The sequence below is a fragment of the Brachypodium distachyon genome, chromosome 2 (genome assembly GCF_000005505.3).
Source record: "Brachypodium distachyon strain Bd21 chromosome 2, Brachypodium_distachyon_v3.0, whole genome shotgun sequence".
Classification (NCBI taxonomy): domain Eukaryota; kingdom Viridiplantae; phylum Streptophyta; class Magnoliopsida; order Poales; family Poaceae; genus Brachypodium; species Brachypodium distachyon.
In genome coordinates this window covers 11,038,789-11,097,096 of record NC_016132.3, presented here as the reverse complement: position 1 = coordinate 11,097,096, position 58,308 = coordinate 11,038,789, and the positions used below count along the sequence as shown (strand labels likewise).

Sequence of the window (58,308 nt, the reverse complement as noted above, 5' to 3'; positions counted from 1 at the left end):
GATGTCTCATGGGGACATGTGGTTTGCGACTTGTTCATGTGGATGCTGGGACATTTGACCTCTAGCAGTCTCCTGGATTCATTTGTGTGCAACGTTTCTGCCATGTAGGGGCGAAATTAGAGCTATAGTGTTGTGAGGTGAGGTGACGTGGTGGCATTGATGCCTCACGAAATTTAGTTTCATGTTTTGGCAGCCTCCAGGGTAAGATCGGCAACCCTCCAGGGTAAGTCTCCAGGGTAAGATGTCCTCGATGTGTTGGTCCATTGTTTGGCATAGATCACATGGGCATTGTGTAATTGGTGTGGTGAGGGCTTTATCCGTTGTTGTCTTAGTTGCAATCTTACTGTCTTGGGAGGAGTGATGACACCTGGACAATCTCAATGGCGATCTTTTTCATGGCAAGGTGCTGGAGTATGCTTTGGCAGTCAAGCTAGCTGATGGTGTCTTAGGCGCTCATGTTCCATTACCACATTGTGGGCGCTTGTAATGGGTTTCATCTTATTTTCCCTGATAAACTCACTATTATTTGCTTAATTAATTGAGTCATTTGGGCTCTGGTTCAAAATTTGTCTCAGCTGAAAAAAGAGCATGTGCCTTGTATCCGTGGGAGAAACTAGAATGGTTTCATCTTCTTTTTTCTAAAGAAGCAGGTCCACATGCCATTGGCAGATAAATTTGAGCAATTGCCAATTTGCTATCCAATAGCATCAAGGTGGGCTGAAAAGGCACGTGCTTTTTGCATGTCTCCGTGACATGCATTGTGACCTTGATCAATGTGATAACGTGTTCTCCAAAAAAAATACTTGTGCACAACATGGCGTTTTACTCCCTCCGTGACATATTAAGTGACGAAATATTACACATATCTAGAAGATTTTTGGTATAGATAGATACATCTATATTTGGACAGATTTGAGTCACTTAATATGGGACGGAAGAATTACAAAACAAGATGTTAAATCTGTACAATCCTATCCGTTTTTAGATAATCATGCAGTTTTTATCAAATTTACTCAACTGAAAAAATCACAACACATGGCTTCCCACTTTTGATAATAAAGTCCATCGAACAGTCGTCAATCTTTAGACTGTAGATTTTTGTGCACACTTCAGTTGAAAGTCATTGGAACTTCTGAAAATCTTATTGCAATACTGTCCCTTCCTTTCTTGATGCAAATAATACAACAATGCATTCTATGTCGCCATGTCGGCGAGTTACAAGGATAATTTTCTCACCATCACAGTTTGCCACCAATATATTCAAACAACGATAACACTATATTCGTACAACAGTTATAACCCATGCCGCCACCAGGAAAAAATTAACAAAACAACCCTTTAGAAGAAAAGAAAAATGAGTGAACTGATGACAAAACCTCAAAACCAAGCGCCTGCACAAAAACCAGTATCTAACTTTTTAAAACTCACCGAGTTCTAGTTCTTCCAGTTTTTTAGACAAAGTCGTCTTCCAGCTCCCAAGTTGTACAGTGTAATCGTATGAGCGACCAGTGTAAAACATACCTCTCGTTAAGAGCTCCTCATAATTCATGACAGGCCAAAGGGTGTTCATTTTCAGGTTAAACTATCTTGGTGGTTTCTTACGGCTAAGAATCTCCTCTTCTTTGAGGCGCTGCTGAAACCTTGCTAAGCGCGCCTGGAGACTGACCAAGCCTGAAGCCTTCCGTGACAAGAGAAAATTCAGTTGTGCCACATAATTGTCAATAAGGCTACCTGGCTGGTCAACTTCTGCTAAGAGGTTCATCTCCTGCAATACAATCAAAATGGCGTTAAGCAATAACCTGTAGTGTTGATAACTGCAAGATTGTGAATAGTGTTAAGCAGTCAATCATCTGTAATCAGTACAAAATGCCAGAAGTCACATAATTTTAACATCAGTGGTTGTATTACAAGTTGGTGTTTGGCTAAATAATATTTGAAGCATATATAGTGTAATTGGACATAAAAAATTAGCAATGACACGAAGAGTGTGAATTAGCTGAACCAAATGGAATAATTATAGTCAGGCTATTTGCAACTGTTGTATTAACCAACAGATGCGAAGCTACAAAACTTACATTCACACTTTGCGAGAACTAATCACTCAAAATATTTATGTAATTTGCAAGGAAATCAGAAGGTGCAAGCACAATAATGTGACTGATTAATTCCAGCTGAAGATAGAAGTGGTAAAACTTTCCTCATTAAGTGCAAACTTGTGAGGATACTAGATGGTGCCCCACTTGTTAGTCATGTAAGGTTAAAACATTTAGACAGGTACTGGAAAACCGGCCTTGTGAACTAGGAGATACTAGATGGTGCCCCACATGTTGCTCCAGAATACTCCCTCCATTTCACAAAGAATGGCACGCACGTATTTCAAGATTTTGCTTTGACCAACAATTAGACTAATGATTTGAGGCTTATGTGTTACAAAAATTATATCATTGGATTCGTATTTCAAAAACCTTTCCAACGATATAAAATTGTAACATATAATCTACATATAATTGGTCTAATCGTTGGTCAAAGTTCGACCTCGAAAAGCGTGGGCGCCATTCTTTGTGAAATGGAGTGAGTATTAGTTTAGAAGTAGCCATTGAAGATATGTCTAATAGGAAAAAAGAAAATGTAAAAAGATGATGATTAGTGTCTTCCAGAAAACCCTATGCATGCATGCACTCCTATGCCCTCTTATATGCATTAATTAACTAACATGACTTGGACGATGATGTGAATGAAGGAGAAGGCAAGAAAATACTTGATGGGGACCAATTGTACAGGTATATATATAGGATTCAGGCACAGCTAGCGTCAAACAGTCAAACAGTTCAGATCAGTGCTGCCTGACTGGTAACAGGTTGTCAGATTGAGCGCTCTGCAACCAAACACTACCAAGATCAGTCCAGTCGAGAAAGCTGTACACTGCAGCAGCTCAGGCCTTTTATAATGTTGCAGCCATTGCAGCTGCTCAGACTTGTCAAGAATCACTGGCCTACAATGTTTGACAGACTATGCAGGTTGAACCGTTATCTAGTCAAGAGAACTACCAGAGTACCAAGTTCAGTTCACACGGTCACAACCGTACAGCACTACTCATGTCAGTGATCTGTTGACTGGAGTGAAGTTAATTTGAAACCAGAGATAAGAATAACCAGTTCCCTTTTTATTTAGGTTTATTTCCTTATATACGTATATCCTAAACAGATAAGTTCAGTTAGAAGAGAGAGATTATCTCTTAACCATGTATCCATTATCATTACGATATTTACACGACAAGCAACTAAAAGCTCAATCATAGGGCGCAAGGTGCATCATGCATGAGATCATAGAGAGAATATCACCAAACATTTCTATGTAAAAATTTGGAACTTACTTCCCGCACTATCTCCATAGTATTTTCAATTTCCTTTCTGTGAGCTGCTATCAATGCTTCCTCTTCCTAACATACAAGAAAAACTGGCATCACAGGTGCACTTAGGATCAAATTACATATGATTATCATCAAAAATATTTTTTGTACCTCGAGTATTGCATTTATTTCCATATCGTCACAGGAACTTTCCTTTTCAGACTGTTTCGATGAAACCTGTGATGCCGAGGTAGATGATGGCCTTTGTTGCTGCTGTTTTAGTTGCTGTTTATGAATGGTCCGATTTACCTCTGGCCCATTTTCCTTTTTCACATGGTTTCCCTGCCTTTCAGGTTTCTCCTCCCTATTAGCTTTTCTCCGAGGAGGTGAGACTTTTGCAACTTTATTATCCTCTTCTTGTGAATTAACTGAATTTTGAAGTGACTGCGCTTTACTACCATAACCAGTCGGGTTAGATTTCGAATCAACTCTATCATTTAAACCTGATGATGAACTAGTTTCTTCTTTTCCCCTATGTGGATAACTTGGAACCATACCAAATGAGCTCCTATCAGGATCCACTGAAGAACTTATTTCAACACCTTTCTTTGAAGCATCAATATGCCTGTTCTCTTGAATCTGGTCCATACTATCTTCAGTTTCACCCGATAATGGATATGAAGTTTGGGTAGATTCCTTACTAGAGGACACAAACTGCCCAGTGAACTGCTCTTTTTTTGAGTTTCCACCTTTCGAAAGACTCTTAACCCTGTAATTGAACAGCAATATCATTAAGACTTAACAGCTAATGTACTTCCAAATTATCAAACCCCACATGTAAATTTTAAGAGATCTAAAGGATATATCACCTGTCAGCATATCTCAAGGTATTTAGAGTGTGCTCGCATGAACCTGAACCTGGTGAGATGCAAGAAATCATTACTGTTCGAGAGTTGCCAACAAACGAGTCACGAAGCACCTCAGTTAGCTTGCTCCCTCTGAAAGGAATATGTATTTGATCATTATCCAGTGCCCGAATGCATTCCTTAAGAGCCAAAAGGCTCTTGTTTATTTCTGCACCCTCAATTCTGGCATAGGAAGAACAGTTAGATGCTAACAGGATGGTGATATGTCGGTATTTAAAAAGCATAGCAAGTGAATGGAAATGATAAAGCTGGAGCATGACATAAAGACATAAGATTATATATCTATATATACGATGAAAATAAGTACCTTGTTTGTTTGTCATTATCTGTTGTATCAGCACCACGCTCACTTCCAGCAAGGTCGATAAATGACATTTTTCCCACAAGCTTCGTATTCTTAGCTTCATTAGCATCACGATCTCTCTGTCTCCTGGTCTCAGTCACTGGGATATGTCTTTTCACAGCTAATTGCAGAATGGCGTGAGATCGTGACGACTCTTCATTTGCCCCAGTTGACCCTGTGCTTCTCGAGGCATTTCCTTTTTCAATGTATTCTTTGACAATCTGGACATCAGAAACCTCAAATTCCTGTAAACCAACAATGACGACCTGTTTCCTTCCATCTTCTCTAATGCAGAGTGGCCTAGAAAAACACAGAACAAAATGCAGCTTAATTTAAAAGTATGAAAATAAAACCACAGAGTCAAGTCAAAAAGAAGAAATAGAACGAAGTTCTGTGTAAGCATACACACAACTTCACAAAAGCAAGTTACTGAACTATATGTCCAAAGCTACTAAGGTAGCCGAGCAATTCTCATTTACTACAAGTCGCCACTTGCATTAAATTCCCTCAACGATTACTTGCACCCCTGACAAAAGGTGACAGTATTTACTATAATCAGCAAGAACCTGGTTCCACTAACCCCAAACCTACTTGCATGATCATTGTTAACAACAGGAAACACTACTTCATGCATATGTGTGTGTCCCACACTTCTATGCAAGAACAGTAAGCATAAACAATATGAACACAGTTATTGTGAACATCCCACTGATAACATAAAAAGGAAATGATGACCTATATTACTATGCAAAATTATATGATAGTAAGAATGCAATAAAGCAATCGACCTCCTTTCACTGAGAAGATCAAATAGCTTGCCGCCATATATCTCAAAGTAGCTAAGCCACAACTTGAAATGTTGACTCCGGTACACAGGCTGACGCACAAGACGAACCATATCCTGTGCAGCCCTGAGAGGTAGGGGTTGCATTGTATATGTCTTGCCACTACCTGCACATTAAAAAGGATTTAGTGATGCTGCAGAGGGATACTGACTGGCAACCAAACTAGGAACGGGCAGATGTGCAAGAATGATTCCTAATTCTCAATTCATTAGCAAACTTCCATGTAGAACATAATATCCAGATGAAACAGATGAATGAGGGCCCACATCAAACAGATATAGCATCTTCAGAAACCTAGGACAGAAAGTCCAGAAAAGTATTTCATACAGTTCCAGAGCATATCACTGGATTCGTTTTCAAAACTATTTTCCAGTGGTTTGATTTTAATCACATTTCTTTGGTAACGCTTCCAAGAACGGGGATCACACATTAACCTACCAAACTGCCACAATGATTCCATTAAAGTCAAGTACTCTCTGTCGCAAAATGTAAGACGCCCATGCATTCAAGATTTAGGTATGATCAATAATTAGACTAATCATGCCTGGGCTATATGGAACAAAAATCATGTCACTGGATTCGTATTCAAAAGTATTTTCCAGTGTTTGATTTTTGTGTCCCATAACCTGTGTTTTTCTTAGCCTACTTGTTGGTCAAATTCAAATCTTAGAATGTGTGAGCACCTTACGTTTTTGCAATGGAGGGAGTACTCAACTTTCCAGCTTCTCCATTCAGTCTGAAATCATGCTATGTGCGTATATGCCATGTACAAACAAGCAGTCCAGAGAATTTGAAGCACGTTGAACAGAATGGTGGGAAGATTATATAGGACATATCAAAACATGAATAATCATAAGCAGATTGGAAGACAGGATTAACCGTAAAGAAATTGCAACTTAAGTTTATAGCTTGACAACCAGCATTATCTAACCTGTCTGTCCATATGCAAAACATGTTGCTTTCGTCCTTTGGAAAATTATCGGTATAATGGGCTCCACAGTCTCACGGTACACCTGCTCCAACAACCAAATAACTTATATGACAAGAAAAACATGGTGAATAAGAGAAAAGGGCATATTCTACATCATCCATCAGAGTGAAGATAACTGATTATTAATAAAGTATAGGTATGGATGATGGTTAAAAAAATAGCACCTCATCATTAGTGACGACCTCATCCAGGACAGCATCAAAGCAGAATTCATGTTTTTCCACATAAGCTGTCAAATCCACCTTTCAGTGGAGATTACATGTTAGCCCAAATCATACGTACAAGCATAAAGATGTTCGCGAATGCCTGGATGGCAATTCTATTCTTGACAAGTTCATATGACTGTCGAGTGCCACATCTTATAACAAACTTCTTTCAGCAAAATGAGACACACTAGCAAGAAAATAGCAACACGTGGAATGGTTTGTCAACAGCAATCTTGTTCTGTAATATACATTTAACCCCCAATAGATGAGAATGTAGTTCACTTCAGTCATGCACTCATACATAGTAGCAGCGCTACGTAGATTATTTTAGCAATCCATATCTAAGCCTGCAAGGAAAGATGTATTTGCTATCCTTTTGCATTTGACCTCCCTGTTGCAGAATATAGATAGATGCCAAGGCGCACATGGAATTCAAACACTGAGAAGAATGGATTTTTTTGCATTAAATGCTCCAAGCTCTTCATATAAATGTTACATGAAATGACAGGTCCAACTATCAGTAGTAAGTTTCTGTAACTTCAGAACATACTTGTCCATCCATGTATGACCTAAAGAATATCAGAGTTAAAATGATTTACTAGTGCTGATTTCTAACATAGGCAAGGTATAAATGTTGCTAAAAACGGAATACTACAAACAAGAGCAAAATATTTGTCTTGTAAAACATGAAGGGGTAAATGCATTGCCTCTCTTCTGATATTTATGGTCTACTTCATCAAGGGCATCTATAATGGACTAATGTGTTTTCCAGTAAGCCCAAGAAGATGAACTGAAGTTACAAAATAATTATTTACCTATTGAACTATCAATAGAGACCTACTGAAGAATAACACTGAGTAGATGAAAAAAAAAGTACCTTTAGTTTAGGTTCATGAACAGTCAAGAATTGAGAATTATGTACATCTATCACATCCTCCTCCTTACGAGATATCTCCTTTCTGTTCAGAGGCCTCTTCCTTACCTTCATTACAAGTATTAATCAAACACTAATTTCACTAACAATAAGAAACAAAGATAGGACTATAATTTAAGTGCATAACTGTAGCAGCCTGCCAGTAGTAATACTTGAAAATGATGAACGTACCACAACTTTAATCTTTGCTACATTACTTTCTCTAGTATTGTTTTCTCTTTCGCTGGTGATTCCACCACTGTAATTTTCTGATAGACCTTGCTGGCTTCCTGACATTACATCGTCCTCGTCATCATCAGTTTCCTTTGGCACAAAGGGAGAAGGTTCAAATGGTTCTGATGCTACATTCTGACAAAGAAGAAACCAAAACTGGTTAGATAGCACGAATATGTTATGGCAGATCATAAATTAGGATTTGAACATCAAATAGCTTTAGATCTGTCATTTGCATTATCTCCCTAGTTTCTAGAAGCAAGCGTACAAAAAAAGGAGAAGGCAGATGCAGATATACCTCAGAAAAAAGCTCACTGTCATCCATCGCATGAAGATCCAAAAGGCCAGCTCCAAATTCACCCCTGAGTTCAGGGGAATAGAATCCATCTATGGTAGGGCCACCGCTGAAGCTCTGGCTTGTTGGTGTGTAGGGCTCAGATATAGGTGCAGATGCTGACTCACCATTAAAATTCAGACTCCTTAATAGCATGTAAAGCTTCTGTTTTTCTTCAATTGATTGGGGCCCATATCCCTACCAAACCAAAATAGTAACAACTTTAAAACTGTATAGAAGCACTTGGCAACAGCACATATATTCATCATTCATGGTTACCAATATTTGAGGTGCGAAGTGCCCTTAGTGTGAAATATGAATAGAACCACAAATAACTAACAAGGCGTCAACATGGGGACCTCACGCCAAGATCGAGCACGAAGCACAAATTACTGTCAGTGTCACCCTAGCACGGGAATCGGATCATACCTTGGCACTTTCAAAGTTGACATAATCATCTAGTCGAAGCTATGTAATATGAATATTAACACAGCAGATGTTCTTTGACAAATAGCAGATATAATATTTTCTCACTAATGCAAATAGATCAACTGTGCACATCATCATAGACCAAATTGCTAAAGTTTCATGTGATATAGGACAGCTAAATACAATTGAGGTTCAAAGTAAACTATAGAGAATTCCATCTTATGTGACATACGATGCATCCTACAATTTGAATCAAAGATATGATAAACTTGTTTGTACACCAACTCAAGATTATAACAATGTTGAATCTAAATTAAACAGATGAGTAACCTCCCCCCAGAGCACGTGCACCTTCGTTGCCATTCAATCCATCCAGCTAACTTCTTCAAAGAGAAGAGGCATAGTTCGACAATCCATGTCAACAACATGCAGTTCTAAAGTGAAGTTCTGTCAAGCTATCATGCTGAAAGCAATTATGTGGGCCGTTAAAATGTTACATGGGCAACTATTTCAAACCAAATATGCACTAAGACACCACCGAACCATTTTAATCTCGCAGTGCCAGCCTCCTTCGTAACCGGACTAGAGACATGCCTGGGGGGACATGTAGTCGCTACAACACAGCTTTCACGAAATAAACCTTCCGGGGCACAACCCCAATTTGCCAGATTCAGAAACCCTCAATTTCCTGTATGACTCCTATAATTATGTATGGGCGAAATGTGGGCTGCAATCCCAGCAATTTTCCATTGCGCAGTGCGGCCGGAAGGGATGCAAGCGGGATCCCACTTAATTGATTTACTAGTTAAAAAGGTTTGCTCAAAATTTGACTAGGAGATTTACAGGTTGGCTTGCATCCCTAGCAGCCAGCAACTCCAACTGAACTTGATCCCTGACAATGGACGAGTAAAGTCATCCATAGCTTCTCAACCGATCCAAACAAAACAAGGACATACATGCCCGCGCTAGCACGGATACACACAGGATCCGCGTGCCTAAGCTACTGATAGGGGAATGCAGGTGACGACACGAACAGAGAGAGCAAGGGGTAGAAACGTGTAGAGGAGAGAGGACCACGCCTACTGGAAACGGACAATAGATGGAATCTTTTCTAGGATCCCAAGAGACGCGCGCACCTGCATGAGAAGGTTCGGGAGCATGCCGCCGCCACTGCCATCGCGGAGGTCCCCGGCCATCCCCATCCCCATCCCAGGACCCGGCCCAGGCGCAGAAGAGGACACCGCGAGATGCTGCAGCCCCGCGGACTGCAGCCACCGCGCCATCACCGCGTCACCCGAGTCACCCGCGGCGGACGAGGCGGCGGCAGCGGCGGCGGCGGCCGTACCACTGCCCCCGCCGCCGCGCTGCGACCGCTTCTGCGGAGCCAGCTTGCCGTCCGGCGCCGAGAGGCTACGAGAGAGCGCGGGATCTGGAGCCGCACCTGGAGCTCCAGATCTGGGGAGACGAGCAATGCGGGTGGGATTGGGGCAGGGTTTGGAGGCGAATCGGGACCGGTGGCTGATCGAATTTGTGGTGAGATTGCAAAGGGGAAGGGAGTTCGGGGGTCGATTGCAGGAGGAGTTTGAAGGTGGTTCTCGGATGGTTTTCGTGGAGAGAGACGTTCTGCTGTCGTTGCTTGCTGTTGGTGAAGCAGCGAGTTTGAAACAATAAAATGGGCAAACAGAAATGAATGAACGGAATGAGATGAGAGGGTTTCTACTGTCTGCCTGCTGCTTACTGAAATCAATCAAGGGATGGGGTGTCATTTACGAGAGAATGCATTCAAAAGTTTTCAGGAAAGGGAGGAGCGTCTTGCTGTGGTGGGCCGTGGGCGGCTGTTGGTGTCAGTTTTTCAGCTTTGATTTGTTTTTGTTTAACACGACAAGAAAAGGTTTAAAAAAATTTTGCGGGTGAAGAAAAGGTTGAAATATGATTAAAAATAAATGCAATTGAACATTCTTCCACTCTTAGCGCTTTGCAGTGGTGTTTTTGTTGAATTTCTGCTCTTTCACACCATTAAAACCACAACAACTAGGTGATTCCATGCTTGTTGTTGCGGAAAATTCTATTTGTATATTTGCACAAGATGTTAGGAATAAATGATAATAAAATGATCAAATACAAAAGAAATATGAATGTTGTAGGACCAATCATCTAGAACAACTATGTATCAAAATAATTTGAGCAACATTGATGGTACATGAACATTAACAATTTCGGAGAAATCAAAGAGAGAAGCTACGGGAGTATGAATATTCACAATTCTTAAAACCATCGACATACATATCAATAAAATGTGGGTATTTGGCGGAATATTTAGGTGAAAAATAAAATCCTAGATGCTAAAATATTGAATCGTAGAACGTGCCCCCCAAAATGAGTTGCATGATATGCACGATGTGGATGGTGATGTCCACACTTTGCATGTGCAACTTGCAAACAATAAATGCATCTTAGTGGAAATTAACTTTATAGATTATATAGATATCATGTCGTGAACTAACTTTTCGGGACAGGTATGTGTTCTGTCAAGACAAAATTAACAAATTATCAAGAAAAAGCGGCCAAAAATTGAAAAGATTTAAGAGTAATAAACCTTCGCGGGGATTACGAATGTGATCTAGACCTTTTTTTAGGGTAATGCATGTGCTCTTCGTGTTTATCAAAAAGAGTTAGCTTACTTAAAGACCATGGATGTTAATCCCTGTGTCTAGATTGAGGCAATGAACTTTCTTCTATTTTTCTCGAAATGTTGATGGTCATCATGCAAATAATGAGCTCTTGTCACGTTGTTACTATTATGTCAAACTCAGTTCTCACAAAAGAAACGAGGATGGTTTTCTACCTTGGGTAACCAACAAACCTACCAGAAGACCATTTGTGGCATGTTTGGTTGGCAGGGAAGGTGGCTCGCACCCGAGATATGACATTAAAGGACTGTTTGGTTGCCACCCTGAGCATCATGCCCGACAGAAAGTGGTGTCCAAAGGCAGCCTGAAATTTGAACCACTCTTGCATGGCCAAGCAGCTTAGTAGTTTTTTGTTTTGTTGGATGCACATGCCGCACAAGTCACAAATGATTTAACATGTGACGTAGATCTAAACGATATGGGTCCATACACATCGGTAACCATCCTAGACTAACATGTTTACTAACCCTAGGAGCCTAGATCCTGGTGACGATCAATGCCTGAATCACTACCCTCTCCATGAATACCTATCTCATCTATCTACCGTACTGCGGAAGCAATTGCAGGAGACAGAACAAAATCGTGATGGAAATATCGCCGTACCGTACCACGGAACCTCTTCATCCAACCTTTGGAACCTCGACCGAATCGACGTCACCGATGAGATCCGTGCCAGCGATGATCTCTGTGAGCTGAACATGTTACGGGAGACGGGAGAGATCATCATCACTTGGGTGCGTGATGGGAGAGAGGAACAGGTAAACAATTCCCCAAAAAAGACCATATATGTCTGTATATTCCACAAGGTGGTGGTTTTTTATGCAAATGGCCAAATTGTGTTGCATGTCGCGTTCATAGCGACCAGTTCATCCATCCATAACAAGTTTTAGGACCATGATACCACATGTTGCATGGCTAATGTGCACGTTCAAAATAAATTCTTGGTTGTCTGGTACAATTACCTCTTGTGTTTTCCTGTCGTCTTATGTTTGAGTTTGACTGAAAACATTTTCAATTCCCATTTTGTTTTTTAAGGGGATTTTCAATTCCCGCTTGTTCCTTTTTCTTTGAGTGAAATGCACCGGTGGTATATTAACTTGCACGCATGTGCAAATTAGTCACCGTACTTGCAAAACGCTAAATTCGATTGTTAGAACTTGACATGTATGAGCGCGTGAGGTCAAAAACACGAATCTGTAGGTTTGGAGGATGACGTGGACGACCACGTGGATATGCGGCTATGCAATGTTTGCAAGTAGCCCCTTCCTTCCATTTTCCACGGGCTAAACTGCAAAAAAGTACGGATGCGTAAAAAATTCCCCTTTCTCCCTTGATGCCAAATCCCTAGCTTCTCCTCTTCTCTTCCATGTGTTGAGCACTTGAACCGCTTCCAGCACATCATGTAGTATGGACGCGTCGGGGCTGAACTGGAGCCGTGTGTTGAGCTCTCGCTCTAGGAGCTCCCCGAAGCTGGAGCCGCTGCTCGGGTTGGACCACACAGCCATGATGTGCTAGAGCACCGTGAGGCCGCCGCTCGTTCCCAGGCTCTTCATGGTCGGGGCCCATACTTCTCCGTGCACGCTACAGCTCGTGCCCAGGCTCGACATGACCGCGCTGCGCTGCGTGCGAGACCCAGACTCCCTCGTGCGCGCTGCCGCTCGTGCCCAAGCTCGTCATGCCGTGCTGGCCGAACTCCCTCTCTGGCCCGATTCTGCCGGAGATTTCCAACCCTGCGGTGCTTGAGTGGGGTCAGACATCGAGTCCAACTACCTCTGCAACATCACGTTGGCCTACGTCTCCAGGCGTAATGCAAGCTTAGCAAGCGTCAGGCCCCATCATCGGAACGCCGACTACCTGTTCTGGAACCTCTACCTCCTCTCCTTCACCGTCAACTTCAACATGAAGTCGTTGTAGCACGCCTTCCTCGAGATGCTCGCCGTCGGTAAGACCTACTCAGTCCATGTTGGCATGCCATGTAGACGTCGAAACATACGGATTTTTATTTTTGACCTTCCGTGCTCATACATGTCAAGTTGTAACACTCAAATTTATCGTGTTGCAAGTACGGTGACTAATTTGCACATGCAGCCCAAGTTAATATACGACCGGTGCATTTTTCTTTTTTTTTTCTTTTGAGAAATTCCTCATTTTCCTCTTTTTCTTTTGAGAAATTCCCGCCGGTTCTGTTTCTCCGTGCTCTCCACCTCCTTCCCCAGCAAGACTCCGCTCCTCTCGCCCCTTCTTCCCGAAGGAACCCACGCCAAAACCCCAATCACCCACCAAATTGGACAAAACTCGAAACCCACAACCGAAAATCCCGTCTTCCTGCATCTCCATCCTCCCGTAAAACCCCCTCACGCTCCCCGCCGCCCCTCTAACCGCACGACTTGCCATCTCTCCACCGCCCCGCCGAACCTCCGACTATCTTCCAGGAACCCCAAGAACGAAGGGGGTGCAAAGGTGTAGGCGAGAGATGTCGGGGAAGCTGCGGGTGGACGAGCTCCGCGCCGAACTGCAGCGCCGCGGCCTCGACGACTCCGGCACCAAGCCGGCTCTCGTGAGTCTCATTGTCATTGCGGTTTTCCCCCCTTTAATTTCGCTCGCCTACTAGCTAAGCTAGCGGCGGCGGGCACGGAACGCGCCCTTTATTATGTTTTGTGTCATCCATCCGCGGTCAGTGTCCAGCATTTACCACTGTGCGCACGGTTTATAATTGCACGAATGCGCGCACCATGTGCTTGTGCATATGCCTGCACAGTGCACGCTTGTTGCCCTTATGCTGTGTACCTCTATGTGTGCGTACATTGGCGGGATTGTATTTTGGGACTCCTGCAATGCCTTTTTCTTTCCACCAGGTGCGAAGGCTGGACGCCGCCATTTGTAAGGAAGAGAAGGAGACAGCTTGTGCAGCTGCAGCAACCAATGCATCTAATGTGGATGGCGTAGACGGTGTCGTCCTGGATGGCAAAGGGGGCGACCGGAATGAAAGGAAGAGGAAAAGACGAGGCGAGGAGAAAAATGACACGTCGTGGGATGTGGCAAAGCTAGAGGGCATGAGTTACCGTGAGCTGCAGGCGTTGGCCAAGGCACGCAAACTCAATGCGAATGGGAGCAAGAAGGATGTTATCCAGAGGTTGCTCTCCACCTCTGTGGAAGCTGTGGATCATGATGCTCAGGACAAGAAAGAACTTGCAGAAGGTTTTGCTTGTTTATCTATTAAAATCTTCATATTGGTTATTGGAGGGTAAGGGTTGAACTTTATCCAGGTAACTGTTCACTGTTTATTGGATTAGGTGTTGATGGGAAGGTTGAGAAGGAGATGAAAAAGGGAAAGATGGCTGCAGATGTGACACTGGATGCAGCACAGCTAGCAGGCATGGGCTATCGTGAGCTGCAGGCATTGACCAAGGCACGGGGCCTCGCGGCGAATGGGGTCAAGAAGGATGTTATTGAGAGATTGCTTTCAACCCCTACCGATTCTGCTGCAGTTGCTGATGGTGGTGTTCAGGACATTAAGAAAGTTGCTCAAGGTAGGATCTATTAATTGGTCATATTGGTTACTGGAGGGAGAGATTTGAAGTTTTCCTGCGCAACTGTTGTTTACCTTATTATTTGTGTATTTTGTTTGTGCAGGTGTGGTTAGGAAGGTTGAGGAGGAGGTGAAAAAGGAAAAGATGGTCATAGCCACAAAGAAAGGTGCTGCTGTGCTGGACGAATACATACCTGACCACATAAAAATGACCCATCATGTCTTGCAAGTGGTGTGTGAGTTCATTTCACCTACTACGTTTTCTTGTCTATACTGAGCCTTGGATGTGATTACTTTGATTGTAAGTTTGTTACCATGGTTAACTTCCTACATACTCCCTCCGATCCATATTAATTGTCAAAATATTACATGTATCTAGACGCTTTTTAGGCATATATACATCCATATTTGGGCAAATTTGAGACAATTAATATGGATCGGAGGTAGTACTTCCTAAGCAGTATGCATGTTAAGTGAGGTTGGAGCAGAATATGACTCCTCCATGAATATTAAATTTAAACAAATCCTTTATTCATGCTAAATATTCTCATCAGTAATTTGGTGGTGATGCATTACATTATGTTGGCTGTAAATATTATAATTTGAGATTCCTTTGTGGCACCCAGATGTATCATCATAGCAGGCCTAATTCTACAGCATATTTAGAAAATAGATCATTGGAAACTTACAATCGCATTCCTAATTTCTCTTCTTAACATTCACTATGTACAGTAGCTAGAAAGCGTTCTAGTTGGTTCCCAACATTTAACTACCTTAAAATGGAATAACTGATATATGTCCATACTTTTTACCATTTTTATTCTCATTTTTATGCTATACAAATTTTGTTGCAGGGCGATGAGATTTATGATGCCACCATGAACCAGACTAATGTTGGAAACAACAACAATAAGTTTTATATCATTCAAGCCTTAGGTTTGTCCTGCAAGTCACTGTTTCTTTACTTGCTCACCCTGTTGTTTCCCCTGAAAATGTTTGTATTCACTCTATTGCAAAGCATCCCACCCTTCCAACAATTGAGTAATGTGAATTTGATCCATGAGAATATCATACTTCCTACAAATGTTTGAACTTCCCTTTCTACTGTCACCTGTTTCAGTACTATTTGTTTTCAAAACACAATGAATCCCCACACAGGTACATTTGTCCAATCTATGGATGATGCATGACATTAGATAGAAAGTTAACTGGTATTTGTTAATTTTAGAGTCGGATGCTGGTGGAAGCTTCATGGTTTATAATAGATGGGGAAGAGTAGGGGTAAGAGGTCAGCAAAAACTGCATGGTCCCTTTTCAACACAAGATCAAGCAATATATGAATTTGAAGGGAAGTTTGAGGACAAAACTAGTAATGCTTGGTCCAACCGCAAGAACTTCAAGTGTTATGCAAAGAAATACACTTGGCTTGAAATGGACTATGGCAAAGTTGACAAGGAAATGGTGAGATTCTTGACATAAGTTTTGTTAGTAATTACTTACGCTGTGGCATCTGGCCTGGTATTAATCTTGGGTCTTCAAATTTCAGACCCAGATTCAGAAGAAAGGTTCCGTTTCTGATCAAATAAAAGAGACAAAGCTTGAAACTCGAACTGCACAGTTCATATCCCTCATTTGCAATATAAGCATGATGAAGCAGCAAATGATGGAAATAGGTAAAGTTGTTTGTCGCCATTTCAATTGATATGAGCATCATAACATTCATACTTAGCTCTATTTATATGCTACATCTGATACTTTTACCACGACGAAATCTTCAATGATATATGACCACCTTCATATACTGATATTTCATGACATAATTAAGTATTGCATAGTAGATTCTATGACATAGGAGTTAGAACTCTGGGACTTAGTTTTAACTTTTAAGAAGAACTCTGACTAAACACAATCAATAACCAAATAGGAGATACTTATGATCATCTGCTCAATTAATGGAGTACATTAAAAATGATAGATAAATATAATACGTGCATCCAAGGTGTATACAAGGTGTGGGAATACATACGCCCAGTTGCACGGCATATTTTCCCGGGTGTATTTATTCTCCCACTGTTTCATACAATTTAGGTAGTATTCGTGTAATCGGGAGTAGGTAGCATGTTGAGTATATAGTACATAGGATGTAGAATATATACAACTTTCTAGGTAGTATGTATGGGTTTTTAATATTCTACACTATATCTACACATATTAAGGTATTTCTAAAATATACTTAAACTATGTGCCAACTTATAATTTTTTTTGGTTTAGTTTGCTTTGGAGCAATAGTATATGAGTGTATTAAAAATGATAATGCAGTATATACTACCACGTGGTAGTATATGTATTTTGACAACTAGATTCCTGATGCTTATTCATATAACATTTGGTTTTACTGATTCATTTTGCCTATCCAATTAGGTTACAATGCTGATAAACTTCCTCTTGGGAAGCTAAGCAAGTCTACAATACTTAAGGTGAGGTACTTTGAATTCTTCTTTGTATGGAATTACCATTCCATTGTGCATTTAAAATTACAAGTTGAAGATAATCGACAACAACATGGACTTGCTTATCTAAAGTTAGCCAAAAAGTTTAACATAAGGTCACACATTTACAAACATACAAGAGATGACTTAATAAACCATGCTCTGGTTTATTATGTAACTTATGGCAGATATCAGTGTTGTACGCAGCAACAGTTTGGATTTCCAGGTCTTGGTTTTCCATTTTCCTGCCTCACCCCTCTGTTCTGATGATGACTTTTCCTAGCTTTCCACAGGGTTATGATGTTTTGAAGAGGATTTCAAATGTTATTTCAAGGGCAGACAGGCGACAGCTTGAACAATTGACTGGGTGAGTCGATTTAATTTTTTTCCATTGAATATAACAAAGAACCATCGTGATTTCTGAATGAAATCTAGTTGTTTTACAATTTGAATGGTAAAAACCAACAGGTCTCATGGTAGAATACTAGAATGTTTTGGTGAATAGGATAGACTAAGGATTATAGTTGCCTGCTGATGTTTGAGCTAACCAAGACTTTTGCATTTGTTAAGTGGAATTTATGATAGTTGTGCAATGCAATGACATCATTCGCCACGAGTACTATATTTGTACCTTCTGTTCTTCAAAGGCTAGATTTATTTTTATTTACTGAGATATTATTATATTGCCTTTCTTTGCAGGGAATTCTACACCGTGATTCCTCATGACTTTGGTTTTAAAAAGATGCGTGAGTTTCAAACTTAACAGTCACTACTAACCATATCCAACTATGTTTTAGACCTCATAGAAGTAAATCTAACCATCTATCAAATTATCTGACAGGTGAATACGTTATCGATACTCCTCAGAAACTAAAAGCTAAGCTGGAAATGGTAATACACTATGTTTGGCTTAATTTGAGCACATAACTGTTTTGCAATGTTGAAATCCTATACTGAATAAATTATTATTTCCAAGAGAACTTTAGAAGAATATTTTTTTTCTGAAGTGAGCTTTTAGATTCTGATAGTGCCTGCTTTGACACTTTTGAGTAGCAGTATTCTATTCCTGTCCTAATCGTTATGTTCTAATCTCCATCATGTACATTGCTTTCAAAGGAAGAAACCTTCTGGCCATTCTTCTCAAAAGTTTTATAAGTGTTGTTTAAATTTTAAATGCATTGTAATTTTACTCTCATTCTTTTCTCTCACAATCATTCACTTTCATATGCCGTCTAAGAATTCTAATTTTGTATTTGTACCAACCATGTCTATGGAATCTTCTCACATGTTATCTTTTTCACCTTTTAATAGGTTGAAGCCCTTGGTGAGATTGAGATTGCGACTAAGCTTCTGGAGGATGGTTCCAGTGACCAGGCAAATTTTGCAAATAAACTTTTGTACAGATATGGATCTCCAGATTTATGAGTTCTTCTGAACTGAGAAAATCTTCATTTATCTTGAAAACTTTAAGCTTGTGGTTCATGTGATTTGTATCACATGCTTTCAGCCTGTCTTGGATAACTATAACTGGAATATGAATTTCTACCTGTTGCTTGAAATTGTTTTTGATTGTTGAAGTAACTAAAACATTCTTAGTACTTGTATTGTATACACTTGAACATGTTGGAACCTAACTGCAACATGCTTTGCAATGTAGGATGATCCGTTGTATGCTCGATACAAGCAACTTCATTGTGACTTTACACCTCTGGAAGTTCATTCAGAAGAATACTCTATGGTAAAACTGCTGCACATTGATGTGTGGACATGCATATTGGTAGCACGGTGCATGAAGGTGGCAAGTGTCATTTTAGCAACTTAATTATGGGAATACCTTTCACCTGTCTGTCTGCATAAAAAGCGGTCCAAGATTTTTTTATGAGCAGGGATTGACTTAGCAAGTTAGCATGGTGGAATGGCTTCATTTTTATCCATTTCCATTAGTCCTTTACTCATGTGAATGTTCATGTTTGTCAAGTTTTCTCTGAAAGGAGTTCAGGTCTAACCATGTTTAAAATTCCTCTCTCCAGATAAAAACATATTTGACGAATACACATGGCAAAACACACTCGGGTTATTCAATCGACGTATTGCAAATGTTTAAGGTGTCAAGACATGGAGAAACAGAGCGGTTTCAGAAGGTCAGAGGTTCTTCCTAATCCTGTAATCCACCAGGTCTATGCACCCCGAGATAACTGCTATTAATTGCTAATTCTCAAATCGTTCTGGCAGTTTGCTAATGCAGGAAATAGAATGCTTTTGTGGCATGGTTCTCGGCTGACCAATTGGACTGGGATCTTTTCTCAGGGTAATTCATGATACCTACAACTGTTGTTAACGCATTTTATCTACATGTCAGATACATCCATTCAGATTTCTTCGTTTGTTTTATGACTTACGACCCACGAGTTGCTATTCTTGGAGTTTCTAGAACAGCATTGGGTTATTCTTATCGCATATATGGGCATATTAACATTACCTTTATCAGCAATCAGCATGAATGGATGCTTCATTTTCTTTTGAATGCATTATCACCCTTGTTTAAAGCCAGAACTATTTGTCAGTGAAATAAATGACAGTTTAAAACTACTTCCTCCGTTCCTAAATTCTTGTCGCTGTTTTAGTTCAAATTTGTACTAAAACAACGACAAGAATTTAGGAACGGAGGGAATAACATTGTTCTTCTCTCAGGTTTGCGAATTGCTCCTCCTGAAGCGCCTGTTACTGGCTACATGTTTGGTAAAGGGGTTTACTTTGCTGATATGTTCTCCAAGAGTGCAAACTACTGCTTTGCCTCAGACACGTCAAGGTCTGGAGTGCTGCTACTATGTGAGGTTTGTTTGTCATAGTCACCTCCAAGATATTAGAAGTTCCCCACACAATTTTGAATTTTGAGTGTACTTTTAGTTGAAGTTTTAGTGTGTGCATTTTCCTCATTGACTGTATTATTCACCTCATTTATTTAGTCCTAGTTTCAAGAGCTAACCACCTGTCAGTTTGCTTATGTTATGCATGTGTTGCTAACAGGTGTTTAACTTAACTTTCTCAGGTTGCCCTTGGCGAAATGAATGAACTACTAAATGCAGATTACGATGCTAACAACCTGCCCAAGGGAAAACTAAGGTCAGTTACTGATGCAAATGCGATCAATTCCAATGCTCATTTGTCAGTTTAATAAGTAATACTAGTTTTACATTATGTTCATCAAGTCTATCCTTAAAATAATTCGGTTCTTTTAATTGATGTTATTCGCATACAATCACAGAAGATGTGAAAGGGGGTAATACTGTTGTGTAAAGGGCATGTTTATCAGTGTAAACCTCAGAAGCTCAATTGTGTTGCCCTTACCCTTTCAATGCTACAAATGAATAAAACGTGATATCAACATGGTCTATTGCCCTGTGCTGATTAATAAGATTGTTGTTGCTACCTGATCTATTGTCAAACACCTGAGAGTTGCAATCATTTTTTATCCAGTACTAAAGGAGTTGGCCAGATGGCACCAAACATAGCAGAGTCGAAAATCATTGATGATGGTGTGGTTGTTCCACTCGGGAAACCCAAAGAGGAACCTTCAAAGAGGGTAGGTTCACGTGGCCATTATGTTGTTGTAATCAAACCCCATAAGTATAATACTGTGATTAACTATGCACTGCGTATCTGGTTGCAGGGCAGCTTGCTGTACAACGAGTACATAGTTTACAACGTAGATCAGATCAGGATGCGATACGTCCTCCATGTTTCCTTCAACTTCAAGAGATACTAGACGGTCTTGTAAGAAGCTGGAGGCAGTGCTGGGATCCTAACATTTCCATCATAGTAACCACTTTTCTGTAGCTCGTTAGTCAAATGTTTCTTAGCTTTGCGGGTTTCGGGATAAAATGTGTAAGCTTTTTGTGGCATCCTAATGTGATTCTAGGCTTCCACAATCCAGACTGTTGCTGATGCTGCGTGTATATAACAAGACAACAACCCAGTTTAAGCGAGTATGCTTTTCTTTTTTGACAACAGCCAAAAGAAGCTCCATGCTCTAATATTTTCAGAGATATTGAAATTTGGCCCGAGGCAAAAAAGAAAAATTATCAGGCAATTTTTTGTGCCCTGTTTGGATGCATACGCGTGCATCATATTTTTCTTAACTTGGGAACCAACGTAGCCTCGAATTTAACTTTTTTTTTAGGGGAACAGGCTGAACGTAGCCTAGAATTTAACTTGGTTGTACGTTTGCTACATCTCGGTTCTTTGAACTTTGCTCGGAGGGTTACCTCTAAGGCCCTGCTTGGATTGCCGTTTTCAGGCCCAATACGGGTGTAACTTACAGCCCGGTAAAATAATTCGCTCCCGACGAAAACGTCTGATTGGATGGCCGTATCAGGACAGAAAGTTTCCGTCGTCCGAGCGTAAAATAATCCGCGCATTGGGACCTCTTTTTTCTTTCCGTGAGCTTTTGGTGTCCAGATTTTTAGGCTCGTAAATGTTTTTTGTTGGAAAGTATTATCAGCGTAACTATTATATCTCGTTTTGTGCCCATCATTTGGGCATAGGATTCAGGAATTCTAGAAATCAACTTGTTTGGTTGTAGGAATTTAATTTCAAATTTCATGAAATCACACTATAACTAACTCCAATTTCTTTCGAAAAGTCATCATTTCAGAATCATTTCTTTGAAATTGTCTCTCACTCTACAAATCCATGCGGTAGATAAACATAATTTTTGAACCTGAAATTCAAATTCAATCAAATGAAACTCTATCAACTGTTCTATCAAACGGATGGATGGCAAACGAGTTGTTACTTCATTTTGTTTTTTGAGGGAAATCCATCGGAGCTACTTTGTTGATTGCATAAAATAGTTACGTCATCCACCAAGGAAGCAAGATAAATTCTGGGGTTCATCGATACAAACATGTGGATTGGATTATCGGTCAGAGCACATGAGCTCCAATGTTACTATCCCTCGGACAATGTTATATGGTGACATGATTGATTGCATTATCCTCGTTGTTTATCTACATTTAAACACTTAACCTCTGCATTTCTAAAACTTCTGCAGAAAAGGATCACTATTTTTTCAGTTTTAAGAAAATATAGAAAATCATCAGCACGTTGCTATGGAACAATGGTAACTTATATGGTTATACCAATTAAATAAATATTTATTACTTTTCCTCTGCCCACATGTTAAGCAAAACACACTTTGCCATAGTCTAACTACCACAATACCTGTCCGTTGCTACGGACCGAAAAAAATAACATATTTTAAAATATTATACTGAGTACTATTAATTCTCGATTATCTTAGATTATATAATTATTATTTGTAATCATCTTAGTTCAAACTAATGATTTCTGCAACAAGTGCAGAAAAAAAATCAAGTGGCACATCGAGGACCCGTCACCAATTGAGTCTTTCATAGGAGTAAATAAACCACGCTTTGCTAGGGATGGAAAAATAGTATTAAAAAACATTATGTATTATACTTTTTCCGATCCATATTATGTGTCACAGCTTTGTCTAGATATGCATTTCATGTAGGTACATGCGTATCTAGACAAATCTGCAACAAATAATATGGATCGGAAGTACTATTAATTCTCGATTATCATATAATATATAATTGTTATTCGTAATCATCCTGGTTCATAGTAATGATTTGCACAAGTGATGAAACAAAATCAATTGGTGCAACCAGAAGTGACGAACAATTCATAGTAATGATTTGCACAAGTGATGAAACAAAATCAATTGGTGCAACCAGAAGTGACGGATAGCCCCCACCACGACCAATTGAGATTTTTTTATAGGAATAAAGATGAGCACACACTTTTCTAGGCTTCTTTGCCTTGTTCGGGCACCTTATCTTCGCCTGTAACTTGCAAGTAGCTAGAACAATATCTTACCGGCGCTGCTATACGTACGACGAAAATCGTCGTACGTGGCGTACAACGTTGTGTGGTGTCCATATTGATCTCCTTTCCGTCTGTTTCCCGTTCCTGTACCAAGCCCATGACGAATTTAAGCCCAAGCCCAGGATGAATCTAAGGTACCTTGCGCGTGTGAGGCTAGGCTCTGTTCCCCTCCGGACCAACCCTGGCACTCAATCTCTCTGTCTGTGCTTGATTACGTTCAGTCATATATATATTGAACTAGAGAACATAGTGCAGTGCCATGTAGTATACATGCTAATGTCAGTCATATAAAACAACGGTTACATTAATAAAAATAAATTAGCATCCAGTGCTATCAATGAGGCTGTCCAATCCATTTAGAAGTACTTTGGAGCATGCATTCTCTCAGTCGTTCAAGGTAGCAGATAGAAGATCCAATACATCTTTCTTTCCCTTAAAAATTTAAATGACATAATTAGCCATCAATAAAACCTTTCTATCAACTATAAATAACTAATAGCATAAGTGTAGCACCTGGAGAATATCAATGTAAGAATTGATCTGAATTAGTGTAGCAGGTTCATTTGTTTGGAGTACCTGAAACAAGCAGCAATGCTTGAGTATAGCATATATTAGTATAGTAATGTATAATTGCAACTGCTCAAATCAAAGTACCTGAAACTCATTTGGAAAGAAACAAGCACTTTGAGCCTCATATCCTTCACAGAGAGTATTTCCCTAAAGAAAAAGGTTTGTTCATAAAATGAAATGTGCTAAAACAATTTAGTTGCTACATCTGAATGAAATATCACCTTTGTTTGCTGTGAACTCCTGAGATTATTGTCTTTCCCATTTTTAGATTTCTTGCTGCACTTTTGCTATAAGGTAGTTCTTTGCTTTAGCATGTTATAACATCAAGAAATAATATAACAAAAAAAAAATTAAACTTTTTGGTACCTGCTGCTTCTTCGCTCTCAATCGTCTGACCACTTGATCTACTTTAGATTCCTTTCTCTTTGAACGAGGGCGACCTACGCTGCGAGCAGGGATTCGGCTGAGTACGATTTTTTTTCTTGTTTGACATTGTTTCTTCATTCTTCTTAGTTTGATCCTCCTCCTGTACTTCCTGGCTAGCACGGTGTGCATCAATCTTTATTTGCAACTGACCAAGACCATCCATCACCGATGCATACAATGCATCCGACTCTGCCCCATTCTCCGCCACTTCACGGAACGCTTGCACAGATTATCATAGCATTGCACAAGCGGTGTATTCAACATATCATCGTAGGAGCATTTAATAAATGTGTGTTTGCGCTTAAAATCCTTTCGCCATTGCTGCAATATATACCTAGAAGGTACTTCTGTGATCTCCATGAGAGCAAGAACAGAAAGGATGTGGCTACACAAGATGCCTCAAAATTCAAAAAGCCTACAAACACACTGCACATCACATTCCCCTTGGTCGAACAAGACAGTGAACTCTGAGATAATCCTTTTGTCTTTAATCTCACCATCCTCTCCTTCAAAAAAAATCTTGCGGTCCTCTCTGACTCTAAATGTAAAAAGTGACCCTTCTTTGTTCACTTGGGCTGGATAGCAATAGATTTTACCTCTCAATTGCTCTTGAAACTCTTAAATTTTGCATTGGTATATGTTTCCTGAAATTGCCTCTCGAAGTCGTAGTGAGTAATGCATGGAATGACCTCTTGGAACGACTTAGAATCAGCCTTGTTTTCTTTCTCCACCTTGTCCCTTAGTGCATTCTCATACTGCTCCACAAATTGCTTCAGAGTTGTTCTAGCATTGACATAGCCATCGAAGAAAGCATTCACACTCTCACACCTTTGTGTTGAAGACATTCCTGCCCAAAAAGTATCTTTTACATACGCCGGTACCCATCGATATTTATTGCCATATAAACCAACAAGCCATTCATTGTCCTGAAGCTCATATTTCTTGATCATCTTCAGCCAAGCTTCATCAAAATCATGCTTGGTCAAGGAATCATATACCGCATTTGACATCGTATATTTAATGTTCTCATACTTTTCATACCCACTAAGCTTTTCAGGAATCTTTTTCATGATATGCCATATACACCATCTATGACGAGCTTGAGGGAAAACTTTTTCAATAGCATTCTGCATTGCTTTGCACTTGTCTGTGATTATAGCATTAGGTGCTTTGTTTGACATACACCATAACCAAGATTTAAATAACCAAACAAAAGTCTCAGTGTCTTCATTAGACAAAAGACCACAACCTAATAGAACTGATTCTCCATGATGATTTACGCCAACAAAAGGAGCAAACAGCATGCTATATTTGTTTGTCAAGTATGTGGTGTCAAATGTGATGACATCCCAATAAGATTCATATGTAGCCCTGCTTCTTGCATCTGCCCAAAAGACATTTCTCAGTCGTTCATCCTCAGCCACATCCATAACATGGAAAAAGTCTGGATCTTTTGATTGCATACGGAGAAAATATTGATAAACAGCATGTGCATCTCCGGCACCAAGCTTCAGCCTTCTCTTCTCTGGCAAATAGTTCCTGCACTCCTTTTCACCAAATTCGAGTTGTTCATAGCCGCCAGCTTCCATAACAAGAGAACCAAAATTCTTATTCATACGGATTCCTGCTTGATCATTTAGTTCTAGCATTCTCTTGGCATGCAAGTCCAGTTTCTTATGAGACCTTAGAAATCTGGATTTGCTTGGACTTGTAGGATGATTGTGGTCAAGTGTAACCGAAGTAATGCAGAACTTTTCTCCACGACAAGGAAAATTAACCTTTGCTGGACATTGCATCCTTGTCGATGGATTAGGATTAAACGAGTTTTTTGATGAGTACTGAGCCTTCCCTTGTCTACTACAAGCAAGAGTAAAATAATTAAGCTTTCTGTCATCACCGTGTCTAGCAGTTCTTCTTACTACACCAAAGCCCTTTGTTTTGGCATAACCTTTGTAGAACCTAACGGCATCATCCTCGCTATCGAACATAATCCCCTTCAAAGGTTGGTCATCCAAAGAATCCCCAATCTCTTCCAGGATAAAAGCATCTTCATCATCTTCGTGAAATACTCCATTGTGTTGATCTGCTACTTCATCCGAAGGCAAATTTGACTCCATAACCTACCTAAATTTGCCAATAAAAAGATCAAAGATGCTGCTAGCCGAATCCTATAAAAGTATGAACTTTTATGGATTGGATCAAAATAATGCAAAAGAAATCAGGGTATCTGTTAGGACACAAACATACCTCGTTTTGTTTGATCTTTTGATCTGACTTCTCTGTAGTGCTGCAGATTACGCCTTAGTTAGATTGATATGCAGATCAGCAAGAGATGGATTGTGAAGATGGACCACCATATTTTGGAGGGAAGAGGAGGAGGCTTGAAAGTTGTGGATGGGAGAGGAGGAGTCGTGGAGAAATTTCTGTTCGGCTTCTGATGCCGATTTTGGTGGGGGCAGAGAGGCTGTTTGGGCTTTGGATGTGGCCTGGGCCTCGGCATGGTAAGCCTAGCAACGCACGAAGCCGATGTCGTACAGGTATCGGACAAAATTTGTCGTACGTGAAGCAATTTCGATATCTTACTTGTCCATCAACTCTTACGGTTCATCATGCGATATAGTTGCCACCAACTCTACTGAATCTATCTTCATGCACTAAAGGTCACACCTTAATACATGAACCATACCCTAACAGAAAATACAACATCGGACAACACACACTTGGCAACGATGTTAAATGTCTAGTGGTAACCTTCGTGCAACTCAACTCTACTTTTCAACATAATCTACCTCTAGACTCCAACAATCTCAACTACACATCTGTACTACTATAAACACACAGTTTATCCATGGCTCACTGTCCACTCGATGTGGACCGTCAGATCAAAATTGTACTGCGTCTCAGATTGTCCCAAACGAAAAAAACTCTCGAGCGAATGGAAAAAATTAATCTGAGACAACCCGCATTGCACGCACGCCCCTCTGACCCTCTCTTCCTCCAACCGCCGCCGGTCACTGCGGTCCGCACGCCGCCCGCCCACCGTTGCTGCACGCGCGCCTATCTCTTCCTCCAATCCCGTCGCCACCGGTCTCGCCCGCAGATGTAGGGCGGCTGCAACCGCCGCCGCCCCTTGTTGCGGACCGCCGGCCTCGCCCGTAGATGAAGGAGCATCGCCGCCCCGATCCCCGACTCCCCGTTCTCAGCCTCGGCGGCCACAGCCCACAGGTGTTCCCACCTCGGTGATGGCGGCGAAGCCGGTGAGTCGGCCACTGAGGTGCGGGCTGATGGAAAAGGGGACGAGCGACTTGACCAGCGATGGCACCATGCCGCCATGGTAGGCGATAGACGAGCCCTCTGCCCCTCCGACCGGGGCTTCATCTGCTTAGACCAGGTTGCCTCTTCCCCAACGACAGCCTCCTGCACCTGACGACCTGCGACCTCTCTGATTCATATATAAAATTCCGTTTCAATACTCTGTTTTATTTGGATGCAGCATACAGAATACCCTGGTGTTTCATGTTCATGCACTACTACAAAACGGTCTATATGCAACGGCACATCAGTAATGGGTCCGCCGCGACCGTTACTGATGAACAACATCAGTGTCGGTCGCAGCCGTGACCGTTACTGATGAACAGAGCGGGGTCTGCCCGTCCCCGCCCAGTCATACATCAATGGCGGTCGCGCGAGGCGACCGGCACTGATGAACCATCATACCTCGCGAGAACCTTCAGGGGCGGTCGGTTAAGAGGCGACCACCACTGATGAACCACGCATTAGTAACGGTCGACCTAACGCGACCGTTACTGATGTACCCACTATTATCAGTAACGGTCGCCCAATTCCCGACCGCCACTGATGATCGTCGCGGTTTAAAATAGCTGGTCGCGCTGCGCGTCGTAACGGACCAGCTGCGGCCCCTTCTTCTCCGGCGACAGCGAAACGCTGCCTGACAGTGCCATGGCCACCGGCGAGCCCCCCAGGTAGCCCCTCCTCCCTCTCCCTTCCTCCTCTCCCCCCCCCCCCCCGTGCCGGTGGGCGGCCATGGCCGCCAAGCTCCATTTTTGGAGCTCTGGCGGCCGGCGAGCTCCGATTCTTGACCCCGAAGCTTCCCTCTCCCTCCCGATCTATCTCTCCCTCCTGATCTATCTCGCCAGCCTCCAATTTCTCTCCGAAGTTCCCTAATTTCAAATGTTTGAGCTCCAGCCGCCGGCCAAAATGCGGCCTCCTCGTCGTCGCCTGGAGCTTCCCTCTCCCTCCCGATCTTTCTCGCCGGCCTCCAATTTCTCTCCGAATGTCTCTAATTTCAAATTTTTAGTTAGCTCCGGTTAATTAACACCTTAATCCCCTTGTCAATGATTAGGCTAACTATTTTGCTTTGTTTGTTTTCTTGTGTATTGTGTTGTAGATCGAAGAACCGTTCTTGGATGTACGCCAAGGAAAGAATCAATGCTCGAATGGACGGTCTTTTTTGGAATTGCGAAAGGTGATATGGAACGAAAAAGACTTGTGATGATGCGCTATCCATGTCGCAAATGTGGAAACACATGCCTGATGAAACCTGAAGATGTTCAGATGCACGTGTTGGCATCGGGTTTTGTGGAAGGTTATTCTCGCTGGACTTGTCACGGGGAGGATGAGGTTGATGTCGGTAGCGGTAGCGAAGATGATGATGTCCTGTGGTATGATCTGGCGAATGATTCCGAGGAAGAAACAAGGGTCGATGAGGAGGCTAATGTGGAAGGTGAAGGAGCTCCACGTGGCAGGATTGCCGAAATGCTAGATGACCCGTGCCTACGGGAACAGCTGGAGGACCCTGAAGATGAGGCAGAGTCTGCTTAGTTCAAAAAATTGTTGGAGGACGCAAACACACCCTTGTATGATGGAGCTGGAGATGAAAACAATGTGCTCGAAGTGACACTCGAACTTTTGAGGCTGAAGGCAGCATCATGCTGGTCAGACAAGGGCTTCACGGACTTGTTGAGTTACCTTGCTTCGGTTTTTCCACAGCCAAACAAGTTGCCCAAGAGCACATACGAGCCAAACAAGTTGCCCAAGATTACATGCCCGCTTGGATTAGATTGCGTGAAACATCATTCATGTCCAAACGACTGCATGGTATACATTGGAGAGTACGAGAACCATGAGAGCTGCCACATATGCGGTGCATCGAGATACAAGAAGAAAAACGTAAGAGCTGTCGAAGACGATGGGGAAGAAGTGATGAAGGGCAGGCCGGCAAAGACTATCTGATATCTTACGGCAGGTGGCCGAGTTGATCGTTGGGTGCAGAACGTTAAGGACGCGAGGTATCTCGTCCATCACGATCCGGCACAGTCTGCATTCGATCCTGACGGGCACTACCGTGTGGAGAAAGCTGGGGTCTTAAGACACCCTGCCGATGGGACTCAGTGGAGGAACTTCGACACGGCATTTCTTGATTTCGGGGCAGAGCCCAGAAACCTGAGGCTCGGTCTCAGCACTGACGGGATAAATCCTTTCGGAAACATGAACAACAAGCACAACACATGGCCAGTGATCTTGTTTGTCTACAACCTTCCTCCATGGTTAATCATGAAATGAAAGTACATCCACATGTGCATGCTCATAGAGGGTGCAAAGCAGTCGGGAGCTGACCTAAATGTGTAGCTGCAGCTAGTGAAGGATGAGCTGAAGCAGCTTTGGAACCTTGGCAGAGTGGTTTGGGACGCAAACAGGAGGGAGTACTTCACGATGAGAGCAGCGCTTCTGACCTGCGTGCATGACTACCCCGTGAATGGAAACACTTCATGCCAGGTGACACATGGCTACAAGGCCTATACAAAGTGCGGGGAAAACGCGACATCGGAGAAGTTGCCCACTTCATCCAAAATTGTTTACATGGGCCACCGAAAGTGGTTGGAAGATGACAAGGAAAGGTTCAATGGGAAGACGGAGCACGGGACAACGCCGAAGGAAAAGTCTGGTATGCAAATCCTCGAAATTGTGAACGATCTTGAAGTTGTCACCGGAAAGATTGCTGCGAAGAAAGAACCTGAAAGCGTTGTGTGAAAAAGAAGGTCCGTATTCTAGGACTTGGAGTACTGGGCACATTTAGAATGCCGCCACAGCATAGATGTCATGCACGTGGAGAAAACTGTATGCGACAACGTGCTGGGCTTGCTGATGAACATTCCAGAGAAGACGAAAGATGGACCCAATGCACGGAAGGACCTGGAACTCATGTCTATCAGAAAAGAGTTGTGGGGCAAAGATCAAGTGTCGGCAGCCAACAAGAATAGTTTCGTGACGGTGACCACACGGTGTCGTCTTGCATGTTACAACCTGTACAAAGACAAGTTGCATAGGATGTGCCAGTGCCTGCAGGAAATTAAAGTCCCATCGAACTACTCGTCGAGCATCAAGCATCTAGTTGACATGAAGAGTCACAAGCTATCTGGCATGAAGTCTCACGACAACCATGTCATACTCACTCAGTTACTTCCAGTCGCAATCAGGGGTATCATGGAGCCGCACGTAAGAGAGACAATCATGAAGCTTTCTGACTTCTTTGACAGCATCTCGCAGAGGTCAATTACCGTTAGACGATGCCAGATACTGAAGGATAGTATGATACAGATTATGTGCGAGCTCGAGATGTTCTTCCCTCCATCATTCTTCGATATCATGGTCCATCTAATGATCCACATATGCGATGAGATCTTGTCCCTAGGGCCCTCGTTCCTGCATAACATGTATGGCCCTGAACGATACAACGGGGTTCTGAAGCGCTACGTTCGTAACAGATCGCGTTCAGAAGGTAGCATCGTGGAAGGCTTTAGGGCAGAAGAGTGCATCGAGTTCTGCACGGATTGGTTGGCCGACCAGAAATCAATAGGTTTTCCCGAATCACGGCACAAGGGTCAGCTCGATGGCGAAGGTGGCCATAGACATACATACCTTAATGTCTATGGAAGAGGAAGGGAAGCTGACTTTGAAAGAGCACATTTGGTTGTGTTGCAAACTGTCGATTGCTGCCGGCCTTATCAGGAAATGCACATGGAACAACTGCGAAATGAAAACCCTAAAAGAGGAGAAGTCTGGATCCACTGGGAGCACAATAAAACATTCGTAGCCTGGCTGAAGAATTATTGGTACGGCAGGAAAACGACCAATGTATCAGAAGAGACGGTTGCATGTTTGTCACGGGAACCTGCTTACCACGTCTCTACTTGGCAATCATATGCGATCAACGGCTATAACTTCTACACTGCGTCTCTGGACCGTAAAAGCACGTATCAAAATAGTGGTGTAGTCATGACTTCTGAGACCGCGACCGACGACAACAGCAAAACCAAAGCGTTCTTCGGCGTTATCGAGGAGATCTGGGAATTGGAGTACTCGATCACAAAGATCCCAATGTTCCATGTAAGATGGACCAAATGTGACAAAGAAGAAAGTCACAGGTTCATGACGATAGTGCTACGTCCTGAGATCCCTCGTGAACAAGTTGACATGAGAAAAATCCCGGCAAGAGAGGAACCATGGGTCTTTGCTAAACAATGCAAGCACGTATTCTACATAGACGACCCGGCAAATAAAGGCCGCGTCGTAGTAAGAAGAGGGAAAAGAAGCATTGTTGGAGTGGACGGAGTTACTTCACAAGAAGACTACGAAGGTTTCCATGATCCGACGACCACCGCAGATGACGAAGAAGCGGAATGCACGATATTAACGAGGAAAAGGAGAGGGAAAAGAAGAAGTGATGGGAGCGAGAGCGAGAAAATACCACAAAAACCCTACCTCAGAAGTAGTTCTGCGAGGAGTCAAGTTATGACTTACCGAAGGAAGGAGAAGCACTAGTAGTCACATTGTAAAATGTACTCGTACTGAATCTTAATGCAAACTTTGCACTAAGTGAAATTATGTGTGATCCATGTACTTTTGTAATTTTTTTAAATGTTCCTGTAATTTAAATTGGTACAAAGCTCAACAAGTATAGATGCACATCAGTAACAGTCGGCTGGTTAATTGCCCGTTACTGATGTGCATATATACATCAGTAAGGGTCGCGTTCTTACCGGACCATTACTGATGTATAGATCATCAGTAACGGTCGCACCGTGGCTCGCCCCTTACTGATGTGCATCTATACATCAGTAATGGTTGCGTGGGAAGGCGACCGCCACTGATGTGCTTTGGCATATAAAAGGAAGCGCCGAAACCCTAGCCCGTTACTTCTCACCTGCGCGTCGCTTTCCTCTAGCAGACCAGCAGTGGGCGCTCCTCCTCCCCGGGCGAAGCTCTACCCAATTTTCGCGCCGCCACCGCCGTTGACCCCGCGTGCTGCCCTGAGCCCGCCGCCGACGGCCTCGTCCTCGCCTCCTTCCTCCTCCGCCCCGATCTCGCGCCGGATTCCGCGTCGTCTTCCTCCTCTGCCCCGAGCCCGCGCCTCCCCGTCCTCGACCGGAGCCCGCCGCCGACAGCCTCGTCGTCCCCGCCCGGAGCAGCCATCGACCTCGCCCACGACCTCCCCGGCATCTTCCTCCTCCGCCCCGAGCCGTCTTCCTCCGCCGTCCCTAAGCCCGCACCACCGAGCTGTCTTCCTCTTCCCCGCCGTCGACCCCGCGCCACCGAGCCGTCTTCCTCGACCCAAAAGGTGCGCGCTCCCCGTGCCTCCCTCTCACTGTTAGGGTTAGGGTTGAATTTTAGGGTTAGGGTTCACTGTTAGGGTTAGGTTAGTGTTAGGGTTCACTGTTAGGGTTAGGAATTGCTGCTTCTGCCCCTGTTTACAAGTGTTAGGGTTCACTGTTAGGGTTAGTAATTGCTGCTTCTGCCCCTGTTTACAAGTGTTAGGGTTCACTGAAATTATACATGTTTATGATTTTAGCTATATATGTAGCTCTACATAATTTAGATGCTGCAATATACATGTTTGCGTGATGCAGTTCATAAATTTAGCTCTACATAATTTCAGAAAGAGCATGATTTTATCTATATACATGCTGTTTACTTATGATTTTAGCTATATACACCAAGTGCTTCATTTACGTGAATTGTGGACCCGACCATCGTATCGGGTCATTGGAGAAGGGGCCGACCATCGTGCCGAGGGGGTACATATGCGGGTGGGGTTTTTATTCAGATTTGGAACTCCTAGTAGAGAAAATTTACTAGTTTTTTTAGCATAGGTCATGCCAAAATTTTCGGCCGATATATATTTGATAGTTTTGATGGCATAGGTACGAAATGGGCTAGAGTAGCCAGAAACCAGTTCTTGATCGGGAGGAGGTCGATCGTGTCGATGAAGAGTCTTCATCGGGAGAGCAAATTGCCAGCTTTGGCTCAGGTAGCTCTCGTTCAGAAGAACGCGACAACGAGCGACGGGTGGAAGAGAGTAACTTGCAGCCTTCTGAAACTCCCGCTAAGAAGCCAAGGAAGAAGACGCCGAGGGGGAGCCACAACTTGAAGGAGTTCTGTTACGTGGTCACCCGGCACTCTGAGAGAGGCTGCCCGAAGTCGCCTGAGAGGGCACAGAAGGCCTTCGCAACGACCTGTGGACCCGTTGCACGTAACTATTGCAAGATCACCGACGAGTGGAGTGACATCTCCGAAGTCGTTAGAAACACGTGCATCACGGACGTTGCAAGGAGGTTCCAAGTCACTGACGAGTGGCGCGAGCGATTCCTAGCAGCCGTCAACATAGCAGTGCGCAATGGACTTGCTAATTGGAAAACCACCACTAGAAAGTGGATGGACAAACCCTACGAGATCATCAAGAAGAAATGGCCGGCGGTAACTGATGAGGCCGAATGGGAAAAATTCAAGAAGGAATCGTCTGACCCTGCCTTCATTGCAAAGAGTGAACGTATGAGGGCGTTGCGCTTGAGGAAGCCCTTGAATCACATGCTAGGGAGTGCAGGGAAAGAGGGGAAGAAGAAGGTCTAGCGCAAGCAGGACCGAATTCTCAAGGCGGTAGGCAGGGTGCCTCCAGTGCATGACATGCTGGAGGACCAACGTGCTAGAGAATATGCACGTCAGCACATGACACCCGAGGAGTGGGCGGGCATTGAGCCAATGCAGCCGCCTGTTAAAAATTTTACGGTAAGGGTTCACGTGCATTTATTTATTTTCGGCGTTAATTATGACACTCCTGATCCATATAAACTCATGTCCTGTCTTATATGATAATAGGAAAATGCCCACAAATGGGAGGAGAGCAAGAGGTCAGAAACCTCCGACAACTCCGTGCAGAGCAAGAGGTGGGAGTCAGCTGTGACCGCTGGCTTGGAAAAGGCGGAGCACACGGGCCGTGTTCTAGGGGAAGGCGAAGGGGCCTGCTGGGATGATTATTTCCCGCCTGCTCCGAAGCGAAGCAGGGTCCAGAAAAAGCTCTCCGCTTCTGCTGAAATAATAGAACAAGTTAAGGCGGAGGCGCGAGAGCAGGCATCTATCATGTCTCAAGAGGTGTCGCGGGAATATGCAGTGCAAGTCGTCCATGATTTGGTGTCGGCATTGGCCAAAGACCACCCCGCCCTTGACGCCATACTCGGGGGAGGAGTGGAAGGTTTGAGGAACCTCCTTCCTCCTTTTCCTCCTCTTCTCCTGCGAAAGAGCACCCTGCTGAAGAGCAGCGCCGCCTCCGACACATGTATGGACGACGAAGACACCTACACCCCAGGTTACAGCCCGGCTCCTAGCATGGACAACCCCCCCTCTAGCCAACCGGACCCAAGCGAGGGCATCAGGGATAACGATCCGGGTCCAAGCGACAACATCCTTGTAAGCATACTTTTCAAACTCTTTTTCACTCCTTACCTTCATGAATAAAGATCTTACACACATATGCCTTCTTCTTGTTACGCGCAGGCACCGGTGAAGTGTCGTATCCACGTCGACAAGCCTGGGAAGCCTGTAGGCGCCATTGGCCGCCTGATGCCTAGAAAATCACCGCCACTGGTGCACGGCATTCTTATGAACGACGCACAAGTGAGTGTGATGGTGGACTCCGTCGTTGAGGAGCATCGGGATCATGCTATCCCGCTACCTCCGGAGGAAGGCGTGGATATCCTAGGCGGTTGTCCAAACTACCGAATTATGTGGCCTAGGAGCTTGGTATCTCTCTACAACCAGCGCCGGTCCTCTATGACTCCATCTCCCTCCGCCCACAAAGGTACTTCTCATTCGCCACTCGGCCTTTCCCCTAGGATACTTCCTCCTGTCGATGCCGGCGGAGATGAAGAGCGGGTAATGTCGATGCCTGCACAGCTCAAAGATAGCCAGACCACAGGGTCGGCACAGGCTGGAAGCGTCCCTCCTATCTTCCCTCTCTTGGGTGCCGCTGAGTCCATGGGTGGCCGCAAGATCGATGACAAGTACAAGGCAGAGGAGCAGAAGGCATGTGACAATAAGAGGAGGCATAAAAAGAGGGGGCGCGGCGGCAAGACCATCAAGGAGTCCTCCAATGTCACTCAAGATGAGATGCACTATGTGCCTGACATAACTGGAGGCTGGGAGGACAATAGGCCTGACATTCTCATGAAGAACCCTCGTCAAGGCCAGAGATTCGAAGACGGATCCTATTTCGTGGCTAGGGAGTTTGACCGGGTGCTTATTTACTATCCTGGAAGACCGATGGTTACCGAAGATTCCCTGCGTGCCGTGTCCATAGAGATGCAAGAGCTTCATCAGTTCTACATGCAAGCATCAGCAGGTTCTCAACAGCATACCCAACAGATCAATGTTCGAATCCCAAAAGACTATGGCTTCTTTGACCAAGAAACCGGGAACATTCAGGAACGTCCTATCACCTTTGGTGTGGAGTCCAACGAACTGTTCCACCTCTTCAACCGCCAAAAGCTTGATATCAACCTCTTAAAGCTGTGGTCTGCCTACCAAATAAGAGAACTGCGGCGAATGGAGGTCAAAAAAAATAGCCATTCAAGACCCCGCGATGTTCAACTACGGTGACATCGGTCTTGAGCCAGAAAAGGATGCCTCAAGAACCCTTGCATCTAAATACTTGGTGGCATGTCTCGAGAAATACGCGGACCACGACTTTATCCTCTTCTTCCTTAATTTGGAGTAAGTTCAATTTTATATATGAAACCGTCTGTTTTTTCTAATTCAGTCTTTCTTATACACCCTTAGATACTAAAATTTGTTTCTTTTGAAAACAGAGACCATTAGGTCACACTACTCATTTGTTTGCCTTCTTCCGAAGAAGGGTGTTCGAGGTAGGTTCTGGAAACCCATCAAATCACTCATTAACACTGCCTGGAAAGTGGCGACCAGGGGAAAACTAGCTGGTAAAGGCTATAAAGACGAGCCTCACCACAACCACAGGTTCCCTTGCCAGCAATAGCCGCCCGGCAGTGTGTTCTGTGGCTACTACTGCTGTCACATCCTTATGGAGAATGCCAGCATGTTCAAGCCTGAGTGGAAGGGGTCAGTCGCGGCGATGGAAGAGTACTGGCGGCCCCGAATGACAATGAGACACCGACCTAAATGGGTCGTGTATAACATTCAAAGGGAGTTCGTCCATCTCATCAACAATGAGGTCATCAAGCCTAGTGGGGACTTCTACGAACGCGTGGAACAAGTGGTGTTTAGGGTTCACCCACAACATTAGGACCTAGTTTTAAATGAGATACATTTCTATTGTTTATATGCTTCTATGAAATTTTGACACTTTGTAATCAATGTCGTGAAGTGGGATACTTTTGTATTCTTTATATGCTTTAAATGATGCGGCTTTATATACATTTGTATGGTTTAAATGATGTGATGTGATGTGCTGTGATGTGATGCGGCTTTATATGTATTTTTATGTGATGTGCTGTATATACAATCTGTGCTGTGCTGTATATACAATTCTGTGTATTTCCTGTATATTTTCTGTGGTTTTAACTATTTTTTAAATACCGAAAATGTATCAGTGTCGGTCGCTCGACCGACACTGATGTGGCAACGCGACCGTTACTGATGATATATACATCAGTAACGGTCGTAGCAACCGTTACTGATGATACCCATCATCAGTAACACGAAGTTAGCAACGGCGGCCTCGACCGTTACTGATGTTGTTTTTCGACCGTTACTGATAAATCTTTCTGTAGTAGTGATGTTATGTCATTTCAGATTGGTATGTAAGTGTTCAGGAAAAAAATTTGTTACATCTTCGCATGCAGGCTGGTTGATCAATGCAAATATAGTAGTTTTTGTCGAGGTTCTCCACGGGACTAGGCAACGACAACGATGCTCGATTAAATCTAGATCACACAAACTGATTTTGGAATTTGTAACAAACAAAACAATATTTTTAGTATTTTCGTTTATGCAAACATCACTGGACAAAAACGATCACTAGGCATAATAATTATTCACGATTATTCACGAGCAAACATATAAGAACGAGAGAGAAGCAAATTGTTTAGGTACGGGAAAGAATACATAACAGGGCAACAAACATGTATTATCACAGAAAATTAAATCACCTTCACTAGTACATAACACACACAAATCTCATGCCAAAATTGAACAAGAACTTGACAGATTTCATAGATATATATCACGATTGACAAAATAACAGCACGATGCACTCACTGACCACAATCTAGTATGACAATTAACAGGATACAAAATTATTGCAAGGTTCAACTCAACATTCAAAGATCACCACTGATTCACAGGTTCTCAAATTAAGTACACTTGAACAGAAAGCAAAGGGAGATGAGAGAGAGATTTCAGTGGGATTTTTAAACCAAGGGATGAGCAGCAGGAGTTGGGGAAGGGAAGAAGTTGCACACGTTGATGAAGAGGAGGCAGCAAGCGTCGTCCTTGACTTCGCCGGGGGACAGGGGCAGAGGTGAGCAGCAGGTTGAGTTGGAGGCGAGCTTCTCTTGATGGGCTGCAGCTTCAGGTTGGAGGAGAGGTGCACAGCAGTCCGCTCCCCGGTGGAGTGGGGGAGAGGCAGCAGCACGTAGATCGGGGCAGCAGTGAGCTTGATGGCGAGACGCCACGCCGGCCTGGCTGCGGCGGCGGCCGGAGGTGGAGCAGGAGGTTAGGGGAAGGAAGAGGGAATGCCAGGCTCCCTGGAACCCAGAGCAAAGCTAGGCATTTAATCCCCAATCCCTTTGGCAATTTTTTGCAAATAGTCCTTCACTTCTCTTCTTCTCTCGCAGGTAGGTCCTTACCTCTTCACTTCAGCCCTTTCTTTCTTCTTTCCTTTATGCTCAGGTCCTTCGGTGTATTGGTGTATCAGCAGCTCGTCCAAAATGAGAAGAATATGTGACTTTTCGCACTTAGCTGCAAAGGAGAAGCAACAATGTAATTTTTGCCTACTTGTATAAATTCATGCCAATTTAGAATAATTCTGAGTTCAAAAACAAGATTTCATATATAATTATGGCCAGAAAATAGTGCAAATATGATGCTTATCACTGGTGTCGGACAATGGGCATAAGATTTCGTTATAGGCATCCTGTGTTTGAGCTCAGTCAATCTCATCCCCGTTACATGTCCATTTGTAGGTAATCTTTTCTCTAATCTAGCTTGTAAATTCTTATGCCTGCTAGATCTTTCATACATGGAATTGGTATTTAGAATGGCAATTGCTATATGCATCCTGCAATGTGGGGTGCAAGTATCATGTAGTGATGTAGATAGGTGAACCATCAATATTGAACATTGTGTATTTTGTTCTGTTTTAGTTAATTTTTATCAATTTTGCCTCATATATCTGTAGGTATAAGATTTAAATGTTCCTTGTGTGCATGGTTGATTCCTATTTTATAACCTGCTACATAGGCCATTAGATGTCTGACTCTAGATATTCGCAGAATTAGCATGACTGTCCTGAAATTCAGTTGTATTCAAGTTCTGTTGAGACACTTCACAAAGCTGCCACCACCACATGCATTGCAAACCAATGCAAGTGTGCCCCTAATGCTGTTTTCTTATGGTGCATGTACTTTAACTCATGGATTTTGGAGAATCTGAAATTGCTTCTCTCTGCATTATTTTAGATGGAGGTTGCTGTTTAAAAGAAGCTCGACCACCCAAATGATATAGAGGTGATCAGTCCTGCCATCATGTGCCCTATCTCAACTTCCTCCGTCGTACTACAATTTGTTTGAAATGACCGCATTGCATATACACAAGAAATGTACGTATTACAAATATCACTAAAGGAGGCATATGAGAAATGTATTGGCATTTTTTTTTACAATGTAGCACCATTTACTATGTCATAAATTAGTTGTTTTGTAGGGCACTTTGTTATTTAATAGCAAAATGAAACGGTTTGTCAACTATGTTCTGAAAAAAAAACAGTGGCTCAATGAAAACGCTTAACCTACACTATTTGACACTAGCTTGATCGTTGAAATATTTGTGTCTCCGCACCAACGTCCGGTCACTCAGCCATAGATACATGAGAATTGGCTGATAAGCATAACAGCTAATCGGCACTTCCTTTAAAAAATCAGTAAACAAACACTTACTTTCCGAGGTTTGGAATCGGTACATCAGTGGTGCTCCCCTGTCAGTTGCGTACATGCATTCATGACAAACTATTAAATGGAATCATAGCAAAACCAACTAAGGAAGATATTACATGGAATCTTTTGTTCGGTGAGTAAAATAGTTAAATAGAGATTGTTGGATGTACTGGCGGCTGTGTCCCTGACCCTGACCTTGAGCCCAAGACCTACGGGCTACTTGCTACTTTTGCGAGGAGAAAAAAGACAAGCTGGCAACGTCGATACAACTAATCATCGGACTGTATCTCACTTATTTTTTTATAGTTAAACAAGTACTCCCTCCGTCCAACAAAAAATGTCTCAAACTTGTCAAAATTTGGATGTATCTAGACATGATTTAGTGTATAGATGCATTCAAATTTGGTCAAACTTGAGACATCTTTTGTTAGACGGAGAAAGTATGTTCTTTCTTTGTTGTGATATTGCCCTCAAATTATCAGGCTAAAGATAGCAAGATCATTTCAGTTTTGAGTTTTTGTTGAATCCTAACTATACCTTAAATTTGTTCTCAGGTGGCTGAGGTGATGTTGACCGACGAAAAACTGTAACAAGTAATTTTGCCTGCTTTGAAGAAAGGGTTAATTGGATCTATGTCACTCTCTATTTTACCGGTTAAAGATATGTCATTACAAAAATTTGACTTGGAGAAATGCCATTCTAGGTTTCTTATACCTCTATCAATGTCATTATGTCCACTTAAGACCAATAAATGTTCATAAAATACATGTATTTCAGCGTGTACAACAGTATTTACCATAATACCCTATTTACAATGTCCATCAGGACGTTCGAGTCTTCTAGGCGCCATAAAGGTTCAAACAATTTCAAATTTAACCCAAAATTCAATTTTCTCAGAAAAATCTATAAAAATTAGAGAAAATAAAAAACAGTAATATTAGTCCAGTGTTGGAGATATGCCATTATAATTTCTAATGTGAGTGCCTTTAACTGGATCACCATTTGCTTTTGATGTTAATCTGTTGTTGTTTCATTTGAATTGATAGCCATCTATGCTCTGAATTTGACTATGAATTTCTTCTAGCCTCTAGACACATGTACCAAAATGGCAAAACCAGCACCAGGCCTCTCATCCTTCAGCCATGAACAAAACTAAGGGATGGCAGCGAACATCCAGTTTGCCTAAATGCCAACTATTCCTACTCTGAACCCAAACTTCTCTGCCTTCTGCTTCTTTGAACTCCGAACATTACCATTTGAACCTGCACACAGCTACCTGGTAGGCTGGTAGCACAAATCAAGCAGCAATATAATTACCATATCGAACCTGTACATGATGCATCAATAATCTTTTGGTTTCAAAGTGGTATTTCAGGAGCATCTCAAAGACTCAAACATACAATTCAGTGAACATGATTGGAGGCTTTCTTTAATTTTAGTTTTGTACTTGTCCTTCTTCTGTACTTTGTGCACAAGACTTCATGCCCAACTGCTTTTTTCAAGTAGTTTTGACACTTCTAATTGTTGGTTTCATGATTTACATCCAGAGATTTCATTTTGCTTGGTGTGTGCAGCCGCGAAGTTTTCTCTTTCAGATTTTAAGAGTATGTCTCTCCTTTTTCAGTCAGCAGTTTTTCAGGTTTCCAGTGAAAACCTCTCAGGTATTTAGTAAGGTTTTTTGTTGGCCTTTCATTGTCAGAAGTTGTGACACATTCTTTTTCTTATTCAGAACTTGTGCTACATTTGGTGATATTTGTATGGGTTTCCTAATAATTAGGTGACTATTTTGCAATTTAATTGCAGCAAAGTCTTCTCACCAACATCTTTTTTCTCTCCTTTTTCCCTTTAGGGCAGTAGCTAGCCAGGGCTGACGCCCACTTGAAGGCAAGGTGGAGGCGCCTAGAGTTTTTAGGTGGTTAAATTCACCGGAGGCGACGGTGTTCAAGGGAAGACATTGATTCGTTGTGGCTGCAAGTATTGGGCAACAGGAGGAGAAGGGCATTGGGTATACTATAGATTCGGCTTCACTTGCATCACTCGATCGGAGAGCTCTATTGTTTCGCCATATTCTTATTAAAAGTAAAACCTCTTCACGTCAGCATATTTCCGTACTTATGAAGCAATCGCTTTCTAGAGTCTTTCTTATGAGATTGTTGTATACATTTTTATTCACGCAAGCTATGAATCAAACCCATAATATCCATTGGCACGGACCAAGGCTTGTTTTTGATGCAACTGAACTGCGATATTGAAATTCTCTGGATGTTTTTGCCCCACTTCAAGAAATACAATCTGCAATATGATACCACTACTTCCATTGAAGAGTGGAGTAATTAGTATGTTAACATACTTTCTTTAAAGTAAAATCGTAGAAAGTGTAAGAATGCTCCTACTATCTTATGATATTGTTGTTTTATTTAATTTTTAAGCGAGATATATCACTTGATATTCATATCTAACATGCTTCGTCAAATTCTACTTTGAGTGATGTTGTACAATTTGTGGTGTTTTACTTCAATATGGGCGCCGGACAAACCTGTGGAGCCGAGAGTGAGTGTAAGAGAGGTAGGAAAATACTGTTTTGTGTTCTTACCAGATGGAACCGAAGAGAGAGTTGCTTGAAGAGCTCGTGTACACATTTGTGTGAAGAGGGCTAAAACGAGAGAAAAATGCAATGCATGCATGTCGTGTTCCGTAGTAACGCACGGGCAACTTACTAGTGCAATCTAAATGCTTAAGCAACAAAGCTTGGTTTTGAACTTGAAGACTCGAAATAACCAGACCCCCTTTATTCTTGGACGACATGCCTTATCCCAAGAAACAAGAGCGTTGTTGGACTCACCACTATGCTTACTCCACAACAACAACGGCAAATCTTGACAATATGATTAATGATTTTAATAGGAAGTTGCAGACAAGAGAACAATGTGGATGACACTAAAGCTTGCCCGATAAGATAGCATGGCTGACCTTCTTGACAAAAGACGTTACCTAATTCAAGCTCCTTATTAATCACTGTTGAAATAGATCAGCAGCCAGAAACAAAAAACTATGAGAGGGGTTTGCGGGGGTTTCACCCGGACACCTCATTAACAAAAGCAAAGCGTTGTCCCAAGAAAAAGGATGTGACTACAAGATTAACATTTGAATTGTTATGATGCGAAAATAGAGTAACCATAAAGTGTATACACATGATATAAGAGAAATAGAAGAAGTAAAATACATGGATAAATTATTGGTTGTATGCGTAAACAGAAGGTAAAAATACACTTTCCAATGAAGGTGGGTGGCTGTTAGAGCATTTCCAACAATTACAAACCATGTGTTACTTAAGGCCACCCGTCAGATTCTTACTTAGGTGGAGGAGGGAGAATATGCAGAAGTATAGTAGTATCAGTTTCTTATAGAGATTATTATAGGTAAGGAACATCAAAAGTGCGGTTTCTAAAGATGGACTGTTGCGAGCGGAACGAGCAGGACGGGCTTTGAATGAATCGATCTATTATCGAGCAATTTTATTGGGAATAACAAGAGCTTCCATTAATACCCAAAGTTTCATATCTGAAACAAGTTTTCAAGAAACTGCTCGGAATTTAACGAAAGCTGGCCTACGAGATCGTATTGGTTGGTTGAAAGGCCGGGAAGAAAACGTAGTTCCGGAAGAATTATACATGTTGGTACTGGTTTTCAAAAATTTGTGCATCGTTCCCCCACATATGCAGGAACCTTTATTTCGAAATTAAAAAAAAATTGCGTTGAAAATTTGTGCAAGAAATGGTTACTTTATTGTTACCCAGAAAAAGTCGAAGGAAAGAAGTAATGAGAGAGGAGCATGACCAGCGGTTCTTTTTAGAAATTTTAATTAAAAAACTGACGGATAGTAGAAGAGAATAGTGATACCACGAAAGATAAAATAACGGCTGCAGTAATGGTTTTGTTGAGGACTAGTGTCCACGTCTAAACGCCGTCGCCTCCTCAACCCAAGCATAGCTATACGGTTTCACCTTCCTAATACACACCGACACAATGGTCCCACAGGCTTGACTAGTTGACAAGTATACGTCTCCATTATCCGGACCCCACTTCCAGCGCCAGCTCGCACGCGGCACGACCGCCCCCCTGTTTCTTCTCTGGACATTTTTTTCCTGCCCAACTCGGCGGCAACTGCTCTCTTCTCTTCTCCAACCCCCCCACCTCCTTCCAGCTCCAGATCTCGATGCGGCGCAAGCTCCCCGGCGAAGCGCCGCCGTCGGCAGGCGGCGGGTCGCTCCCGTCCGAGGCGGACCTGGCACAGCTCTCCACCGCCATCTCGGCGGGGGAGGACCTGGGCCCTTTCGTGCGGCGCGCCTTCGCCTGCGGCCGGCCGGAGCCGCTGCTGTCCTCCCTCCGCGCCGTCGCGCGGGACCGCGAGGCCGAGATCGAGGAGCTCTGCCGCGCGCACTTCCACGACTTCATCCGCGCCGTCGACGACCTCCGCTCCCTCCTCGCCGACGCCGACGTGCTCAAGGGCTCCCTCTCCGCCTCCCACTCCGCCCTCCTCTCCTCCGCCGCGCCGCTGCTCGCCTCGCTCGAGTCCTTCCTCGCCGCGCGCGCGCTCGCCGGGAACCTCTCCTCCGCCCTCGCCTCATCCCGCCGCTGCGTCCGCCTGCTTGCGCTCGCCGCTCGGGCTAACGAACACCTCCAGGCCGGCAACCACAGTCTCTACCTCGCCCTGCGCGCCGTCGATGCCATCGATCGCGACCTTGCCTCTGGTCCCGAGCCGTTGCCCCTTCCCGCCCTCCGCCGCATGCTGCTCAGCCTCGTCCCCGCCGTGCGTGTCCACGCTGAGCGCGAGATCTCCAGGGAGTTCGCCGACTGGATGGTCAGCATCCGGGCTGCTTCGCGCCACCTTGGACAGGTGGCCATTGGCCGCTCGGCTGCCGCCAGGCAGCGTCAGGAGGAGCTCCGCTCCAAGCACCGCCCGCTGGAGGAGTCCATCACCCTGGACGACGACGGAGCTGGTGACCTCGACGACTTTGCTGCGGCCACCGCATCGTCTGATGTGGCCGATGGTGCGGCTGCGGCCTCGTTTGACCTCACGCAGCTGTACCGGGCCATGCACATACACCAGACACTGGCGCTGGGGGAGCGATTCAAGAAGTACTACCTGGAGAACAGGAAGTTGCAGCTAACGTCTGACTTTGATGTGATTGCGGCAACACCATTCCTTGAGTCCCACCAGGTGTTCTTCGCGCAGATTGCTGGGTTCTTTATTGTTGAGGATCGTGTCTTTCGAACTGGGGGTGGACTCACATCCCGTGGAGATGTGGACGCACTGTGGGAGGCTGCAGTGGGGAAGATGATCTCTGTGCTGGAAGATAACTTCTCTAGGATGCAGACAGCAAACCACTTGCTTCTCATAACTGATTATGCTGCCTTGCTTGCTGCCACAATGAGGCGATATAGTTATCCAGTAGGGATGCTACTCGATGTGCTGGCTAAGCATCGGGACAAGTACCACGACTTGCTACTCGCGGATTGCCGTAGACAGGTGGTAGAGGCACTGGCTGCAGATAAGTTTGATCAGATGCTCATGAGAAAGGAGTATGAGTACTCAATGAATGTGCTTGCTTTTGGGATTCAGAGCTCTGATATCACCCCGGCGTTCCCTTACGTCGCATTGTTTTCATGCACCGTGCCAGACATTTGTCGCATTGTTCGGTCATTCATTGAGGATTCTGTGAGCTTCATGGCACATGGGGGTGGTGGGGACACATATGCAGCAGTGAAGAAGTACCTTGGTCGGATTCTCTCAGAGGTGGTGGATGTTTCGATACAAAAGCTTGTGGATTCAGGCAGTGGTATGAGTGTCTCCCAGGCAATGCAGGTTGCTGCGAACATGTCTGTCATGGAGCGTGCATGTGAGTTTTTCACACGCCATGCAGCGCAATTGTGTGGTGTGCCGCTACGTGCAGTGGAGCGTGGACGGCGTGACTTTCCACTTTGCAAGTCCCGCGATGCTGCGGAAGCGCTTCTGCTGCGGCTATTGTGTTCCAAGATCGACGAGTTCATGCTGCAATCTGATGGTGTCAGCTGGATGGCTGATGACCCGCCTGCTGGAGGCAATGAGTATGCCAATGAGGTCACAATCTATCTGGAGACGCTCACTTCAACTGCGCAGCAGATCCTTCCTCTTGCAGTGCTCCGTCGCGTTCTTGTTGCAGTGCTTGCGCATATATCTGAGAGGATTGTTGGGCTCTTCTTGAATGACTCTGTCAAGCGGTTCAGTGCTGGTGCGGTCGTCGGTATTGATACTGACCTCAAAATGTTTGAGGCATTTGCAGAGAGTATGTCCAACCTGTTTGGGGAATCTGGTAAAGATTCTGCAGCAAATGAAATGAAGGCTGCACTGGTGGAGGCGAGGCAGCTGGTGAATCTTCTTATGAGCAACAGCCCAGAGAACTTCCTTAACCCAGTGATCCGTGAGAAGAGCTACAATAAGCTTGATTACAGAAAGGTTGCAGTTATCTCGGAGAAGTTTAGGGATACCTCAGAGAGCTATTTCTCAACATTTGGAACTAGGGGTGCTAGGCAGAACCCAAAGAAAAAATCTCTGGACACCCTGATCAAGAGGCTCAGAGAAGCCAGCTAGTGCTAGTCTCTACCTTTGCAGTAAGATTATACATGCACCTGGCCTTTAGCCTACTCATGATTTTTAATATAATTTAGCATGTATGTGGTGTGCATTGTGTGTGTTACAATCATCAATCAGTATTCTTATATATACCGCAATTTTCTTGATGGCAGACTGCTTGTTCCATATGTGTGGATATCTTAATGTTGATTTTTCTTCCAATAATTAACTGTATGATCAAGAATTCAAGATATAGAACAGTACATAATTTGTTACCTAGTATTATTCACTGTAACCATTTGGCACCAAGGAGACAAAAGTTTTGGTATTGCACAACATAGTTTTTTATCACTATGGAATGTTGGAGAGCATTTCTTTGTTCCCCTTCAGTTCTTTAGTTGTGTTCATATTGCCCGTGCCAGGAATTTATGTGAAATTTAGGCCACATCAATTTAAAGTTTGGTAATGTGGATTAGCAAATCTGCCAGGAACTTTGTATATTTTGTAACTACTCCCTCCGGTCGATAAAAAGTGTCGCCTATTTTGTACTAAGTGGGCGACACTTTTTATGGATCGGAGGGAATATTTATGTATTATGTTATTTTATTACCTGTACTGAATTGCCATTTGCTATTGCCACATGCTTATATAATTCTATTATTAGAAGCTTATTGTAGAATTGACTGATGTATCCTTACTCATATAAATATGTCATTGGGTTGCGGTTGTCTGTTCACCTCCACTCCTTGTAATATGATCATGCTTGCCACCAAAGTCCGGATAAAATAACCAGGAAGTGATATTATTAGAGAGTAATTAGTGTGTTGCGTAGACTGAGCTTGGAACCGCTGGTGGCTCGACCTGTTGAGTAATTGAATTTCTTTTTATCCATAGCAACCTGTTGGATACTATAATGCAGCACATGGGTATTGGCTATTATGCGAGAGTGAAAAGTACAGATGACTAGATTCTTTTCGTGGACCTATTATTGACCAGTGGAGCTCCTAACAGGTGCCATATTTGTCTCCAAAAGTACAACTTCAGCTCACTGAAAGGAAGAATGATATACGGATTTTGACCAATTTACAAAGTTAATACAGAAAAACCAAATATGCAGGGAATACAATATCCAAATCCTCTCATAGTACAATTGTGTTACGGTATATTAACTTGTTCCAAACTAAGTGACTTGTAAAAGGTGGATTGTATTTCATTTCCTTGTGTTTCGTTAATTGATTTTGGACTTCTGTCTGCTTATGGCTAACTCGCAGGCTGCCTCATTGGGGTGGTTAAAATGTGCTTGAGATTTGCAATGAACCAACGATGGTGATATGTGATTTCAATGGCACATGGAAGCTCAGGATGGTTTATTTGTTCTATACAAGGCAATAAATAACTGTGTATTTGGAAAATACAGATTCCTCAATAAATCTTACTAGGTGCACATGTTTATATCATACTGGGTGACATGCCTTGCAAAGCCAGACAATCAGTTACAAAAACCAAGGATTTAGAGAAACAAAAAGGAAAAATGTCGCCATTCGAAATTCGATACAACAGTTTACTCTATGTTTACCTTCTGTTCCTCAATTCACAGTTGGAAAACTACATAAAGTAGAAAGGCTCTCTATTCTATCCGCGTAAATCTGTATTGATCATTGAAGCTCACAGTCAAGGGGGCTGTGCAAGTTCTGAAACTCATTATCAGGTCCGGTGGAGTCAGGCGTAATTTGCAAGGGAAAATTACACAGGTAAGAATCCATAGCAGCTTAGTTTCTTGTTATTTCCGAAGAAATATGTTTTTGACTGCTGGTAAGTAAATCTTGGTTGTTTGTACCATGAAGTTGGCAATTAGGGTGAGGATACAGAACAGAAAAAAATCATATATTTGTGAGGCCTTTTACGGTACAATTTACTAGTGCTATGGATGAGCAGGAAGTGGCTGGATAAACGCATGGGTATTATGGGAATTTTATGTTGCCTGTTTTATTTTTACTTTTATGTTGTGTACAAGTAATTTTGCCTGGGATTGTATAACTTTGTATTAAATCGTCAACTCGGAAGGAGTAGCTGATTCTGAATTCGTCCTCGGTAAGATTTTGGACCAATAGGCAGTAGGCACATGTAACTCGTGAATGTAATCCCCCCCCCCCCCCCCCCCCAATAAAAGAAAATACAACAGACACAAAAACTCAGCGTAATTAGCAGGCAGTTAACGGGTTGTTGATTTTTTCGAGGCCCGTTTGCAACAAAGTGATGGGTTTAGGACGAGAGCAGCACAAAAGAACGAGGGGAACAAATCCAACAGAAGCTCTGTTCTTTACGTCCGGCGCCATCTTCCGATTCAAAGAAACAAAACCGAAAAGAAAGAACATAGAAAGACATGGAGGAGACTGTAGAAGAAAGGCAACGGAGAAAGATCATCAAACCTGGGAGCAATCTGAGGAGCGGATCATGGCCCTGGTGCGCTATCTCTTTACCCTGACCTTTTAATGAAATAACCGAAGACTACTCAAGATTGTATTTGTATGTCAGCTACCAGGTTTTGGGCTTTTCTGTAATGCCTGATTACAGTCCAAATACAACAAATGATTATAGTCCGGAACTCAGGCAATTGCACACACGTGCTACAACTAAAGCAACAAATTTGACAGCAAAAAATGCCTTCACATTACTAATGTCACTCCATGAATTTACACATCGAATTTTCTACTTTTGCCAACACAACGATGACCGTAGCCACGAAAATTAACTACAGATATATTATGCCACTGCATTGTCCACTGACTGCCATTGCCTACTACGGGAACATTTCTGCAATACAATAGGTTCGTCAAAGTTAGTGCAAAACCAGCATGATAAAAAAGAGCAGGGGACATTTCTGAAACTACTCTTGTACACCCAAAAACTCGGACAAGTCTGAAACTGAGACTAGAAAAGAACCAGATTAACCTAAAAATATTTGGAAAATCGGATACAAGCATAGGCAAAAAAAAATACAATCATATACTCGCAAAAGAAAAATACAATCATATGCTAAACAAACTGAACTGAACTGAACGAGCCATGAATGAAACTGAAACTAACGAATGAAAATGAAAGTAAACACTGCACTGTAGAGATAACAATTAACTGAGACTCAAGCACAGGCAAGACCGAACCTGAAACAAAACTTAAACTGAAAATAGACATATACTAAACTCAAGACTTAGACTGAAACTCATATACATATACTAGTCCAATACAAGACATAAACTGAGACGGAAACTCATATACAAAATGCCTACACGTGTCCCAAAAAGGACTAAAAATGATACTAAGACAATAACAATGATACTAAGACAATAAAAATGAGACTGACACTTAGACAATAAGTAAGTAATAGTATAAGCAATCAATTTTGGGCTTGTATATATGACTAAGACAATAAAACAAGACTGACACTTAGACAATAAATCTTGAATGATACAAAGACTGAAGATTAAGGACAAATAAAATGACTAAAAACTGAAGCTTAAGACTAACCGAATCCAGGGAAATTAGACCTAGCAACAAATCCAACAGTTTAGCTGCCACATCACACTTAATAGTTCAATCTTTCATTTGCAGTCATGGAACTATGCAAAGTATGATACAGTACAAACCATGGATCATAGAGACCAATCTAAGTGGTTTTTGTAGGCGGTTTGAGTATGGGATTACTTTACCCCCTGAACTTCAAAACCGGGTACTTAACCCCCTGAACTTTGCAAAACCAGACAAATCACCCCTTGAGACCAATCTAAGCGGTTTTTGTAGGCGGTTTTGCTGACGTGGCGAATGAAAAATGCTATGTTGTCAGTTTTAGGAAAGGAATAATTAGTTTAGACAAGAAAAGCCCCCAACTTCCCCTCCTCTTCCTCATTGTTCATTCCCCTCTCCTTTTCTCCCGTCCCCATTCTAGAAACTAGGGTTCATCCTCAATGTTGAAATTAGATAGAAACTTGAGCTCAATGCGGGTGTCGATTGTGTCTGGTTACTTAGATATTTTAATATGTGCTCAGTTCATGCTATTTTATTTTTTGGGTAAGTGTATGATATTTCTTACTTTGTGGTAAGCATGCTCGTTTTGGTTTTGAGATGCAACTAAAATAATCATGTTTTGCTATATAAAAAATATGCTCCAACCGATTACCGCTCTAAAACTGACAGTGTGGTATTTTGCCGAGGGTGATTATTCTGGTTTTGCAAAATTCAGAAAATTAAGCACCCAATTTTAAAGAGGAGGAAAAATTGAGGGGTTTCCTGACCAAACCAACTGATCCCCGCACTAAAACTAACAGCATAGCATTTAACAGTCGCCACGTCAACAAAACCGGCTACAAAAATTGGTTAGGTTGGTCTCCGGGGGTGATTTGTCTGGTTTTGCAAAGTTCAGGGAGTAAAGTACCCTGTTTTGAAGTTCGGGGGGTAAAGTGGTCCCATTCTCAAAGTTCAGGGGTTCACATGGACTTAACTCAGAAGCCAGATCAAATATAGATAGGAGCCTCGATCTCTGGAAGGAGGCTGCAGGAGACGAAGAGAAGCTAGTGTGGCGGCGGCAGGAGACTGAAACAAGTATGAACAATCACTCAATAGAGTGAAAAAAAATCACTTCCAGGAGAAACAAACTACTCTCTAGCTGCACAATTCAGAGAGACAAAATGATAAAGAGGACGTACAGAGGCCATCGGAAACAGGCACATTTCTGTTGTCGCCCGCGGACCGGAGAGCGCAGAGAGCAGCGCTGCCGTCCAAGCAGCTGCGGCCCCGTTGCCCCAAACGTGCTAACAGGGCATGGAGCCACCGCGTAGCCAGTTGGGCTCCCTTGGCTGATCTGATAGACATTCCCTACCTCGGAGGACTACTGGTGACACCGCGTCCGTGGTTCATACGTCAAGTATATCCAAAACGGTAAAAAGCACCTAAACATATGCATGAGCCCCCCCAAAAAAACAGGGCTATCCCCTAACGGACAAGATAAAAAAAAAACCAGCTACTCCGACACCTGTTCTTCCCTACCCGCCAAGGCATCAACCCTGTGGTGCCTAGGCAAGCGGAGAAGAACTGATGCCTATGCAGGAGACCAGTAGGTGTGGTGGCCGAACAATTTTATGCTAGTTCGGATGCCCTGAACAAGAGAGGTGGGACTAAACACCCCATCCGACGAGCAAACTCAAGGGTAACCGTGACGCGAGGAATGACGCACATCAAGACAGGAAATATCAGCATACGTGTATCTAGAGCGAGCATATATACAGCATCACGTTATATAAAACTTATCCCGGGCACGAATGGGTATTCACTTTCTTGCATGTGCATTGGTTGGAGTCACAAGTGTGATTGGTAGCAACACCCGCCATCTTGCAAACAAGCCTAGCCACTTCCTCCTTCGTCCCACATTAAGTGTCTCAATTTATTCAAGTATGGATACATCTATACGTAGAAAGCGTCTACATACATGTAATATTTAGACACGTCTTATAAGACGGAGGAAGTATTATTATAGAAACCGCCTACACCGTGCACCCACGAAATTCCTGCTGTTTGGGTGCGGACCGGTGGCCTTTTATACGAGAAGGCTGACCCACTTGCGCGATCATTACCTCCTCGTGGACGACAGGCACCCACCTGCGACGCGGCCCTGCGTGCCAAGTGACGTCCTACCTGCACCAACATGACTGACGCGATCTAAATGACATACTTTAACCTGGTAAACCACGTACGCCTACACGCACACACACGTCACTCCAACAACGCGCGTAGACCGCCTCGTGCCCACCCGATCTATGACTCCTCCTTCCCCGGGCACGGCGCGTAGGAGACGCTCAGCCATAGACAAATGCGCGTCATCAGTCATTTCATCACCAGGTGTCCCGAACCTGAAGCCGACCCGACGCGAGCTCCCACCACAGCCACGGGCCGTCATCCATGTCGTGTACGCACGCGCCCTCACACTGCGAGACAGTGGATACAACCACCTGAGAAGACCGCGGGCGACACGAAAGACCGCACGCTGACGCCGCGCGCTAGCTAGCTCGTGCAACTCGAAGCATATGTACTAATCCTGACTGGCCTCACGGAAGACGGAAGGCACAGGTCAAGACGACGGCAAGACGGAGCGAAGGAACCAACCAGCAGCTTGTTCAACGGCACTGTTTTGTTCTAATTAAAAACGATTTTCAACAAGCGCAAAAACAAAAAAAGCGTCGTACAGTGTACCTGCAGTCAAGCGTGCCTGACCAGGAAACAAGCCGCCCACTTGTGGCCATTAACGCGCCTGATATGAAACAACGCCCTACAGATGCCACTTTAGAACACCCAAACCGGTAAGGCTGAATACTTGATGGTCGAACAACACGGCAATCCCTGACACCTACTAGGGCAACATTGTAATGTAGACTGTAATGCTCTAGCATGCCCTCTATGCGCCGTTTGTTAGGAACTAGGAAGCAACACTTCAATCTACAAATGAGCCGGTGCGACTTAGGTAAATAAAGCTAGTGCCTTAAATAAAAGAGCAATAATCAAAGAACAATTGAGGAGCACACAGACCCTCAGATCCTCATCAGTCTTGTTTTCATCACTAGAACTTCTAACCAGCTCGCTGACGTCAGAATAGTAGTAGATCCATTCCATTCAATAAAAAAACCCGTGCATGCGAAATTCCTTTTCCCTCCTGCATGCCATTATTTTGATTATGTAACAAGTGACAAACAAAAATAAAAACATGATTGCACACTACTGTAAATCACTTTTAAATGAAGCTAGTGCGACGACATAGCGATCTATGTCAGAAGAAGCACTTCTACTGAATTCATGCCAGACACCTTCTGGATATGCATCACCAAAAGTATCTTCAAAAGTATTAACCAAAGTCATGCCATCTGAAGGAATTACAAGTTGAATAGCTTTTAGTTGTATAGCAGAACTGTAAAAAGATAGCAAATTCGGAAGCACCAACTCACCATCGACCATGTCTATTTGTGGCATAGGGTAACCCAGGGACTCTAGATCCCTACAATATCCACTGGTCATATCATCTCTGTGTATTGGTCTGTGTACTGGTGCAACAGGGTCAAGCGATTAGCACTAATATGCTACAATGACCCATGAAAAATATAAATTCATATAAATTCTACGCATAATTGATTAATTAAATTATTAAATTATGATGGCAACCTGAGCAATAATTCACATTAGAAGTTGGGTCTACATGAACACACAAAGAACACTGTAATATCTGATAGCACTAACTCTATGGAAGTACAAGTTATAAACACAAATCAGTTGATAGTTATTAAGTACAAATGTAAAAGCTAAACTTGTACTAGTGTACAATTTGTTACAACAATTTGCATGGTACCACAACGTCTAGTGATCTCAAAAGAGCTTCTGTGTGTGTGTGTGTGTGTTTTCTGAGGACAGAAAAAGAGTTTCTATGTGCTCACCTTCTGAATGGCCATTCAATTTGTCACGTGGGTCTGGATCCAAACCTGCAGAAGAACATCAACAATGACTAAGAATCGATCAGAGCAGTGCTTAAACAGCTAACGATCTAGATTATGGCAACATATGTTGTTTGGAATGCAAAACAGCTTGCCTAGCTCATGCAAGGGAAGGAGTGGGAAATGATAGAATAATGGAATCAATGAAGAGCAAACATTGGTAATAATACATGAGAAGACATACCTGGCTACCTTTAAACTTTTTGAACGAGGAAGATATGTCTTCTTTTGCAGGGATGTACAATTCAGCCAATCGAGAATTGAGCCCCATGATATGAAATAGGCTTTTACAATAACCAAAAAAAGGTTCATGCCAACAAAGTTCCCATCAAAAGTAAAAAGTGGTCCACCTTCCAGAACCTAACATGAATAAAGGTTAGCACACCAAATGAGGTGAAAATAGCAAGGGTTACATGGGGAAAGGATTTTCTTTTCTTTGACTTGCAGTTTAGTGAATGTCAAAATAGAAACATAATGAAATGTTAGTATCATAACTTTAAGTTACCTCTGACATTTGCCAAAGAGGAGCTTCATTATCTTCACTAGCGAGTATCACATTTGTGGGTACTAATGTGCCAGAGATGCCACGCCCTAAAGCTAGCACCATACCACGGGGCATATTTTCCACCCTATGTTTGAAAAGTCCAACATGAACATCGAGGGAGGTGTTTGACGATGACAATAGCAAAATTGTGATCTAAATCATATTCAGACAAAACACCCTCGTACACTTCATTGCCTTCATGGCGCACTTTAATCTACAATGTAAGGCAAGAAAAGAACACACAATGATCACACTTAAATATAACAAGTAGAAAAAATAGTACAGGACGATTACCCGCACCAACCTTTAAGTTATCATGGAATTTTCTTTTATCACCACTGATGAAAGCTCTGGCCAAAGTTGCTGAGGTCAAAAACCTTGTCAGATTCTCCTGGCAGTCTATAGCTATGCCTGAGCATGCAAATTAAATAACACCGTGTCTCCTACAGAAGATCATAACGTAATTATGCAAATAATTGTTGACTGGTGTTTTTCCGATATGTACTACTCCCTCTGTTCCTAAATACTTGTCGTGGTTTTAGTGCAAATTTGCACTAAAACCACGCACTAAAACCACGACAAGTATTTAGGAACGAAGGGAGTATTTGTTAATAAAGAAAAACTAAAATAGTATAGCAGCATATATAATCACCATTGCACAAAGCAAGGGAGGCAACACTTCTAGACAAATTTGACTTGAGTTCATCACTAAGCTTAGTCCAGTCATATCGGTTAGAGTCCCCATGCAAGTCACCTAGTTAAAGAAAAATCAAACAACATAAACCATGATTGTTCAAGTAAAGCTGTGAGAAACACAAGGAAAGAGGAAGAAGTAGAACACGCATACCTAAGGCCACTGACTCAGTTATCTTTCCACTACTGCGACCTCTTATACTCTTACGCAATCTTCTTGCGAAATCATCATCACTGAGCCTAGTCCAGTTTTCCTCGTGCAAGTCACCTAGTTAAAGAAAAATCAAACGACATAAACCATGATTGCTCAAATAAGGCTGTGAGAAAACACAAGGAAAGAGGGAGAACACGCATACCTAATAAGGCCGTTGACTCAGTTCTCTTTCCACTACCATTGCGACCTCTTATACTCTTATGCGATCTTCTTGTGAAATCATCATCACTCCTCTTAGTTTTACGTATCTTTTCTATGACTGAAGCAGTTTTTGGGTGGGGGGGACAAAGGGTCAAAATGTGGTGTCTCAAACAGTAAAGCAACGTTGTAAAACTATCACAGACCCACCAATCAAAGGGATGCTAACGAAAGGGGAAGGGGTACCATACATGAGGCCACTAAATTGGTCGCCTCTCCTTTACCATTGGGAGGTGTTGTGCTCTTATGCGATTTCCCTGTGAGACCATCACCCCTCTTAGTTCTCCTCATCTTCTCCAAGACTGAAGCAGAATTTTGGGTAGGGTGGGGACTAAACAGCAACATTTGGAGTTAGAAACAGTAAGCAACGTTGTAGAACTACCACAGACCAACCAAAGAGACCCCAATACAGATCTTATATCAAGGTTGATGGTCCACAAAGAAGTTGGCTGAATCAGATAAAATAATTTCTTAGCTCAACTACGGCATACTAGTAACTGCGCATGTGCACGCACATCTGAAAATATATTGGATGTCTGTCAAATCTAATTTCCCTTTAGGTAAGTTGTTTTTATTACTCCCTCCGTCCGGAAAAGAATGTCTGAAATTTGTCTAAATTTGGATGACATGTCTAGATACATTCATATTTTTGAAAAATTTGCGACATCCTTTAATGTTTTCTCATTGAACCACTTAAATATATGTCATAGTGTACCGATGTAAGCGTACACACATGAAACATACGATCAACGCGCTTTGCATTATATAAAATGATGCCTGTGTGCAAGGAGCCCTACACCAGTGTGCACTCTTCCATCCAGTTTCCGACGTGCTAGTGTAGCATCCCTACCTCCAATCTACACTCGGAGGTACCTCTACTGGCTCCACGCTCGGCTCAAGGTCATGTCTCACTTGCTCTTAGCTTCATGCTGATGCTAATATCTGACTGAGTATGATAATGAATATAAAGGTTTCTACTCTAAAAATATATATAAATGTTTCTTCTCCTCAAAAGAAATATAAAGGTTTCTCACTCTGGTTGATTAATATTCTGAGGCTGCAACAACAATGAACTTCCCTTAGAGGAAAAGAGTCTGAACTTGTGTTTAAAGGAGAGAGGAAGCAGTAATTACTAATTAAAGCTTAGAGCTCTGAAACACACTGAACCTATCATTGAACGTTGTGACCAGAAAACAATTTTAGCCACGGAAGGATAAGAGTAAGAAGCACCAATTATCCCAAGCGCGGTATTTAGTAAAACATCCTAATGCCCTCTGATCTACGAATACCAATTGATAAACTAACGTCACTAAACTATTTAAATATGGAGAGGAATCCACTGAGCCCTAGCCCCCGCGTCGCTCCCTGGGGCGACACGGGAGGCGACTCCCACCCCACGCCGCCACCGGGCCCCCTCCCCACCTTCCTTATCCTCGCCGCCGCCGGAGGAGGCCGGCGGGCAAAGTCCCCAACGGCGGACGGCGGCGGCGGGGCCTCCTTTCTTCGTCAGGCGCGGTTCCGTCCACGGCGGGCTCCTTCCCCGGTCATCCGCGGCAAGTTTCCTCCTGGGCTCGTCGGGGCGAGGATCCCGGGCTGGCCGGCGGCTGGCTCCGCGTGGATCTGGGGCTTCGTGCCCTGATCTGCTAGGGGCGGCCGGGTTGGGTCCTGCTGGGCGCCGAGGGCATGGCGAGGCACGGGCTTCCTTGGCGGCATGGCCGCGCGGGCTGCCATCGGGGGCAGCGGAGGTGCGGGCTGCCGTTGGGGGCGGCAGAGGTGCGGGCTGCCGTGGCGCAGTGTGGGCCAGCGTCTGCTTGGGCTCATTGTGTTTTTTCTCTCGTCCATGTTGGGTTGGTGGCGGCTGCAGGAGAAATCCTTGCACCGACATCGTCGGTGCCAGCGACGACGGCGTCCTCCGCCGTCGTTTCCTTCTTGAAGGCGCCGTCACGCATCCCCACGGTAACTCACCCTTAGCATTCGAGGTATCTCCGAGCGAAAGCTTAGATCCAGTTCACTGGACCGAGCAATGGCGACGGCTTAATTAGGACGTCGTTTCCTCCTTGGAGGCGTTGTCTTTGGAGCCCTCGTCTAACGGCGGTGAATGTGATGCGATGAGTTTGGATGGGCTTTGGCCAGAGAGTGTGGCTTCGAGTGGCGCAGGCTCGCCGATACGTGAGTTGTTCCTGTCGAGGTGACCTCTCCTTTGCTCCGGTCGCCGGAGAAGCCCGGCTCTGCCTACCTTCTTCTGGCGTTAGGAGTCGTTCCCTGTCCGGTGTCGTTGGAGCGGGTGGCGGTTCACTTTTGCGGTTGTAACTTGTTTGTCGGTTTTGCTTTGTAATGCTCCTAGTCAGGGGTTTTGTAGGGCTTTTCTTAAATAAGCTGTGCATTGTACGGTTTTCGGCTCGGTTTTCCTTATAAACGGAGCCATTCTATTCTTCTTAATGAAATGCAGGAACACCCTGACCTCTTGACGAGGTTCCGTCAAAAAAAATATGGAGAGGAATTTACCAAAACATCCCAAAGATCAGATCCACGTATATAAAATTTTGTTGCTTGCTCTTTTAGCTAGGGAACCGCGTGATTCCAATGCCCTCTGATCTACGAACAAGAAAATCATTTCAGCTTCAATCAACTAATCTCATTAGACCAAGAAAGTGTCGATGATGGGGGCGGTAGCCTGGAGTGAAGTTTTGTTAATTCGGAGCTAGGCTAGGGAGTGAAGGTTATGAAAATTGGAGACTGTTGGGTGCCGCTGGATGCAAAATAGCAAATTGAGCAATTCAGAGGAGAGAGCTGAAGATTTTACGCGATGGTAGGTATACAGGCATCCTCTATTTGGCAGCGCAAAGATTGCGGAGAT

The 58,308-nt window shown here is 43.2% G+C and overlaps 3 protein-coding genes, 1 long non-coding RNA gene, 1 other non-coding gene and 1 pseudogene across 5 annotated transcripts; 3 read left to right on the top strand and 3 right to left on the bottom strand.

Annotated features, from left to right (window-relative positions):
• The first annotated feature begins 800 nt into the window (after positions 1-800).
• Positions 801-994, top strand: MIR5171B (microRNA MIR5171b). The gene has a single exon (NR_127129.1). It is a non-coding gene; the product is annotated as a microRNA MIR5171b (primary transcript).
• Positions 995-1,119: 125 nt separating this feature from the next.
• LOC100821091 (kinesin-like protein KIN-13A) lies at positions 1,120-10,316 on the bottom strand. Its single transcript, XM_003565698.4, has 12 exons — positions 9,707-10,316; positions 8,106-8,339; positions 7,766-7,942; positions 7,538-7,642; positions 6,619-6,696; positions 6,395-6,476; positions 5,407-5,569; positions 4,583-4,918; positions 4,219-4,437; positions 3,521-4,118; positions 3,374-3,439; positions 1,120-1,765 (listed from the first exon to the last, which is right to left on the bottom strand). The coding sequence occupies exons 1-12, from the start codon at positions 9,851-9,853 to the stop codon at positions 1,583-1,585; spliced, it is 2,388 nt and encodes a 795-aa protein (XP_003565746.3). The 5' UTR covers positions 9,854-10,316; the 3' UTR covers positions 1,120-1,582.
• A 3,125-nt stretch (positions 10,317-13,441) lies between these two features.
• On the top strand, positions 13,442-21,320 carry LOC100846901 (poly [ADP-ribose] polymerase 2). The gene is made up of 19 exons (XM_010232562.2): positions 13,442-13,817; positions 14,116-14,458; positions 14,554-14,790; positions 14,894-15,021; positions 15,644-15,725; positions 16,018-16,250; positions 16,336-16,462; positions 17,211-17,266; positions 17,572-17,645; positions 17,978-18,024; positions 18,120-18,169; positions 18,590-18,652; positions 18,936-19,016; positions 19,309-19,419; positions 19,511-19,586; positions 19,970-20,112; positions 20,328-20,401; positions 20,756-20,861; positions 20,949-21,320. Exons 1-19 carry the CDS (start codon positions 13,734-13,736, stop codon positions 21,042-21,044), a joined length of 2,211 nt encoding a protein of 736 aa, XP_010230864.1. The 5' UTR covers positions 13,442-13,733; the 3' UTR covers positions 21,045-21,320.
• A 2,252-nt stretch (positions 21,321-23,572) lies between these two features.
• LOC100846591 lies at positions 23,573-26,301 on the bottom strand (annotated as a pseudogene).
• A 17,494-nt stretch (positions 26,302-43,795) lies between these two features.
• LOC100830415 (exocyst complex component SEC15B) lies at positions 43,796-46,529 on the top strand. Its single transcript, XM_003567620.3, has one exon. It carries the CDS (start codon positions 43,880-43,882, stop codon positions 46,292-46,294), a length of 2,415 nt encoding a protein of 804 aa, XP_003567668.1. The 5' UTR covers positions 43,796-43,879; the 3' UTR covers positions 46,295-46,529.
• A 6,730-nt stretch (positions 46,530-53,259) lies between these two features.
• LOC100846288 lies at positions 53,260-55,103 on the bottom strand. Its single transcript, XR_002963830.1, has 6 exons — positions 54,999-55,103; positions 54,651-54,789; positions 54,308-54,560; positions 53,987-54,162; positions 53,746-53,790; positions 53,260-53,358 (listed from the first exon to the last, which is right to left on the bottom strand). It is a non-coding gene; the product is annotated as an uncharacterized LOC100846288 (long non-coding RNA).
• Between the last annotated feature and the right edge of the window lie 3,205 nt (positions 55,104-58,308).

Excerpts from the sequence above, each read along its gene's own strand:
- LOC100821091 (XM_003565698.4), bottom strand. The coding sequence starts at position 9,853 with ATGGCGCGGTGGCTGCAGTCCGCGGGGCTGCAGCATCTCGCGGTGTCC. Across the intron at positions 5,570-6,394 it reads TTTTGCATATGGACAGACAG|GTAGTGGCAAGACATATACA; the intron begins GTTAGATAATGC and ends TTTAATGTGCAG. Across the intron at positions 4,119-4,218 it reads ACCTTGAGATATGCTGACAG|GGTTAAGAGTCTTTCGAAAG; the intron begins GTGATATATCCT and ends GTTCAATTACAG.
- LOC100846901 (XM_010232562.2), top strand. The coding sequence starts at position 13,734 with ATGTCGGGGAAGCTGCGGGTGGACGAGCTCCGCGCCGAACTGCAGCGC. Across the intron at positions 13,818-14,115 it reads CCGGCACCAAGCCGGCTCTC|GTGCGAAGGCTGGACGCCGC; the intron begins GTGAGTCTCATT and ends TCTTTCCACCAG. Across the intron at positions 19,587-19,969 it reads GACTGGGATCTTTTCTCAGG|GTTTGCGAATTGCTCCTCCT; the intron begins GTAATTCATGAT and ends TTCTTCTCTCAG.
- LOC100830415 (XM_003567620.3), top strand. The coding sequence starts at position 43,880 with ATGCGGCGCAAGCTCCCCGGCGAAGCGCCGCCGTCGGCAGGCGGCGGG.